This window comes from Hyaena hyaena, unplaced genomic scaffold (genome assembly GCF_003009895.1).
Source record: "Hyaena hyaena isolate Hyena2069 unplaced genomic scaffold, ASM300989v1 scaffold_479, whole genome shotgun sequence".
Taxonomy (NCBI): Eukaryota; Metazoa; Chordata; class Mammalia; order Carnivora; family Hyaenidae; genus Hyaena; species Hyaena hyaena.
In genome coordinates, this window is record NW_024081107.1 from 1,182,810 (window position 1) to 1,254,898 (window position 72,089).

General features: G+C 38.9%; 2 pseudogenes; both read left to right on the forward strand.

The window, feature by feature from the left end:
* Window positions 1–24,462: 24,462 nt before the first annotated feature.
* Window positions 24,463–25,662, forward strand: LOC120246601 (annotated as a pseudogene).
* An 18,334-nt stretch (window positions 25,663–43,996) lies between these two features.
* On the forward strand, window positions 43,997–45,313 carry LOC120246602 (annotated as a pseudogene).
* The last annotated feature ends 26,776 nt before the right edge of the window (window positions 45,314–72,089 follow it).

Here is a 72,089-nt window from a genome sequence, read left to right on the forward strand (position 1 = left end):
GAATAAAGTCTCACATCTCTGCCAGTTAAGCAGAAGTCAAAATCTTAATATAGATAATAATTGTCCTTGTAGAGAATAAAAGAGAAATGCAGAGCCCACCAGAAATAGGAAAGATGAGCTTTGAATCTGGATTTATCCATGACATGTCCTTTAATGACAGAGATTAACTACTAATTTAGCTTGGTTCCTTAGCTTCTATTTCTCTACCCTGCATAATCTGATCATACTTCCCTACAACCAAAAAAGCCAAATTGGAAAAAGCATATTTTTTATCTGAAGATAGATACACTACTGACATAATAAATTAGTTTGTTTTCCAACAGGAGAAATAGTTTGTTGATTTGCATGTCAATACTTTTTAATGTTTTCACTTTGTATGTTTCCATTCTCGTGTTTCTGTATTCATTCTGAACTTTTATTCTATAAACAATTGTCTTTTCTCCTACAAAATGACTTTTTGGATACTTTCTCTTATATTTTATAAGTTTAATGTTTCAATGTAATTTTAGATTTTGAAACTTTTTTTTTAGAGAAAGAATGAGAGACTATGAGCAGGAGAGAAGCGCAGAGGAAAAGAGAGAGAATTTTAAGCAGGCTCCATGCCCAGCACAGAGTGTGATGCAGGGTTCTATCCTACAACCCTGAGATCATGACTTGAGCCAAAATCGAGAGTTGGTTGTTTAAGTGACTGAGCCACTCAGGCGCCTTAAATGTAACTTTTCTTTTTTTTCTTTCTTATTTTTTTTAGGGGGGGGCATTTTTATTCTTAAAAAAAATGTATAACTTAGCCCCTACCTACTTTTAAAATTAAAATGAAGTGTATTTTGGAACCTGAGTGTAAAACATTTTTTCTTCCTCTTAATGAGTAGTGTGAATCAGACTTGCTCTTTTCTATTCAAACAAGAAATAAATGAACACAAACCAGAAAGATGTGAGGAATGTATATATATATATGTGTGTATACATATAAAATACATATTTTCATATACACATATGTTTCCTTACATTTGAAGAAAATGGAAAGAAAAAAGCGAATTGCAGGAAATCATTTTGCACTGATTCAGCTCATTGGTCACTGACTCAAGATAGGTGTTAAAATTACGGACTATTCCAGATGCTATTGCCAGCTTATCTGCCTTTGAGAAAACAGGTGGGTCTCTGTAAGGAATGAAGTGATTACTATAAATTCATGGCAATTAGGAGGACTAAAACATAGAGAGCCCTTTTGGTTATGATCACTAATCAAGGCAAAAGTCTTACATGTGCTCACTGAGAAAAAGATCATTTGTCTTCAGGTGGCTCTCACCCTTCGGTTCCCCTTCCCCTTTATACACAGTGCCATTTTCTGATTATAATCACAATCAGGAAGACTCATCTTTTGGAATTAAGGGGGAAAACAGTCCTATGGGACCCACTTGGGCCATATCTATATGTCATGCTTATGACTTTATTGATAATTTCCCAATCAAATAAGGATTTTTTTTTTTTTTTTTTTTTTTGGTCATCATAAGGGCTGATTGTCATTAATGGTGAAGCAATCAATGGGAATGATGTTATTTCAGGCACCTTAACAACGGAATTGGATCAACCATGCACGAGTCCATAGATAGCTCACTGACTGGCTGTTATTGTGGCTGATAAAACCAAGTCAGCTGGAAAAGAGCTCTTTCAGTCTGGCCTTGTAGAGAAACTTAAAGTATTTACTGTGGAACCATCCAAGATGATTGGTCCTTTGAAGCAGCCAGTTGGCATAAGCCTGGAGGGATTATGGACACAAGAGGCTCTGGCACAGAGAATCAAGTCAAAGAGATCCCTAGTGTTTGCAAATATGCACTTGAAAGCATGCAATGATTGGCTTACAAGGGCAGAATTAATTAAATCTATGGACATTTAATTCTCTTCTGGTCACATGGTAGTCATAAGGGAAAAGGATGAATGGATGAACTACTTCAATGAAGCAGTTATCAACCCAAGTTAGTAGAAGAAAGCTTCCAAATGCCTAGGTCCAAGCCGTATCCTACTGCAGAACTACCTGGTATAGCCAACAGGAGGAATTGAGCTATTTGTGCTGGAACAGTGGGAGCACACTACAGATACCATCCTCAGAATTCTGCCGGACTGCTCAGAAGAAGGAAGAAGAATTAAGATTCTGGCCTTTCACATTAGCCCTGGATCTTGAGAATAAACTTCTCTATATAAACTGGCTTGAATATCACAGTTATCCAGGGAGGCAGGCTGCCTTTTTTACGGAAATGCCCCTTTGTATACAAGGAGATCCAACCTAGAAAGGTCTGGAATGTGAGCAGACCCAAGGAAGCTCTTAAAAGGGAAGTCCTGATAAGCCTGGGGCATGTGGCTTACATGGAACAGTTTTGGCTGATACCTGTTGCCTGGCATAAATGTCATTATTTCTAGATAGTGTGCTACAGTATACAAAATAATAGATACCACTACTATGCACTGCTGGCATGATATTGTGTATCAAAGGCTGACCCCACTGAGAAGGAGGAAAAGGTGGGAAGGGGATGAGACACACAGAAGTTGGCTGAATATTATGCTTGATTTATCCCAGTGTGTTTTAAGATACCTCAGGGAATCGGAAAACATTCACAATTATTGTAACATTCCAGGCACTTTTCCATAGGTACACTGCTCTAAGGTCTTATGTTTCATTTTGCTGACAGTAAAATTAAAGCTCAGAGAGGTTAAACACCTTGTGTTGGCTCACACAGCAAACACAAAATTTGGCTCTGGCTCATGTGGTTTCCATCACACCTAACTAGAACACATTGATGGACTCCATATCCCTTCAGGCCTTTCAGGCCTTTATTTGGCCCTGGAAGCATAGCTGGAAACTAGCCCTTTCCACTGAAGTTAAGAGTTCGCTCAGCTTTGTTCTTCCAGCTATTGAGCTGAAATCTCTGAATTTTGGGAAGCTTTTTCTACCCGGGCTTTTAGGATATATCTCCTTATCCCCATTCCAGGACTCCTTGAAACCTTAGTTATGTTAAACAAGAAAAAAAGTAAATTACAATAACTAATCTAGTAATGCAAGCAGAGTGTTCAGCCCCCATACACGTGCCTGTGCATGCATGCACGTGCATGTGTGCACACACACACACACACACACCTTACCATATACACATGCACACACAGACATAAATACCTGATAGGGTCACCAAACAGTCCAGCTAAGTTTGAATTAAGATAAACACTGAATATATTTTTATATAAATACATCCCAAATATTTCATGGGATATTCTTATTTTAAATCCTTATCATGTGTATCTGGAATTTAAATTTAACTAAGCATCTGTTATTTTTATCTGATAAGTCTGGCAACTCTTAATACCTGCCCTTTCATCTCATATTACATGTACTATGAAATGTAGACTAACAAATACATTCACATACACACAGAATTACACAAACATGCAAATGGAAGGAGTATGCATTTGTTCCACATAATTCAGGTAGAAAATATAATTTCAATCAAGCTTTAAATGCTCCAAGCAAAGTCATATATGGCTCTAAGCCTCTATTCATAGAGTTGTGATATTCTTTTTTCTTTTTTTTAAATTTCTGAGAGAGAGAGAGAGAGAGAGAGAGAGAGAGAGAGCAAACAGAGGAGGGTCAGAGAGAGAGGGAGATACAGAATCTGAAGCAGGCTCCAGGCTCTGGGCTAGCTGTCAGCACAGAGCCCGACATGGGACTCGAACCCACAAACCACGAGATCATAACCTGAGCCGAAGTCGGACGTTCAACCAACTGAGCCACCCAGGCACCCCATGTTTATTTATTTTTGAGAGAGTGCAAGTGGGGGAGGGGCAGAGAGAGAGGATAGAAGATCAGAAGTGGGGTCTGCACTGACAGGCTGACAGCAGCGAGCCCAATGTGGGGCTCGAACTCACAAACATGACCTGAGCTGAAGTTGGATGCTGACACGACTGAGCCACGCAGATGCCCCAAGTTGTGATATTCTAATCTTAGTCACCTCCCTAGGGTTATGTAAGAATCTGGGAAAGAGCAGCCATGTGGCTATGGAAATATAGGAGGACCTGTGTCTTCAGTCACATCACCAAAACAAAGTAGCAGCTTCATTCATATAGCACCGATAGTAGGACAAGGACCCTTCTACAATGGCCCCAACCCACACCCTGATCTCTAGGCAGCCAGTCATACACCATTCCTAACCCAGCCTCCTCTGGGTTCAGGGTAAGAATAAGACACTGCCCCCACTCCTTTGCAGAAACATGTCATGCCCTCTCTTAGGAAGACTATGTCTCCTAAAAAAATCCAGGTTTATGTCCCCTATTAGCTAAAACTTAGCAAAGCAAACCTGTTTTTACTCTCTCGGTTAAAAGAGGATACCAGTTATTGTGGTAGACAGAAAATGGAATGGTGACTCCAGAGGAGAGAGAAAAATATAAACTTATGATTAAATACACTATGAAAACTGCTGCAGGTATATATTTAGGAACTCAAAAAAAAAAAAAAAAGAAAGAAAGAAAGCTTTACATGCCATTCACAATGACCTTTCTATTATCCCCATTTTATAGATAAAGAAATTGAGATAGAGATTAAATAACTTCCCCAAGGCCACTGAGCTAGTAAGTTGCTATGTGCAAGATGGTGTGTATGACAGAAGTGGAATGGGGGATTGGGGAACACCAGGGAGCACTTCTGGGGAGAAGACTTGAACTGAGGATTTTGTTGAATGAGTAAGAACAGAGAATTCTGCTTCGAGGAACCTGCAGGAGTGACACCCAGAGGCGTGGGCCTGTGTGCTCTGTGGGGAGCTACAGGTCTTGTGGCTGCTGATATGGCAGAAAATGGGGCTAAATGGAGATGGAGAAGTTTGAGCTCCATCCTAGGAACTAATAGGAGTCATTGAAACTTTTCAGCAAGAGCATGACATGATTCGAAAGGTTACTGTGCAGTTGTGGGAGGAGGGATTGGATTGTGGCAAGACCAGCAGCAGGAAGACCAATCACCCATGCAAGAAGTCTGAAGCCTGAGCCAAGGCAAAGCTTACCGAAGCCAGGAGGAGCACACAGGGATATAGACTCTCCTAGACCTCATGACAGATAGGACCAAGGGTGTGCTAGAGAGGAAAGAACAGATGCTATTAATTACATAATTTCTGTCTATGCTTCTGTTGAGTCAAACATTGAAAAATACAACTGAGTTATCACCATTTTATTTGAAATGTGATATGAAACACTGACTTTAGTGAAATAAGAGGTAAGAGTAGATATTACTATTTTGTAGGTCTTTATTCATTTTTAATTCTTTTATTTACTCTTTCATCACATAACTACTAAGCACTTACTATGTACCAAGCAAAATGCTGGATACTGGGATATATGGTGAATGAATGACACTAATTTGGTATCTGTCCTTACCTGATGTTGTGGGTCAGAGACATTTGATGTGACAAAGATAGAAATATAAATAAAATAGGTACTAGGGCACCTGGGTGGCTTAGTAGGTGGAGTGACCAATTCTTGATTTCAGCTCAGGTCATGATCTCATGGTTCATGGGATCAAACCCCACATCAAGCTCTGTGCTGACAGCGTAGAGCCTGCTTGAGATTCTCTCCCTCTCTCTCTGCCCCTTTCTCACTCATTCACTCTCTCTCTTTCCATCTCTCTCAAAATTAAATAAATAAATAAAATGGCTACCTGTGCAATTTTCTAGATGATTCCCTAAGCCAAACCTTTTCTAAAATTTCTTTCTATTTTCTATGTCACATGGTAAACAAATATGTATTGGGGACCCATGATATGGCAGAGTTTCTGGCAAGGATAAGGCAAACATGAATAAACAAGATGTGTTTGAACAGTAATGAGTACTGAGAAGACACAAAACAGGGTGAAACAATAGCAGTGGCAGAGCAGGAATAACAGGCATATTCTATGAATGGTCACAGCCTCTCTGAGGAGGTTGCAAAAAGAGAACTGAGTATCAACAAGGAATTGGCCAGGTGATATTTGGAGGCAGAATATAGCAGGCAATGTGTCCAGTAAGTGCCAGGATCCTGAAGTAGGAACATGTTCTCAGGAGGCACTAAAGGTCAGTGTGACCAGACAGTAAGAATCCATAGTTTGCAATTGGGCTCATTCTTTGTGTCATATGTTCTATGGGTTTGGACAAATGTATCCATCATCACATATCACAAGTTTGGGCCTGTGGTGGGATCAAGGGTTGTGTTTGGAGGAGTGTGGGAAATGCCTACAGAATAAGAATCCCTGGGGCCCCATCTTGAGAAGCATCAAAGGAGAATCACTGTATCAGTGTACTTCGTTTCCCAGAACTTCAGTCTGAAAGATTTTAACACAAGCTAACCAAAAAACAACACACACATACACACATACACACACACGCGTGCACGCGCGCTCAAAAACAAAAACAAAAACAACAGGATTAGGGTTACTTGACTGAATACATTTGGGAAAAAATGAATTACACAAAGATAAACATTTCTAAAGTCATTGATTTTGGTTTTGTTTTTGTTTATTTATTTATTTATTTATTTATTTATTTATTTATTTATTTTGAGAGAGAGAGAAAGAGCACACGCAGGGAAGTTGCAGAAAGAGGAAGAGAGAGGATCCCAAGTAGGTTCCATGCTGTCAGCTCAGAGCCCCTTACAGGGTTTGATTTCACAACCATGAGATTACAACCTGAGCAGAAATTAAGAGTTGGATGCTTAAGTAACTGAGCCACCCAGGTGCTCCAAAGGTAAACATTACAATAGGCCAGAGATTTTGGAATCTTTAAGGCTAAAGTACAATGAGAATTTTTAATAAGGAAAATTAGTATGTGACACTTCACTTTCCATTTTCTTTTAAAAAACTCCTATGAGACTAGGGGTACATGTTAGGCTCAGTTGGTAGACCATTCGACTTTTGATCAGAGGGTAGTGAATTTGAGCCCTACATTGGGCATGGAGCCTATTTAAAAAAACAAAACAAAACAAAACAAATAACAATAACAATAACAAAATGCTGTGAGACAAAGTTGTGAAGAACACACTTCAGGAAACAGTATTCTAGACCAAATTTTTCCTAAAGCGAAAGTTTTAGAACCTAGCACAGTGCTTGGCACATCTAACAAATATTTGCACAGTTGATGAAGGTAGGAACAAATGAATGATATATGCATGAACAGAAATCCACACTTCTATTTATCAAGGGCAAGCCTTGATAAAATAAATGCAAATAGGAAAAGATCTCCATTGTCTTTCTAGACAAAACTGAGAAGATTCTCTAGTCTCCCAACAAAATTTATTTCCAAATCAGAGGACAGCTTCTTAGAAATTCTCATGGAGGTGTTAGATCCAAATTCAGGTGAGGAGCAACCATTAAAAACACACTGAAGGAAGAGTGCAGCCCGAATCTGCAGGCACAGGAAAGCAAAGGGCTATAATAATGTTAAAAATAGGCTTAGATTGGCCTCATCACCAGATAACAAGGTATTAAAATAATTCCCTTGTAAAACCACTCACGTTGCACATACATTGTTAGTGTATGAAACCAGGGAGCAGGAGGGAAAGATGGAGAAGGAAGCAGTGAAGGAGGGATTTGAATTCAAAGTTGTGTTATTGCATAGCCACCTTATACAGATTGCTTCATTGCAGACAACTGTCTGCGAAACCACTGGAAGTGTGTCTTAGTAGTGCCTCCTTAGAGAGAAAAAGGAAGGTGTTCATTCATCAGCTTCTATCTCCCAATTACCAAAGGTTTACATTCAGGGTGTTAACACCCCATCACTTCTAGGTTGCACATGGGGAGTCAAATAAGTGGGTTCCTGTGGTGACCCTCAAGGTAGTGAACCTAGGGCAAGAAACAAGCCTGAGGCAGGATGCTCCAAGGTCACATTTGTGCAAAGCTGGTGGGAGCCCACAGAGAACTGGTCCCTCCAGTGATGATGGCATAAAAGACAGATGAGTTTGAGAGGACCTGACATGCTTGGGAGCATCAGAACAACCACTCATGCTAAGATCTGGCTGTTGCTAGGTCAACACTTAAACTTCATCTCACTGAACAGAATGGCATACTGTGTTCAAGAAACTATTTGGGTTACAGCAGAAATTAGGATCAGATAGAAGAAATCCAGGGTATAAGGAAGACGTCTACATGTATTCAAGGGCTGTACAAATCTAGGTGGGTTTATGCTGCCTGAAGCAGGCTCCAGGCTCTGAGCTAGCTGTCATCACAGAGCCCAACATGGGGCTCAAACCCACGAACCGTGAGATCATGACCTGAGCCAAAGTCAGACGCTCAACCGACTGAGTCACCCATGCGCCCCACTCTTGTCATATCCTTAGTGGGCTTCTGATGATTTCTACTCAACCAAGACACTGTCTGTGTTGCCCCTATCCCTTTTCCTTTCTGTAATGTCTTCACCCATGTTTCATGCTTTCTTTTATATTGGAACAAGGCACAAATGCTCTTCTTTCTATGAAATTATCTATGGGAACTAGAAAATAGCTACAATAATTTTTGAGAGAAAAACGCTGCTTCTTAGAACCTACATAAACTGGTCTTAGCAATAACTCCTTTTGGAACAGCTAAATCAACTTGTAAATTTTTTAAAGCAGACTTCACAAATAACCCTTTGATCAGACTGTACACCCAGGAAGAATTGTGACCCACAGAAACTATTTGACAGAATTGCTTTGACATCTGTCTCAGAACAGAGAAAGTCCAGCAATAAGCCTGGAGAAGAGAACACACCCAGCTTAATTGGCAGCATAAAAAGTGTTGCAATCTTCCATTATTTTTGTTATAATCTTCTATTAATGGAGGTGTGGGTGGTTGTTTTCAATGTCAAAATTCTTTCAGACATCAAAACTGACCTATACTAACTGGACTGGTAAAGAGTTCACAAATCAGGGACTGTCTCACTGTTGCTTGAAAACATCTTATCAAACGATAGTTTGGGTTTCCATCTTCACTATCTCTTGACTCAGAAAAGAAAGAAATAAAGAAAAAAGAAAAAGTAAAGAAAGCTTCATGAGACAAAAAGAAAGACCATTAGATAACCTCCAGTCTATATGACCTTTCTCCACATCCGCTCTCCAGATCTAATAGAACTTTCTAGAATCCAACCAAAGTCACCAAGAATGTGATGATCTACCTTATAAGAGGACAAATTCTTGTTTTCAGCTGCCAGAAGCATGTGGCTTCTAAGTAACCATCAGAAGCTCTGGGTTTAAGCCTTGGTTCCATCTTGCGGGATCTTAGATGATTCAGTCTCACTCGTCCTCAAGTTCCTCGGTAATAGAAGAGAATTTAGATTGCTGGTCCTCTCTTCTTCACATGTTCACTGAACACATTGCATGCTTTGTACCACTCCTCTTTTAGAGAACATGACACACTCACCCATGGGTATGTGTGATCTTGTCTGTCTGATTAGATTTTCAGAAGTAGAGAATGGGCTTGCAGTTCAGGTTAGGTCTGAGTTCCTAGTGCCAAGCACAGTAGATGCTCAATAATTGTTTGTAAAATAAAAGCTGGGGAAATAACCACCAAGTTGTTTAAAAGCTGGACACCTGTGCATTTAATGATAATCCTCAGCCTCTTGCCATCCCTAGACTAAAATTTGGAGCTAGCAGAGAGAAATCTGCATGGACCCTGAAGTGAGAGTTGAACAGTGGTCCCCAAAGGAGATACCAAGTCCTTACCCCAGTACGTGTGCAAGTGATCTTACAGTAATCCTCCTTATTTACAGTTTAAGTTACCCTTACCCATGGTCAACTGCAGTCCAGAAGCAGATGGTCCTCTCGACATATCATCAGAAGGTTAAGAGTAGCCTTATGCTACCTCTCAACGTCTATGTTATTTATCTCATTTTATCTCATTATGTAGGCACTTTATCATCTCATCATCACAAGAACAGTTAGTACCATACAAGAAGATATTTTGTGAGAGAAAGAGTAAGAGAGAGAGAGACCATATTCGCATAAATTTTATTAGTTTATTGTCATAGTTGTTCTGTTTTACTTTAGTTCTGTTGTTAATCTCTTTTTATGCCTAATTTGTAAACCAGTATTTTTCATATATCTATGTGCATAGGAAAAAAACATAGTATAGATAGGGTTTGTTACTAACTGCAATTTCAGGCATCCACTGGGGGTCTTGGAATGTTCCCCCCACAGATAAGGAGGAACTATGGTATTTAAAAAGATGATCTTGGGGCGCCTGGGTGGCTTAGTCGGTTAAGCGTCCAACTTTCGCTTAGGTCATGATCTCGCGGTTCGTGGGTTCGAGCCCCGCGTCGGGCCCTGTGCTGACTGCCAGCTCAGAGCCTGGAGCCTGTTTCAGTCTGTGACTCCCTCTCTCTCTGACCCTCCCCTGCTCACGCTGTCTCTCTCTCTCTCCTAGAAATAAATAAAACATTAAAAAAAATTAAAAAAAATAAAGATGATCTTTCCAGATGTAATTAAGAATCTCAAAATGAGATCATCCTGGATTAACTGGGTGTGCTCTAAATCCAATGACAAGTGCCCTTAGAAAAGACAGAAAAGAAGGCGATGTGAAGACGGAGGCAGAGATCTGAGTTAGACAGGCATAGCTAAGAAAAACCTAGAGCCATCAGAAGCAAAAACAAACAAACAAACAAACAAAAACAACAACAACAACAAGGGCATGTTCTCCAATAAAGCCCCCAGGGGACATTCTCCTGTATACACCTTGATTTTGGACTTCTGAGACAGAATATGTTTCTATTGTTTTAAGCCACTAAGTTTGTGGTACTTTGTTATGGAAGGCACAGGAAACTAATACAGTTCAAAACCTTCAAGGCTTGTCTGTCTGATCAGAGTCCCTCTTTGGGGCCTCCAGAAGCCATGGACCTCATCACTAGAAACTCGGGGCCTTTGAAAGCTCAGTCTCACTGTTATGAAGACAGGTGATCAAAGTTTCATTTGTTGTTTTTGACCACTGGCTTTGGAAAGAGTTAGAAAGCAATGGGAAATTCACAGTAATGTGATTTGTCATCCAAAAAGCAACAAGATGAGAAGGCACCAATTATTGGCTTGCTCAGCAGAAGGAAATGAAAAATAATTGTTGGAAGTAACACAAAAAGCTCCCAGAAACAGAGGGGCTCTCATTTGCGAGATACCAGCCTCTGAGAAAGCTTCTGGTGTGAAATTGCCTCTCTGAATATTATTAGAAATGTCTGTGTGCTTTAATAATTGAAATATGGGGAAAAATTAAGTTACATGGATTTTGTGTGGCTGTTCTGTTGATTTATATTCAAAATGATCTAAACAGCTTATGAGTAGTTAGATGGTTCTCTCTAAGCCTCAGTTCCCCATCTATAAAATGAAGATACCAATAATTCCTATTTCATAAGTTTTCGATAGCAGTAAAAATAGTTTTTATAAATAGTTAGCATAGTAATAAGAACACAGTATTCAATAAGCATAGCCATCATTATTATTACCTTTACTATTGTTGCTTTGTCTACGTTAAAAGTCAGTGAAACAAAAGAACAAAGTGGTCAAAGCTCAGGCTGTGGAACCAGAAAGGCATGGGTTTGAATGCTGGCTCCAGCACATATAAGGAGTGTGATACTGAGAAAAAATCACAAAGCCTCAATTTCCTCACCTATAAGATGGGGATAACAACAGTTATCCATTCAAATCATAGAATTGTTAACAATTAAAGTAACAGTGGGGCGCCTGGGTGGCTTAGTCGGTTAAGCGTCTGACTTTCGCTTAGGTCATGATCTCGCGGTTCGTGGGTTCGAGCCCCGCGTCGGGCTCTGTGCTGACTGCCGGCTCAGAGCCTGGAGCCTGTTTCGGAGTCTGTGTCTCCCTCTCTCTCTGACCCTCCCCTGCTCACGCTGTCTCTCTCTCTCTCTCCTAGAAATAAATAAAAAACATTAAAAAAAAAAAAAAAACAATTAAAGTAACAGATATAAAGCATTTAACATAATATCTAGCAAGTGGTCATTCATGTTCCATCTTGTTCACTTTCAGGGGTTAAATTTTATTCATTCATTCAACAAATATTTTAATGAGTGTTAATGCTTTATGTCACACAAGCTCTAGGGGTCTAACAGTGAAGAAGATAGTCATATTACCTGTTCTCAGGAAGCTTACCTTCAAATGGGAGAGCAAGTAGCTAATCATGAAATAGATGGAGATGATTGTATGTCAGAAACCCATTAGAGATGGCTGGTATTTTTAGAAAAATTAATTTACATGCTTTTTGGAGGTAGCATATGTAACTCAATGAACCTAATGTTGGTAGAACCATTTTTATCTCTTCTGCCTCCCCAGAGGTAAGAAACCATAGATTGCTCTAAACTCTAGTGGCAGGAAATGAAGAAGAGAGATGAAAGGTAGTGCCAAGGAAATGTTTGACACTTATGCACTCTGGTCCTTTCCTGACTCTCACCTCTTTAACCCAGGGTCTAAACAAATGAATCACTTGATGGCAAGTGGATTTTCCTTGGTTGAAAACCAGTGAAAAGCCAGGGTACAATCTTTCTGTCATGTATCTTTTTTTTTTTTTTTTTATTTCTAGGATAGAGAGAGACAGCATGAACAGGGGAGGGTCAGAGAGAGAGGGAGACACAGACTCTGAAACAGGCTCCAGGCTCTGAGCTGGCAGTCAGCACAGAGCCCGACACGGGGCTCGAGCCCACGAACCGCGAGATCATGACCTAAGCGAAAGTCGGACGCTTAACCGACTAAGCCACCCAGGCGCCCCCAGGCTACAATCTTTCTATCTAGGTTATGAGAGACAGGGGCCAGGACACAGAATCTTAACTGCAAACCCCAGTTTTGGAAGAGGATAGAACCAAAGCAAACTTGGAAATAAGGGCTGGGCCAAGTTTAACTAGGTCTTCTGGAAATAAGATGTATCCAAGCCACACAAATGGGTTTCCTGCAAGTAACTATTTAAACATAATTGGGATCTGTATAATGTGATTAGTGTTACACAAACTGCCAGAGTTTAATAGAGCAGCTACCATGGTGAGAAATTAAGAAAAAGCCTCTGAGTAGGTGATATTTAAATTGTGATATGAAGAATGCAATGGCCAGACCCATGCCTTGCTGAGCAGGCAGCAAGAACAGCATGGATTAAGGTTCAGGGAATGAAGACCGGAGTAGTGACATGATGAGCAAAAGGGAATGTCATATGGGAAGAGACCAGAGAAATTTGTGAGGGCTGATAATGCAAAGCCAAGGAGGCCAAGGTCAGGCATTCTGGTAAATGGCCCTTTAAGATCAGAACTTCTAAGAGATCTTTGGAGGGCTGGCTCCTAGGCCATTTCACTATGATGAGATGTCAGAATAGGGCTATCAGAAATGTGGTAAATTGCAAATATTTACATTCCATAAATTAGCACTTCCGTCACCAACAATGCAATGATATATAAATGTGTTATTTGCAAGATAATGGAAGCATTTGTTTTTAATTGATAAACCCACAGTACACTATAGTTTGTGTAGCCTGAAAATGGAACACAGGTTTCAGGATGTATTATCAATGTCTCTGTTCAATTGTATCATGATATCTCTAAATCCCAATTTTAAGAAAAGGTCAGAAACGTACATTAGAGGGCTTTGGACACATGGCCCCCCTCATGCAGGCCTTCTACCACTGTTCCTGGTTCTCTGATGGGGCCTCAGTTTAAGGGATCTAAGAGAACCAGGGTTTTATAGAAAGAGATAATTGTTTCCTAAATACTCAAGACTCCCATACTCACAACGGCCAGCCCCTTGCATAGTGTAGAGCTCACAGCAGATACTCACTGATGCTGATAAGTAACTTTTCACAAATGACTGGATGTTGGCACAATTCTTTCCCATACAAAACAAAAACAAAAACAAAACAAAACAAAATCCTATAAGACAGGAAAAAAAAAAAAAGACAGAGAGACAAAACAATATGAAACTCAGAAACTATAAACAGTTTGGATGCCCCAGACATGTTTTAAAATTAAGTCAGTTTTTCTAACACTGTTTTCTGTCCCACTGCAGCTGTAGTTTGAAGTGGAGAATGTGGTGGACTTTAAGCACCAATAAACAACCACAGAATTCCATTTGGCATCTGCTCCCATGAGCCTTGCTAGCCTAGGACTGCAACCCCAGGCTTCTCACCTTACAGGCAGAGGGTAGCTTTGAAAGAACATAATGTTACTCAGGGCTGTGTTCTCATTTTCACTGTCTGGGAGAGGAAATGAAAAGACTCCAATGTTCAATCTTGGATAATTTATAAGAATATCTCATCTCTGCTCTGAAACTTATTTATAGAAGTTGAATCTTTATTAACTTGCTGTGTGACCTTGAGCAAGTCAGTTAACCTCTCTGGGACTCTTGATAAATCTAAATTATATAAAATTTACTTCATGATACTGTTGTTGGGCTTCCATGAAAAAAGTATTTAGTAAATAAACAATAAATTGCAGGAACAGGTCCAAACTTTCTGGGAACTGAAGCTAATATCATTTTGAGAGCCCTCTTTTAGAGAAGGAATTCAAAATTATTAGGTATAAGAATTTAGGAGGTGTCTATATGAGTGAGGGTCTCTGAATATTAAGCTTCATGGCAATTCTCCCTTGGGGAAAACAATAATAAGATTATAATTATTATAAGAATTATGAGCACAAACTCATTGGGCCTTACTGGAAAGGTATAGGCTAGAAAGGAGACTTTTTGACCATGCTGCAGTTGCTCAGAGAAAGGAAAGTTGCATTTCCTGGGATCGTCTGCATGACCTTTGTTGCCTGAAGATCCCTTTTTACTCAAGCTGGCCTCAGAACTTAAGTTCTTTCCTGTGTGGACAAATATTCTCAGTGTGACTTCAATTAAGTCAATCCAGTGCATGTCTCTATCATATACTTCAAGGAGACATGGTGTTTTTTACTGTTAGAGTAGCAAGATCTAGTTGGAACATGGATGGGCAGGGTTCCTGAACTCAAAAATTTGCAGTCTGCCTGAGAAGAAAATCTAGACACACATGAAATAAGTAGAGAATATGATGCTATAGTATCACGGCAAACTGGAATGGTGCTCATCAAATTCTCACTCTGTTTTTGAATGAGCTTAAATCACTCTTATATTATAAAGTGTGCCCTGACCACCCAGCTCACAGACTCCCTGCCTCACCCAACACAGACCACACTTAAGGTCAAGACTACTTATTTGGCATTTCCTATAAAAACTCTTGCATCATTGTCTTGCTATTCAATTGCATGTGCAGAGTGGGAGTGGTGGGGGTGATGGTTGCGGTTGTTCAGGATGATGTCTCCACAACAAAATGGTCAGCATTTTGAGGGCAAGAACCAGGTTATTGACTTCCATATGATTCTGTGGGCTCTGCTCTGCCTTGCTAAGTAAGGAATATGTATCAAATGTTGAATTGGACCTTCCAGCTTAGCTCATAACATGCCACAGGTTGATAGAAAGAGAAGAGAGGAATGCTGGTCAGAGGTATAGGGGAGGCAATCAGGAAGGTCAAGTTCAATCTTCACAAATTTCACTTCTCAGAGTTAGTGTACTTCCCCCTAGCTATGCAGTTCAGCATCCCCATTTTTCAGCCTCATGTACCAGTTAGGGCAGAGGCAGCAAGGTGATTTGCCAATATGAAAAAGAAGATTGTTCAAATAAAGGAGTGACTACAGAAAAGTGGCAGCAGTAGATACTAGAAGAAGATAGTTACCATGCTGTTTTCATCTTCTTGGAAGAAATGAGGATAGGCCAGAGATCCAGAAATCATGAGACTTTAGGGGGTCTGGTGAGACTATGGCTGAGGCCTGAAGGGCACACAGCTGTGAAGTCAATAAAATGGTGAACAGAAATGAAGGGCCACCTGCATGGCATCCAAGAGGATGGATTTTAGGACAGCACTGATCCCCTAAAAGCAGCCACAGACACGGCATCCTCAGCGAACGCTGCAGATGGGAGTGTGGGTGCCGGGGAGGCTGACCCAGTAATCATTCCTGCTGGCTCCTGAGAGAACCTCATCCTCCAGGCAGAGCCATGTCCTGCTTATGGATGCACCTGGCTGTGGGTGGCCTTTGTACCTCCTGAAGTCAGTATCAGGAATGCCTTCTCACCACTCAGGGTCACTTTTATACCTCCTGAGATACGTCTTCTGATGCCCAACCAGCCCATCTCAGTCTCTGATCCTACACCATCAGAGGGCTAGCATTCAAGTGCAGCTCCTAGAGCACTTTCCTAAGATGACCCTCTGCTGTCATGGAATGGTGCTCTCTTTGACCAATGGAGCAACAGAAGGAAGAAAGCCAATTAGACCAGCCAATTAGACCAGCTGGATAATTAACCCTGGCAATGATGGCATGATGGACAACTCTTATCAGATGAACCCCTTTCCTATCTCATCCTAAGATCATCTGTGCCCCTCATATTTACATGTAATACTACCCTTCTTAGGATTGTAATCTACATATCTTGAAGCTTAGGCACATAGTAGGCACTCATCAAATTCTCACTTAATGAATTGGGAGTAGGGTTCCGTTAGCTTTTCTCTCACAGTAAGACCCTAGGGGTTAGATGCAGGATGGAAGCACCTCCTGTTGTTAGAAAGATTAAATTTCTCAGAGGGCCAAGTACTTTCTGGGTACAGAAAATCCTGCTGCTGAGACAGAGCCTCCTCTGAGACCCCAGGGGTAACTACCACGTCATGGACTCCACCCTAAAAGGGCAAAACTGTCCTTTAATGAAACCTCATCTGGAATTAGGTAGCCCTGGACATTCCCTTTGCAGTATCTTCCTGTTCTGATTGTCTCTTCCAAAGGGAACATGGGGGGACTGCAAGAGAGGACTGTCGGCAACTGATAAATGCAGTCTTCAAAGCCACTCATCCATTCTTAATGGACAGCCCGTTAATTTGAGGTCTAGGTCATGAATTTGAATGCTATGCACTGAACACCTCTTCAGCAAGAAAACCTGGTTTTGCCTCAGGGTAAATGGTGATTCATTAATTGTAATTAAATTAGGCTGGTGGCTTAAATTGGACGTGACAAAATGAAAATCCCCGTATAAAACCTGAGATGCATATCACAGGCCTTCTGTCAATAACATCTAGTTTTTGTCTAAGTGGATTTAAAGGGAACAAGACGCCTCTTCTTTAAGAAAAAAAAATAAAATAAACTGCCTTAGTTAACTAGGGAAATAAATAACTTCTGAATGTTTCTCTATTTCTTATTCATTCAGGTCCTGGTATAGAAACCTCAAAAGATTAATAATAAGGGCTTGAAGCCTTCCCTGCCTGGCTAGAAACCAGCAGCATCTCAGGTTTCACCCTTGTGGGTAGGTCATGAAGTTGATCCATCTGCTCTTGAGGTGTAATCTGGGTTCTCTTGACCCAACCAATACAATTGCCTCTTAAGACAGTGGGTGTATGGCTAAATCCTTAGATGGAAGCCAGCTGTCCTGAGATCTTATTGCACCTCACTCGGTAGGTAGTTGTCAACTCTGGGACCCTTTGTGCCCGAATTTCCTCATCTGTGAAATGAGAGGGTTAGGCAAGGTCTTCCTTTACAGAAAAACAAAGTTCAGCAGAAACCCAACAGTAAACAAGTAATGGGAAGCTTCTCTGGTTGAACAAAATGGAGGAGCCTCACCTTCTGACACCCACAGCCTCATCTCTGAGCCCAGAAGAGTCTCAGAGGAAGTCAGATGACAGTAGAGCAAGGTTTGAAACTGGCCAAGAGGGTATTATCTCAAGGCCCTTCAAACTCTAAAGCTTATGAAAAGCATAATTCCCATCATACTCTTTTATTGACTTATATTCTCCTTCTGGGGTAAGTACCTGAGTTTGTTCATAGTGAATAAGTATGGGTGTGATTCTATGCTTACCAAGGATGGAATACTAATTTTAATAAAGAATAAATAGTAATATTAATGAGATACGAGAACTTTGTCACAGGTCACTCAACCAACTTGAAAATGTTGTTTGATCTGAGTCAGGCAATAGAACAAAAATCAGACCAGACCTTTCAAAAATGCCTCCAGTCTAGGAGTCACAAACCCAAATGCTTTTCGGGATCAGACATAAAATATAAATGAGTGGAAAGGGTCAGTGGGGGACTGCAGCTAATGGCCAGTGCATGCATGATCCTGGAGAACAGCTGCTACTCTCCTCCAGCTACCTGTGGCCACAGCCACAGAAAGTGTGAGATCAGTATGATAAAGCCTTCTGTCATGAAAAACTGTATATTCAGATTATTAAATTTTAAATCAAAAGCAAAGAAATGTATATCAATCAGAGTTTGATCACAGAAGCAAAAACCATTCTCAATAGTATAACATGTGGGATTTTTAACAGGGATTAGATCTTACACAACTCTGAGAAGTGGTGAAGAAGTCTCTGCAAGGGTGCTGCAACTGGCATTGTGCTGAATTTACTACTGGTCAGCTGTGATAGCAGCTGGGGAGGAAAAAAAGGACATGAAGTAAGAGAGAGCAAGGGCAGATTACAACTCATGTGGGCTTTTAATGACTCATCTTGATGAGGTGGGTGACCTGCAGAATGTGGCATCTTCAGCCCTGGACTGAACCCACATCTGGCCCAGGAAGGCGAGGGAGGAGTTCTGCCAGGAGGAAGGAGCCACAGACCAGGGTGCTACCCACCAGACCTGCAACAAGGTGCAGGAACTGTTGTGGCTCCCTGCAGGCACTTTCAGTGCTTGGAAAAGGCTGCGCTTAAATTCACTTTCCAAATTTTATATACAGATCTCTCGTGACAAGCCCTAATCCAAAGTCCTACAGAACACAGAATTCTGGGAAACAGCTCCAGCTTAGCAAAGTTGATAAAATTCAAAGCCACCTTGTCAACATGAGATCCATACATCCTTCCTTAACCACACATAACTTCTAAATAAAGGCAAAAGTAAAATCTTATTTACAACTAACATGATGTAAATATTCTTCCTGCAATAAAAACACACTAACCCTTTACACAAAGGGAAAGCAAAGTCTTTCTACCCATAGTTGGGCTGATGTTCTGTCTTCTGAGTCCCATTTTGATAGTTGTGATTATATTCTGAGCTATAAGGTTAGCTTATACTACTGTTAACACATTTTTTCTAGTCTCATTGAGTTACAACTAACACATAACATTGTTCTAATTTTAAGTGTACAACAGTGATTTAACATATGTAAATATTGTGAAATGATCATCATAATTAGTTTAGTCAACTTCCATCACCTCATATAGTCTCAATTTTTTTTTCTTGTAATAAGATGAACACATCTTATGTTTGAGAAATGGGAAAGCAGAAGACAGAATTGGCTAATATATACGCAAATACATTTAGACCAAAATATGGAAGAAATGCTCATAACCATTATAGTCTTTGCCTCGGTAACTTGTCACATGGTTACACCTAGTATTTAGAACTATGTTGTCCCATAACCCTTTCATGTTTCATTGCCTTTGATAAGCACCTTGGCTAGAGGTGTTCTAATCTGGTGGGGTGACATAATTCTTCATGCCTGAAGAGTCTGGGCCTGTCTCAGTCCTGCCTCTAGTGGGTTGTCATAGTTTTCCATTGACTTTTATCACAGAGAAGTCCAGGAGGGGGATTTACAGGATACATTTTTGGCAGTGCTACAAGCTCCTTCCTCTAGAGGACTCAAATACTACTTTATTCCAGGAACTCCAGGTGTGTACTCTGGTTTAGGTACAGGAGGTGGTGGGGTTGAAACTTCCTGCTGCAGTGATATCACCCAACTTCAGGTTACCAGGCCTACATGTTTCCTCTTATACAACTTAAGTAAAATTGCTCATCCAATTCAGCACTATAGGCACCATAATCAATTAGCCAAAGACATCCTGTATTCTACATTTAAAAACAATGTAGGGGCGCCTGGGTGGCTTAGTCGGTTAAGCGTCCGACTTTCGCTTAGGTCATGATCTCGCGGTTCGTGGTTTCGAGCCCCGCGTCAGGCTCTGTGCTGACTGCCAGCTCAGAGCCTGGAGCCTGTTTCAGAATATAACACACACTCTCTCTCTGACCCTCCCCTGCTCACGCTGTCTCTCTCTCTCTCTCTCCTAGAAATAAATAAAACATTTAAAAAATAAATAAATAAAAACAATGTAATGATGAAAATCCTTATATATGCATCTTTCCTACTTGCATACTTGTGCAAGTATAGTGTACATTTATAGACAGGAAGGCATAGAACACTTTGTTTAGGTCCTCCTGGTTTTATTATATAATGCTCAACCATTTGTTCATCTATCTCAAAGATCATTCTTCTAGGCTTATGGTAATAATTAAAAAAATAATAATCATTGCTATTTTTAGCATTAACTGTTGGCTAACTAAGCTCTTTCCCCCTGTAATCTCATTTAACCATTACAACTAGGCAAGTGTTATTATTCCCAGTTTGCAGATAAGAAAATACTCACAATTCCAAGAGCATACACAGGTGTAAGATCTGTGATAAAAAGAATGCAAGCGACTTGAGCCAGATCTCACAGCCAATGAATGACAGAGCCAAAGTTTAAGTTTCCTTTTTCCAAAAACCATTTTTTCTCTGTATTGTGGCCCAGAAAAAAGATAATGCACACATCTATTTTAATAATTTTAGAAGTTAATTTTATGTCTTGTCATGGGCACAAACCAGATACCAGAGGAGCAATGGGAATTTTGAAAGCATGCAGACCAGACAGTTCAGCCAGAGTGGTTGCCAGAGTGGTTAAAGATGTTCAGAAACTGGGAGGTCTCTGGGAATAAGGGGAATATGACATGGTGGAAGAGAAAAACTGCAGCTGATCACTACTGGCGTAATTTTAGCACATCAGTAAGCCTCCATTGCCTCATCTGTAAGATGGGGAAAATAATAAAATCTATTTCACAAGGATGATGAACAGAATCAACAATATGTACAAGGGCCTAGTAGTTATTGCCATAGGTCAGCAGCAAACCAAATAACCCAAACTCAAATCAGCAGTAATTACAGAGGCCATACACGTATGTCCTGGATCAGCTAGGGCATTCCTCATTTAACACTCTTGACATAGCATCCCATTTGGTTTAATACTTCCAAGCTCTCAAAGTAAGCTGAGTTGAACAATAAGTTAAATGAAAACTAAAGGATCAGTGTTGGAGCAAGCCAGCAGTCAGTAGGCAAAGCAGCCTGCTAACACAGTTTCTTCTCCTGGTTACTCCTCTTCTCCTTGGAGAGAGGTAAATCTAAATGAGGATGTGGATTTTGGAAAGCATACATGGCTAAGAAAGAATTCCCTGACAGCCTGGCTGATTGCCCACCACTGGTTGGTAAACCAGATCTGACAAATAGCATGCATTACTAAATAGCAAATGCTTGTGTTGAACTAATTATATGCCAGGCATGGTGGAAAGTGCTTTATATTATCAACACATTTAATTCTCACAACAGCCCTGTAACACAGGCTATCATCCCCATTTTACAGATGAGGAACTGATGAATGGAAAGTTAAGTGAAACCTTGGTTTGCAAGCATAATTTGCTCCCAAAACATGCTCATAATCCAACACACTTGTATATCAAAGCAAATTTCAACAATCACTGGCTCAGTTGTGATCACATGACATTTGGCATCACATAACATCTCCTATTGCCAGACATCACTTGTGTATCAAGTTAAAGTTCATTAAAAATGTTTGCTCATCTTATGGAACACTCACAGAAGAAATTACTCTCAATCCAAGGTTTTACTGTACTTTCTCCAACATGACAGGGCTTGTATGTAGCAGAGACCGGAATTTGAGCCTAAGCGAACTAGCTTCAGTCTGTGCTCTGAACATCTGGTATAATCTGTCTCTCACCCACTTGAGTCTAGAGAAGCAGAGTAACAAAGGCCACATAGGCAGCATACTAGAAGCAAAAACTCTTCAATTCCCCCTAGGGAAAGCATGTAGTGGAACTTCAGCTTTTGAATAGAGAGTAGAGATTCCTTCCCATTACTGGGCCTAGTACTCTGCAGCATGTGCTCAGTGCCCCCATCTGTAATGAGGTGCTGAGGTGTCTTACAAGGATTTGGAATACCATGAGTATGGTGATTTGTGAAAATCTTTTCTACACTGATATAAATATGTTAAGTTAGGCTATATTTCTAAACACACAGGTTTAAAGAAAACTTTTGTGACCCATTTTTGTTGAAGGTCTTGTAGGAGGCAGATGGATGGCCCATTACTTGGTGTCCAGATCTTTCAGTCAGGATTTCTTTGGGTAAGATGGACTATAAAAGAAATGAGACAGGTAGTCTAATCTTGCTAAATTTAGATCCTGAGAGGGCATTGGGGGCACCTGGGAACATTAGGGACATTTGGGACATCTGGGTGACTGTGGACTGGCCATGTGATATCAGATACCCTGTGTCATCGTTCAAGCTCTCTGTATACTTCCTAGCCCACAGGATTTTTCTGAGAAGCAAGGACAGTATAGATGGAAAAAAATCCAAGACAAATTTTAAATACCTAGGTAATATATAGACTCTAGATAAAATTTCCCAAGAAGGGAATAAGAAAAGATAAACTTATCAGAAGAGTTGTATTAAAATGGATCAGAAGAGGGGCACCTGGGTGGCTGAGTTGAGTTAGTGTCCAACTCTTGATTTCAGCTTAGGTCATGATCTGACAGTTCATGAGTTCAAGCCCTGCATCCGATCAGGCTCTAGGCTGAGAGTGTGAAGCCTGTTTGGGATTCTCTCTCTCTTTCTTTCTCTCTCTGATCCTCCCCCATTCATGCTCTTTCTCAAAATAAATAAATTAATTTAAAAAAATAAAATGGGTCAGAAGGAACTGGGAATTGACTTAGCACAACTGACATCCAAAGTGTTACAGTTTCTTTTTACAATGTTTACCTTATCAGGCATGCTTGGTGCAAAGAAACAGAAATTTCTGGTAGTCTCACCCAGAGAAATGACTCTGAACAGAGCTCCGTTCACCAAGCCATCTTAAACTGCCCTCCCACTTGACAGTCACATCCCTCGTGTTGTCAGACCACACCTCTCACACAGGTAAATTCTCTATCACCATCAGCTTGTGTCAAAGCAGCCAGGATGGCTTTCCTACTGAGAATCCCCTGACATCCACACTATAGTTAGTTCTGCAGAGACATCTGCAGAACTTTACCTGAGGGACCTCTGAGAGTAGAGGGGCAATGGTGGAGCAAAATGAATTCGCACCTCAGGATTAGTCATTTTGTATGTGAGCGGCAGGATCAGCAAGCAGTTCTGGGAGGGTATGAATGACTACAAGAATGCCCAAAGCCAGGTGGCCACCCAGGCCTACAGTGTCAGCTTGTTGCTGGGAAGACGCTGCCCAGCCAGGAATTGAATGTCACAGTGGCCTCGCATGTAGGTGTCACTGTGCAACTTATTTTCATGAATGGAATGTGACCAGAAGTAATGTGTGCCCTTTTTGGGTCTGAGTGGATAAGAAGTAGATATGTCTTCCCCTTGCTTTGTTCCCCACCTTCCAATGACTAGGGAAAACTTTAAGGCCCTAGAAGAAGCAGAACCATGAGGGAGAAGGAACCTTGATCCCTGAATGACCGTGTTGTGTACAGCCTCCCTCCTGACAGGAACATCTGCACTGGACTTTTGTAAATATGACAAAAATGTATGTTGTGCTAAATCACTCAGGGCTTTATGTGGTGTTGGGCTAAGCTACTTCAGTCACTAATACTTAGGAACTGAATTCTGTAGGCCTGAGTGGAGTTCTCACCTTTGCCTTTGACACAAATGAGTTCTGGAAACCTAAAATCTAGCATAAGATTGCTTGGCCACATAGAAATGGCCTAGTGCCTCCATTAAAAAATCCCCATTTTCTGGGGCCTGGGTGGCTCATCAGTTGAGCATTCAACTTCAGCTCAGGTCATGATCTCACAATCTGTGGGCTTGAGCCCAACATTCGGCTCTCTGCTGATAGCAAGGAGCCTGCTTTGGATCCTCTCTCTTCTTCCCTCATAACACCTCCCTCTTCAAAAATAAACATTAAAAAAAATTTTTAAACAATCCCCATTTCCTCTGGCCAATATAATGTCCCTTCTCTCAAGCTTCTGTTAGAACCTTTTAACCCATTCTATGCTGCTTAATGCAGAGGGCAGAGGAGAATGTGGAGTTTTCACACAGGAATATTCTAAGAGGCACTTAAACCCTCCTGATTACCAGGGCCCCCTGGGTCTGACCATGTATGCTCCTGGGCAGCCTACATTAATAGCCTGGCTGTCCCTGAGGGAAACCTAGGTGGAGGTCATTTTATTAAAATCTTTTCCATTTTCACTTAATAAGCTGTTTGGGACTCCATCTTTTGGGCTTTGCTAATTGGAAGTGAAATAGACCACCAATGATTTTTTTTCACTTGGTATGGACAAAAATTGAGCCTAGAAGAAAGAATATCAAGGTGTTAAGGGGATATAATATTATTCTTATGAGTCAATTTTGATTTTGAAAAAAAAAATGTCCTTGCTAGGGAAGATGTTTAAGCATCTTAGACAGGTTTCCTGTGAACTTGTTTCTCCAAAACTCAATAGGGCAACAGAAGGTATTCTTTTTTTTAACCTTGAACTCTTTCAGATGGCTGCTCCAGCTTTTGAACCTGGCAGGCAGTCACATCTCTTGGTGAAGATGAATCAACTCTCAGAAAGATGTTGAAGAAATTCAACACTGAATCTCTCTGTGTTGTTGCTGGTGAAAAGGTTGGGCAAATACATGTACACCTACATTTATTAAATCATGACGGGAATATTATTGATGCTGCCAGCATTGCTACAATTGTAGCCTGTGTCACTTCTGAAGACCTGATGTCTCTGTCCAGGGAGATGAGGTAACCTTGTATACACCTGAAGAGCGTGATCCTGTACTGTTAAGCATCCACCATATGTCCATTTGTGTCAGTTTTGGTTTCTTTCAGCAAGGTACATATTTATTGCTGGATCCCAATGAATGGGAAGAATGTGTAATGGATGCCTTGCTGGTAATTGCCATGAACAAGCATCGAGAGATTTGTACTAACCAATCCAGTGGTGGGATAATGCTGCTGAAAGATCAAGTAGTGAGATGTAGTAAAATAGCTGGTGTGAAAGTATTGGAAAATACAAAGCTAATACAGAAGGCTTTGGAGAATGACCAAAAAGTTAGGAAAGAAGGTGGCAAGTTTGGCTTTGCAGAGTCTATGACAAAGCAAAGAATAACAGCATTTAAAATGGAAAAGGCCCCTATCGATATCTCTGATGTGGAAGAGAAAGCAGAAGAAATTATTGCTGAGGCTGAATCTGCTTCAGAAGTTGTTTCTAAACCTGTGCTTTGGACTCCTGGAAGTGCCCAAACTGGAGAGGGAACAGAAAACTCCTGGGGTGATCTTGAAGGCTCTGAGAAGGAAGAGGATGATGAAGGTGGCAGTGATGAAGCTATCATTCTTGATAGTATAAAAATGGACACTGGAGAAGTCTCCAATGTTGAAAGTCAAAATGTCCCTATAGTATTCTCAGACAGCGAAGAAGAAGAAATGATCATTTTAGAACCAGACAAGAATCCAAAGAAAATAAGAACACAAACCATCTGTGCAAAACGATAAAAAGCACCAAGTAAAAAGCCAGTGAAAAAGAGAAAAAAGAAGAGTTGCTAATTGAAGCTCAACATAGTTGTATATTTGTGTATGTAACTATTAAAAGGATATTTATTCAGTGCTAAAAAGGGGGAGGGGGTGAGATCAAGTGATCCTGGTTTCACCTCCAGCTCCTGCAAGGAGTCGAGAAGTGATAAATAGCCTTCCAGCTCCTTCCTGGCACAGGCCTCTCTCTGCAGTGAATCTCAGGACCCTGGACACTGGCCCATAAGGCCTGCTTGTGCCAGCACAGCTTACATGTGCCCAGGTGTAGAGGACACACTCTCATTGCAGCTGCCCATGACACTCGGGGCAGAGCAGCTGCCTGCCTTTTCCTTACTAATTTCTTCTCCATGCTGAGCTATATGGGGGAGAATAATTGCCTTCACTCTGAGCTCTGACATTCCCACATTCAAGCACCTGCTCTCCCACTGCTCTCCCAATAGGAAGACAATTTTTGCCACACTTGGTGTTTCCTTCACAGCAAACCTGCTGATTAAAGAGACTCACGTTAGAAAGGACAGTAGGGGGCCTGCGAATGTGGCCAAGGCCAAAGTGGCATTTTGGAAGTCTAGTCAGTATTTTTTCCCCAGTGAAATATGAACTGTGGTGGGAATTCCCCTGAGTAGCTGGACAGAAGGGAGAATTTTCTGGAGCTGCTCAGCCCCATCTCATTCTCCTAAAGGGTCCCAGCCCTGTCAGAAGAAACAAATCAGGAAAGCCTAAACCAAATGAAAAGGAAAACTAAGTCACTATCATTCAATGATACCATGTTGAATTTATCAGAAGCTTTTTCCAAGATTCTCAGAGTTATTTCACTGCTACTAGAGGGTGGGATCAATTGATTCCTTTTAGAATGTGTATTTTCATTCTAGATTATTAGGTGTGATACTGTAGCAGTTATTAGTCTCTTCAGGGTCAGGGGCCAGTATAGCAGCATCTCATGGGGAAGGGTAGGACAATCTTAGACTCTAAGACTCTCCTCTGTAGAAGTAAGCAGCTGCCTTAAGAAACCTCCTCTTATTGTCTCCTTTTATCACCCGCACAAAAGCCAATCACCAGGTCTTAATTAAGACTAGGAGGGTGTCTCAACTTCTTAATCATATAGGTATTAGACTTTATTGTAGAAACATTTTAAAGCAGGGGTTGACAGACTATGATCTGCAGGGTAAATATGGTCCCCTACCTGTATTTATAAATAAAGTTTTATTGGAACACAGCCACATCTATTTGTTTAGTATTCTCTATGGCTGCTTTCACGTAAGAGCTGAGTGTTGAGAAGAATTGAATAGTCATAACATTATGGCCTGGAAAGTCATATAATTTACTAATTTGTACCTTTACAGAAAAGTAAAATAAGAAAAATAATTGAAAAATAAATCTCTCATAATCCCACCACTCAAAAATGGCTGATGCTATATTCTTTCTTTCCTTTTATTCCTATGGAAGTAACTCTTTGGAAAAACAGGATGGAGTGTTATGAATTTGATATAGATATTGAAACTAATGATACTACACACACACACACACACACACACACACACACACACAAAAGGGTGTAAAAGGTTTATTATTTATATATTTGAGACTTCTCTGCAAGAGCAGTAAATATCTCCCAAAATGGTCTGAAAATCATTTGAGAGCAGAAAAGGAGGCCTGCTGGGGGTTTTACAATCCTTGGGGATGGGATCAGGGTGAGAATTCCCATCGGAGGCTAGGGGGTTACATGGCCTGAATCTTCCACCGATGTCAGCTTGCCCAGGTATGGGACAGAAGGGGAAGAGGTATAGGAAAGCAAAGGTAAAGGCTGTTTACAGTCAAACATCAAAAGATGGAGCCAGACTCATTATTACAAGGCTACATACCCTGTCACACTGGTCCTTCTAATCTACCTATACGTTTCCTCCTTCTGAAGAAGGAAACACTTTGGTTTCCAACAGAAAGAAAATACATGGGTTTATCCTAAGCTTCCATTTCTTCTGGAATGAATTCAAGGTTCCTCCCAATGCCATCACCAGAGGTGTTGCCTCCTCTCAGGAAGAAGGTGACAAGAATTAGAACATAGTCTCAGTTGCCTCCAAGAGGAATGAGGAAAGGAGGGAATTAAACTCAGACTCTCTTGAGGGGCTCTCTCATTTGCTCCTCATGGCTTCCACACTCCTCCATTTTATGGCTTGTTTCTTGAGAGCCTGGCCCCTGAGAAAGCGAGGCACTATCCCCTGTCAGGGCCAAGGGGCCATCTCTGCAGCAGCCAAGAGTGAACAGCTGAGCAGAATTTCACTCTAGGCCCTAAGGAAAATTTCTCTTTCCCTCTTAGATCCCTTCATTTCATTTTTCTTCATCATCAGAGTGGAAGTATCGACATATTCAAAATTAGGATTTGACCCGAAGGAAAGACCCAAGAAGTTAGTTAGCTGGCTGAGGTTTTAGTTTTGCCTCTGGCCTACGAGGAAAGAGCCCTGCAGATACCACAGGGGGCCAGGTCCCTGGCCTTTACTGGGGTCTACATTTAGAGCCTTGAGCTTTATAAGAAGAACTCCTTTGCCTGATGGTGTCTGCCTTGCTAGGTCTTCCTTGGGGTCCTCACCTAGGAGCACTTGAGGGCAATGCAGCGGTCCTGAGCTTCCTACTCAGTGATTCCTCTTTCAGTCACTCCCTACCTGAGGAACACCTACCTGAAGGTTGGAATGACTAACCATGAAAGCTCAGAGGATAAGAAAGAGAGAGAAGACTGAATGGGAAGGAAGGGATTATCTGCTATGTGCATAGCTGCTATGAAATTATTATTTCATAATAAAAAGGCTTTTTATTATGAAAATGTTCAAACATACACAAAAGCAGAATAGTGCAATGAACCACACATATTCATTATTAACCTAAGTAGTTAGCATTTAATAATACTTTACAATCGGTACAACAACCCTGAAATATGGGTAGTAATCTTAGCCATTTTTAAAGGTTGCAGGTTACTTGCCTAAGGCCACAGACAAGTACACAGCAGAGGAAACAGTGGTTCTCTCTGGCTCTAAATGCCACTCTTCCAAGGTCATGCCTCCAGGGAATGTTTTGTGAAAGAGAAAAAACCTGAGCCAGAAATGTCAAAGAAGCAGGAGGACATCTTCAGAAGGACTTAGAAGGTGAGTCCAGGCCCAGTGGCAGTGATGGAGAGACAGGCCTGGCATAGACACTGGCTACGAACCTCAGAAAGAACTTTCTGAGTCTTGCTGCTGTAATGTTTGAGAGACTCCCCTCACTGCCCCAGCCACCATGAAGACATCCAACCATCAGGTGGAACCAGGGATGGCATTTATTAGGCTGCACCTCCCTATTGCAGTACTGTTTACTAAGTGAGGTTAACCCTTCCTTTTAGATGGAAAGACACATTAATATGTGCCTTGTTAAAAAGTCCCAGAGTGGATGGCCTTTCTCAACTTCCTGAGTATATATGGAAGTGGTGTCTCATCACCAGCCTAATTTTATTTATTTATTTTCTTGCCGCCAGATTGAATACTGTTCAGCCATTTCAGAGAGGGGGCTGTGATTGCTGCTTCCTGCTTTGTTTATTATTAAGTGCTTCCAAATAAGGAACAAGTGTCTACAGGAAAGGGAAATGAGTCTTTGAATCTGCTAGAGGATGCTAGAGGACATCTTCAGCAATTTTAATAATAGCTTTGGAATAGATGCCTGCATGATCTTGAAATGATGACAACTAAAATCCTAAAGAGCTTTATTTTCTCAGGGAAGGAAAGGTAAAATTGGGGAGGATGAACATAAAATAAATAGAATAAGAAGCTGAAGAGCCCACTTTTGTGTTGGCTTTATTAATTTGTTAAGTAAATTAAATAATAAATAAGCACATATGTCTACTTTTAAATTCCAAGATATAGATAACTTACATATATTTTATATATAATGTATACAATTTTGAAAAAAGTTGGCCATATTTATGTTTACCCTAAATATGTTCAAATTTGAATTCATAAATGAAAAACATAAAACCAATCTTTTACTTTTTAAATTCTAGGATGATATTGTGTGGGATGTGGGGTGCTTCGGTGGCTCAGTTGGTTAAGCACCTGACTTCAACTTGGGTCACGATCACACAGTTTGTAGTTCGAGCCCCGCATCAGGTTCTGTGCTGACAGCTCAGAGCCTGGAGTCTGCTTCGGATTCTGTGTCTCCCTCTCTCTCTCTGCCCCTTCCCATTCACACTCTGTCTTTATCTCTCACAGTAAATAAACATTTAAAAATTAAAAGAAGAAATTGTGTGGGCTGTGACTCTTTGGCCACATTTAAAAGAGGGTGTCTCTGAGATCCAGTTTATTAAAGGCATCCAAAAAATACTATTAGTCATCTGCCAGCAGAATTTAAAAATTTTTAGTACATTTTGGTCAATTTCTATTTGGAAAGTCCACATACAAATCTAGTCACGTTTGGAAATGTACGTTTTGGAGAAAAGTATGAATACCATTTCCAGAAAGTGAGAATAGCCTCCATGTCCATATCCCAGGGAATGTTAGTTGTGCAGATGAAAACAAGTGTCCCTGTAGTGACAGGACTTGGGGCTTGAGATGGATGACACATACATGGAAGAGAAACACATAGTAGGAGAAGAAAAGGAGGATAATTTCAGCTCTAAAGTTTTTTCCTTTATGGTTTTGACAAAACAGAAACTTGTAAGCTGTCAGCCATGGTTTATTGCTCATCTTTTTACTCTACTTAGAGAGGAGGTATATGGAAAAAGGATAATGCTTTTTATAGCAAGATTTTGATGTTGCTTGGGTATTTAGGGATTGTGTACATCCTTCAAGAGGGCCTTTTCATATATTTCTCTAAGGACAGAAGGAGAAGGACGGCAGGTTGAATAAAATGCTATGAGCCAAAATGACCCACAGGAGGCAACTTAGCATCAAGCTTATAGGTTTTCTGGTGGGACCAAGAGATCTGAACAATCTATACCAGACACAGAGCCACATGGGACCAGCATAAATGAGTTTCACTGCCCCTGCTCCAAATTGCCAAAAAACTGCAGTTTGAAAGAGACTGAATCTTTTCTGCCCTGGCAGTTGGTAGGCGTAACTGGCAACACACAAACTCCCAAGCATATCCAGAATGTTTGAGGAGTGTAGTGGCTTAGTGGCTTGGCTTCAGCATCCTTGAAGAAATGATAACCCAAATGCTGTCTATTTACATGAGCTAGTCCTTAATTTTACTCCAGCATATTCCTGTTATTTCAGTGTCACTATGACCTCATTGTCACATCTTAGTATGATGCACCAAACAGACAAGGCTATATTGAAGTTGATATTTGAAGTTAGAATTCAGTAATTATTAGGAACTAACACTATGACTATCAAATGACTAATGGGATTCTGCCTTACTGTATCAATGGGTGTTTGTACTTTTCATTTCCTATGGAAATAAAGATCCTACACTTTTAGGCCTTCCATACTGAATTTTTAAACATGGGCCAAAGTGGAAAAATTATTAGATTTCTAATTAAATATTTATGAAGTGTTTAAATGTTTAAAAATATTGTTCTAATACAATAGAAGAATGAGCAAAAGACAAGCACAAGAAACACACATGCATAAACACACAAATACAAATGGCTACAATGCATATACAAATGCATCTAACCTTAGGGCGCCTAGTGGCTCAGTTGGTTAAGTGGCCAACTTCGGTTCAGGTCATGATCTCGAGATTTGTGAGTTCGAGCCCTGCATCTGACCTGACAACGCAGTCTGAAGCCTGCTTTAGATTCTGTGTCTCCCTCTCTTTCTGCCCTCCCCCACTCATTCTCTGTCTCTCAAAAATAAATAAATGTTTTTTAAAAAATTAAAAAAAAAAAACCTTAACAGAAATCAAAGAAATGTAAATCAAGGTCATGATAAGTACAGATTTTTCTCATCAGTTTGGCAAACATAAAAAAGAATAATACCAGGAGTTAGAGAAAGGGTGTAAAGAGAAACGGATGTTTCCTTCTCTGGTGTTAGAAATATGAATTGTATATTCCTAGAGGATGATTTTTTTTTCAAACATTTTTTATTTTTTTATTTCTAGGAGAGAGAGAGAGAGACAGCGTGAGCAGGAGAGGGCCAGAGAGAGGGAGGCACAGACTGAAACAGGCTCCAGGCTCTGAGCTGGCAGTCAGCACAGAGCCTGATGCGGGGCTCGAACCCACGAACGTGAGATCATGACCTAAGCAAAAGTCGGACGCTTAACCGACTAAGCCACCCAGGCGCCCCTCCTAGAGGATGATTTAAAAATACATATCAAAATGTAAATATACACACTTTTTAACTTAGTGAATTTGCTTTTAGGAATTAATTCTAAAAATAAAATCAGACAAGTATGTTAAGGTACTTGTTTACAAAGGCTCAACATACCACAGTCTATAATTCAAAGTAATAGAAACAAGTTAAATGTTTATTAATAGAGGGTTGCTTAAATATATGACATAAGCCAAACAATAGAATACTATGGGATCAATATAAGCTATAATATGGAAAAGACAGACTTGTGAAATAGCAGGCATATATTAATACATTGACTTTTTTGTGGAGGGAAGGATGTGTACCAAAAGGAGAATTGTCCTAAGTGTCTTTTGCAGGTAGAGGGAAGGATTCAATGGATGTTTTATTTCTCTTCTTTATAGCTTTCTAAATTGTATAGGTTTGTTTCCTTACTTGTTTATCTCTGTGTTCTATTTATTCACAAAATTAGCTGAGCATTACCCTGTTTGCCAGGTACTATATTAGATAATGAAGATAGAGCAGTGAACTGATACTACTGGACACAAATCCCTCCCTTCTTCATAACATATGCATTTTATTGCAGGGAAGACACAGAATGAAGAAAGTAAATATGAACACAATGCTATGTTAGATGATGTTAAGTGCTGAGGAGAAAAAGGCTTTGCTAACACAAAGGCAAGGATGGAGGCAGAGAGCTTATCTGTCTTCTTCTGTACTGGCCCTGGCCCCAACACAATTTATGGTCCAGAGTAACAGCCAATAATACTGTGGAGTGAGTTTCAGAAGAGAATTACAGTCAGAGTACTCTTTGGCCAGAGTACCATGATGAAAACACACTGTAAGACCTTCATCCCTGGGTTCTCCTTTCTTGGGTATATGCAGATGATTTGTCTTCCTTCAACCCACACATTTTTTTTTCTCCAGACTCAGGTAACATTCAACTTATCTTATCCACACCTTTCCTTATTTAATAACATTCTAGTCTGGTTTCTCTGAGAGTAATATATGTTCCTTGGACTAAACTTGATTCTTTCTCATCCAGTTATTTCCCAGTTATTTTGTAGATGGAATTATCTTATTACATAGTCAATCTTTTTCACTATATGCCGATGTGCCATAATGTCCCATAGTCTGCTTACTTTGGGGAAGTATCATTAAGTTTCTCCACATTATTGCCACAAATCAAACACATATGGCATTTGTAAATGTGTCTTGCTGGGTGCCTTCCCTTATGTCCTTCTTTAGCTTGTGTTTCTTTGAATTCTGCTATTGTTAATTCTCTATGATTTTTCTGTCCCAGGAGAAATTAGTCAGATTATAGAAAGGGACTACAGCAGGTAAGAAAGGCAGAAGAAATAATAACTAATGAGCATCCCATTAAATACATACACACACACACACATACACACACACACACACACAAACACACACACATGGTTTCATCTGTTAGTTCTCATGTGCACAGAGATAAGTGTCAAGGGCAATTTGGGTCTTTAAGCATGACAATGAAATTTAGGATGTAGAGAGCGAAAAAATAAACATTTGGTAATTATCTTCCATCTGTCTTCACAAATGAAGTGGGTGAGATCTTAAGGAAGGATTCAACTGCTAAGAGTAGCAGATGAAGGATTAGCATATAATAGATTAATATCAAAAATGGTCATGATAAGCTTAAAGTATTAGTAACGATCACAACCTAATGCCTTTTTAAAGTAGATAGACATGAATTCAGTTTTTGAAATTGCATAATGATGACCATTTAAGGATATCCTCATAGGAAATTTATTGTTTAATATTTGAGGCTTCTGCCAAAAGAAAAACAATAAACAAGTACTTTATCAGATCTCATAGCCATGCAATTAAATAGTCTATCAGTGGTTCTGGCTTGCAATAATCACAAGTCCCTCTAATAAACTTGAGAAGGAATATCATATTTCCCCCAAATTCCCTATAGATTCATTTTCAAGTGTGTAGCTTCTGAGTTTGAGTTTCATTTATTCTGAGAAACGGCCTTCTTATCCGTAAAATGGATGCATTAAAATTTGCCACCAAACCAGCTCTCAGAAATGATTTGTGAGATAGAGCATATTCTCACTAAATATCCTGAGTGTCCCCTATATAAAAAATATTTTAAAAGCACACATGATGAGCTTTTGACAGGCATAAGCTACAATGATGAAGACACTAAATCTTTCCTTTGGTCTCAAAATATGATCCAGATATTTTGCATACGTTATTTTACTTAATTATCACCACTCTGTGGAAAAAGTTACCATTATCAGAATTTTATAAATACAATTGAGACTCAGAGTCATCAAGTATCTTGTTCAAGGCCATGCAGACAGAAAATGACAAGAGTCAGAGTTCAAATCCTGACTTCATCGATGCTACCTTATGCTTTTTGCCTAAGAGAACAAATCTTCCTCCACTCAAAATGATATTCCTTTGGGCTGTGTCATCTCCCTATATTCTTGTCCTCAAATTATAAGTCAGCCACCTCTATCAGTAGGATATTTGAGGCTTCCAATTAGCTTGTTAGGTTATAAACACAATCCCAAGCCTATCTCAGCACACTGACGTACCCATTTTACCAGGCAGTTTTCTACTGTCTATGTCTGAGTAACTTGTCTATCCTATTATAGTAGAAGAGGTACAAAGACAAGCACCAACACTGAACTTCAGTATGCACTGATCCTCAGAGAAGCATGCCAGTAAGATGGAATGAATGGAGCAAAGTCCTCAATTGAGAGATTAGTTCTGACTTGGATGCGATATTGAATACATCTTGTTCTGTGTTTTGAGGTTTCAAGGGACAGACATTCACTAAAACCGGCTCCAAACAAACAAGGAGATGTGCATTTTCAGAAGTTCTATGAGAAAATCTGAGGAAAGCTGAAAAACTGTGGCTGCAAAAGGACAAGAGCAAGGGCTGCTTTTTCTCCACTTTTGTTTTTCTTTTCCTTGTAGCACCTCCTGCCTGGTAGTTGCATTCTCTTCTCTTTCTGAGGGTAAAGTTGCTTCATCTTACACATGGCCAGTAATGACTGCATCACCATATCTCTATAAAACCTTTTGTCTTGAGTACATAGCCTACTGGCAACTTCTATATTTCAGATAAAGAGTCTGATTTCCCCAGCTCATCTTTTCAAACCAGAATACATAATTCTAGGTCACTGACTAGTTTATGGGTGGGTCACCTCTGGATTAGAGGTCCACCCCTAGTCCAGTTGGCTGCAGGGAGAGAGGGTACAAGTCTCTTTGTCTACTATACTCTCTGTCTAAAAATAGAGGTACAGATGGGCAGACATCATGAATTCTGTCTAATGCACATATGTTCAAGTTCAAGTCTCCCTCATTATGAGAAGGTGTCCTTCCCATCTCTTGTCCAAAGCAACGGAGACAGACCAGATTCATTGTCAGTGAGGATGTTTATGAAGGGAATATGGTCACTTTATAAAATCAACAGTAAGGTCATAGAACCTAAATATTAAAATTACTAATTAGAGAGTTAGGGAGGAAACAACTGATACATGACATTAATTTTCAATTTTGTTCTAGTAAAAAAAAAATGTCATGCCATATCTGTAAAGTACCACTCAACTGAGCATTTGGAAGATAATCAGGAGTTTTTAGGTTGGTTCAGGCTGAGACTTGAGAAATGGATCAAACTTCCATAGTCTGAATTTAGTCAGGAAAATTGCCTGCAGAAACTAGCTGCAATCCTACGATTTGGGGTTATTTTATCAACTAAATATGATGAACAACATGTTTATCTGTTAATATCTTGGGACTTGTTTAAAGAATCAGAATTGCCTCCTAACACTTCAACCATTAATACTTTATCAATATGCAGTGAAGTGAAGGGGACTTACATTATTATAACCCAAAATGTGCATGTCTCACATCCTTTTCAATATTCACTTTGCAATTCCATTACTGATTGTCTCTGACAGCCAGTGTAGTACAACTTTATGGGCAGTCTTTTCATTTTATGAAGCTCTCCATCTGAAATACTGGAGAGTTGGGATTAGCGATTTCATGGACACAAGTTCTATCATTCATAAATCTTTTATCTTAAAATTGAAAGCATTATCTTTAAATGTCTTCTACAAATCTTTCATGGGAATAGAAGGTCATTTATGAACTATACGCAAGGTGACTAGAAGAAGTATGCTTTATGAAGTTTTTGGACCATTAATCTAGATTTTGATATTTTCATTCAAAAAAATTGTACCTTTGAATGTTTTGAGAGTGTGATGGGAAAATCAGCTTCAATGAATTTTTTTTTTTGTGGCCATTGATGTAGGTCACCAAAGTGATTGAAGTCTCCCAGCAGACTTTTAAATATTTGAAGCTGAAAATATTTGAGAGTCTACCAGATGAGTAGTCCTTTAATTTTTATTTATATTCTATTTTTGGTGTGGTGTGATTATAGCCTCACCAAGACGGGTGATCAGTAATGAATGTGTCCTGTTGGCAGATCCCTCCAGGGCTCTGATTCAATCTTTTGAGTTATGGGATGAGGACAAAATGAACTATTTTTCAAGCTTGTAAATATGTGACAAATGACAGTGCAAGAACTATTGATTCCAATCACAGTGATACAATGTTTCATAGTCAAGACTGACTCTGGCTTTACAAATTACTTGCAAGTTGAACAGTAAACCCATGCACAACATGCTTCAACCTGGATCAATCTTCAAGAATATTTGTGTCAGTATTCCCCTCCAATTTGAATAAATTCCCAAAGTGAAATGAACTTTTCTTTTTTTACATTAAAAGGTGCTGTTGGATTTTCCCTATCTTCAAAAGGAAGAGAGAACCAGAAGGAACCCGTGTAAAATCCTCAATGACTCTATACACAGGTATCTGCTTGTATGTTTATCAAACAGTCATAATCAAATGTAATTGTGAAATGCCACTCGAGATTACAAATCTCACAACAGCTAAAAACTTACAAGTACTGCCTAGTTCAGCACTCAAATCTCATTAAAACATATCTGGAGACAAATCAAATATATAAAACTGATTCAATAGGTTAGAATTTGACACCTCAGTAGCCATTATGTTCCTGTTTGGGACAGTAGGATCTGATTATTTTTGAAAAAGCCTCTAAACATGACAGGTATTTATATATGAAGACAGACCCTTTTAAAATCCTCCTCACTTGGATCATGAACACTCCTGTGTGTGAAGAAAACTTTTCCTAAAGGATTACTACACAAACCCAGTAAAATATACTTTTAGGGGGCCAGAATTTTGCAGCAATTGTGAGAAGGCTGAATCTGTACTGCCCCCACCCCCACCTCTACCCCTACCCCCTCATGGAGCACCATTTTAAACTTGCCCTCAGGTTGTCACGGTATATTTTATGCAGGACTGACCTTAGCAGAGACTCTGCATGCTGATGTATTATTGACCTTCTTCCCCACTGCTTACTCAAACAGGCCATCTGGGTACCAGGACAGTACAGGGAATATGTCCAACTTTCCAGACCAAGATAAAAATAAATAAAATGTGGGGGCGGGAGGTGGGATAGAAGGAAGGCTCTTAGCTTGTACTATAGATTTGTTTATTCAGACATAATTGGCGTGGATCTGGCCAAGGCACAATTTCATTCTTTGTGTAATCCGCTGGCCTCCTGGCCCCTTCCCCCATTGTTCATCTCCATTAAAGTGTGATGAGCTATAGGCAAGAAAGGACAGAGAGGCTGCAAGGCCACCACCAGCGTCTCATTACAGTACACACTTCTGGGGAGGCTGGAATTAACCAAGGCGTGAGGATGGACACTTAGCAAAGGCAGACCTGACCTCAGCCCAGTCCACCATGGTGAGGTCCTCTTCTTTCTCCCGTCCCTCTACTGTGCTGGGAGTGAGTGCTGTGGATCACTGCTAGAGGTTTATCTGACCAACAGCCCTCAGCTCTCCCCCAGTTGAATCACAAAGAACTCAACCTTGCCAAGATAGGCCAGGCACATTTACAGCTTCCCCAGTGAATTTTTCCTAGGCTGGAATCCATTTTTAGCGGCTTCACTTGGTTGATCAATGGCTTCCTTTCAATGGTGATATTGACTTAGGAAACTAGCTCAGAATGTCAGATTCAGTTCATACTGCATTGCTCTCCAGGACCCAAAGACAGTTTTGAGTTCTCCACCACAAAGAACACTACCAATGATAAGGGAGTTCTGTTTAACCTCTTTTCTTCATCATCAAAAAGCTCTTTCTCTCCTTTCTGGTGTTAAGTGCTATTTGTTTATAATTTAGTTAAGGAGCATAAAGGTTTTAAAAATAAATAAATTTTACATATTTTATTAAATATTTTAGTGAGAAAAAAACCATAGTAATCTTCAGGACATCAACCTTAACAATATCTTTCTGGATCTGTCTCCTTAAGCAAGGGAAACAAAAGCAAAAATAAACCATCAAGTCTGCATCAAAATAAAAGGAAAGTGAAGGTGGGGCACCTGGGTGGCTCAGTTGGTTAAGCGTCCAACTTTGGCTCAGGTCATGATCTCATGGTTCCTGGGTTGGAGCCCTGAGTAGGTCTCTGTGCTGACAGCCAGCTCAGAGCCTGGAGCCTGTCTTCGGATTCTGTGTCTCCCTCTCTATCTGACACTCCCCTGCTAATGCTGTCTCTCTCTCTCTCAGAAATAAATAAAACATTAAAAAATAATTTTTAAAAAAAGGAAAGTGAAGGAAATCATCAGCATAACAAAAACCTGAGGTCAACAATAAAGAGGCAACCTACTGAAGGGGAGAGGATATTTGTAAATATAAAGAGCTCATACAACTCATCACCACAAAAACAAATAATCTGATGAAAAATAGGCAGAGGACCTGAATAGACACTTTTCCAAAGAAGACATAGCCAACAGATGCATGAAAACATTTTCAACATCACTCATAATCAGGGAAATGCAAATCAAAATCACAATGATATATTAACTCACACAATTTAGAATAGCTAGTATCAAAAAGACAAAGAAATGACAAATGTTGGTGAGGATGTGGAGAAAAGGGGACTCTTGTACACTGTTAGTGGGAATGTAAACTGGTACGGCTACTTGGAAAATATTATGGAGGGTATTCAAAAAATTAAAAATAGAAGTATCATATAAGCCAGTAATTCTGGCTGGGCATTTATCTGAAGAAAACAAAAACACTAATTCAGAAAGATATATGTGCTCCTATGTTTACTGCAACATTATTTGCTATAGCCAAGATATGGAAGCAACCTAAGTGTCCATTGATAGATGAATGGATAAAGATGTGGTATAAATTACAATGGGAGAGTACTCAACCATAAAAAAGAATGAGATCTTTCCATTCACATCAACATGGATGAACCCAAAGGGTATTATGAAGTAAACCAGACACAGAAAGACAATACTCATATGATTTTTATGTATATGTGGAAGCTAAAAAACAAAACAAGGAACAAAAAAGCAACAACAAAAGAGAGAAACACACTCATAAATATAGAGAAAAAACTGGTGGTTACCAAAGGTGAGGAAGGTGGAGGGATGTGTAAAATGGGTGGAAGAGATTAAGAGGTACAAACTTCTAGTTATAAAATAAACAAGTCACAGGTAGAGAAAAGTACAGCATAGAAAATGTAGTCAATAGTATTGTAATATATTTAATGATCATTAGCATTTCATAATGTAATTTCATAAATTAAACTAATTTAATATATGTCAACTATACTTCAATCAAAATTTAAAAATTAAAGAAAGTAGTTTTTTGGACTAAATATTTAGCACAGTTTTGTGTGGCACAGAAATGCAGATGTTACCTAAGAACAAGTCCCCTCCTCCTCAAAGCCTTCTCACCCAACTGCTCCCATCTAGATCCTCTCCTCCCCTTTGTTCTTCCACTTTGTAGAGATTGTTATAATATTCTCCATAATATAATATGTTGTTCATCCATGTCTACCCTTTCCAGAATCTGAAAGGCTAGGGCCACATTGTAATCATCTGTACCAACTCAGTCCTGTACCCAGCACACAGGATAAATTCAATAAATATTTGCCAAATGAATGACTAATTACAGCTAGTTTCCACAGATTTTCCTCAATTTATAATGGGGTTACATTCCAATAAGACCATTGTCAGTTGAAAATATCATAAGTCAAAAATGCACTTAATATACCTAAACTACCAAACATCATAGCTTAGCCTCATCTATCTTAAACGTGCTAAGAACACTTATGTCAGCCTACAACTGGGCAACAGCATCTTACATAGAGCCTTTTTTATAATAAAGTGTTAAATATCTTATGTAATTTATTGGATGCTGAAAGTGAAAAACAGAATGGTTATATGGGTACAGAATGGTTAGAAGTGTGTTGATGGGTTATGTTTGCAATTGCATGGTTGCTCAGGGGCTGTGGCTCACTGCCACTGCTCAACATCATGAGAGAGTAACATTACTGCATATAGGTTGCCCAAGAAAAGATCAAAATTCAAAATTTGAAGTATGGTTTCTACTGAATGTGTATCACTTCTCTACTGTCGTAAAGTCAAAAAATTATAAACTGAACCATCATAAATTGGAAACTATATTTAGAGTTTACCAATGCATCTGGCAATTCAGTTAATCATCACAATTTGAAGAGGTAGGTATTTCTCTCATACCCATTGTAAAGACTGGGAGAAAGAGGTTAAATAGTATTTAAAAATCTATTGATTCGGTGTGCACTCAGCTTGATTACAGAGCTTAATTTCTAGCTACAGACCACATGATAATAGATGAATGTTCATCCCTCCCATTGTATACAAATGAGAAATTTATAGTCCCATTTTGGGGTTAAATAAAAACATTTTTACACAATCACTGGGTATATCGGGTTGTAACAGTGATTTAGAGTCTTTGGGGAGACCTAACACAAATTATAAAATGTATTGAGGCTCTATTTGTTATATTTGTTCAAACTTTTTTGTAGTAGCAAAATTCAAAATGTATAAGCAAAGATTTTGGATATGCACTAATTTTGTCTTTAGAAAAGTAGATTAATCTGTGGTATCCAAATATGTGGATCCAAACCACAGAGATAGTAATATTGTTGTTTTACCATCCAGGCTTTGCAATAGACAAAACTCTTCCCTGCAGTTTCTCTTATTGACCATGTGACTGAACAGCCAATACAACTTCTCTGACCTTCACTTTCCTCCTCTGTAAAGTGGAAATATTAACAGTGCCTTCCTCAGAGGGTTGCTGCAAGGAGTAAATGAGATAACACTTACGAAAAACTTAGCACATTAACTGGCACATGTTTAGGAGCTTGACCAAAGATGGGTATCTACATGACATCAAAATATCTAAATATCGTTAAATACTAAATACCTATTCAAAGTAAATAAAAATTAGCAAGGGTAATATAGAGAACACACAAAAAATAAAAGAGAAAAAAATATGTTCAATAGCACTAAACTGCACATTTAAAACTAGCTAGAATGGTAACTTTTATGTTAGGTATATTTTGCCACAATAATAAAAAAATCTCTCCATTATCCCCAGTGTATGTCATAATGAGAAAACAAAAAGGAAAATAAAATAAACCTTCTATCACTGTAGAAATTTCTAAACTATCTAGAACAACATATACTATTTATTTTTATTAATGTTAAAATTTAATACAGTGAAAAATTTTAATTAGAATATTTTTGTGTGTCAAATAATGATAAGATCTAACCAAATTTTTGTTGATGTTTCTAGGACTTTTTCATACCTTCTTTATATTCTCAAGAATTAATTATGCCCCCCCCAATTTTTTATATATTGTAATATTTAGGAAGTTAATTTTTTTCAAAGCACATTGTAAAATTACATTTCTTTGCAACCCCTCTAAACTGATATTTCCCACATTCTGTAACAAAACACAAATCTGAATCTGAGGGGTGTCTTGCTGAGGGTGTGTTGATGCGTAAGAAAGGTGGCCTTCTTGGGCTCAGGACAAGAATAAGAACAGAGCTGCAGAGTAAGAGTGTGGTATTGGAGGAGCTGGCTGGTTCCAGCCTATGGCTATGGAGTCCCCACTTTATGTGTCCTGCCTGCTTCCCCTCTAACACAGTGCGTTGTCTCACAAAGAGTAGCATTTGCCATCCTGGTATTTCTGAGACCTGTCCTTAAGACTGACATCAGGCCATGTAGCAGATGTTAGAAAGTTCTCTTGAACCTCAGTTCCTCAGAGATTAAGGCCAAGAGGTTGAACATGGATAGTTATGGTAAGAAGGATGGAGGGGAGCCTCTAGGCATGTTGTCTAAGACAGACAGAAAGTATAAGACAGAAAATATAGACTCATGATGCCTGCATGACAAGCACTGAGCAATGTCAGTGGCCCTCCTTGGCAGGACAGCCTATCAGACCAATGGCCCCTCAGCTTACCTTCTGCCTTCTCTTTCCTTTGCTTTTCAAACATGATGTAGACCTGAACAATAGTGGTTGCTCCACTTCCAATGGGCATTATCTTCAGGAGGTTTGTGATCAGCATGGTGTGAGAGAGTGATGTTGCCACCCATGGTGGTCAGTCTCAAGGATTTTTGACTCAAGACCATTGAGTGCTTAATAAGAGAGAAAGAGAATGTGTGTGGACAGAGATTGGGGTAGAGGTTGGTCATTACCACCTAGATATGTGGTAATCTCCATACCTAGCTGGTGAGCAGAACTTCCTGGGGAACCCTAAACATCCAAAGCCAATAAATCAAATTCTCAAGAGATATTGACCAGAAACTTGTGATTTAAAAAATAACAAAATGGCACTGAGGAGGGCACTTGTTGGGATGAGCACTGTGTGTTGTATGGAAGCAAATTTGACCATAAATTATGTTAAAAATTAAATGAATAAAAATAACAAAATCAAAAAACAAGTTCTGATGATGAGCCAGTTTAACAACAACTGGAATGGACTCTACATCCAATTCAACAGAATCATCAGAATAAGAGTAAATGTGCTTAAAGGAAAGATACGATTCCTGATGGCACTTCCTAAACATATCCATTTATTTATCAGGATTATGGGACACATTTTTATTAAGCACCTATGTGCCAGCAATGGCAGTAATGGAAATAAACACAGCCTTTACTCAGACTAATTATCAAGTACAAAAGACTACAAAAGAAACCACATAGTCTAGGGCTCTTGAATTTGTTCTTCTGTGTGAGGACATGGAGACAGCATACCTATCCTTTTCTTGAAAAAAGTTAAACCAACTGCTTAGCAAAATCAAATGGCTCATATCAATTATATGACAAATATTAAGTCATACATTTGCTAGGTAATATGGGACATTCAAACATGAAATTAAAATACTATATCCTCTAAATATGATTTAATAGCAATACCACAATTTGTTAAACACCTATGCTGTGCCAGGCATAGTTAGATATCTTCACATTTAATCTCCAAAACAATGTGGGGTCTGACTGCCTCCAAAGCTCTTTACAGTCTTGTCATTCCACCTTCACAACCATGTGAGTTCAGTCTTACATATCCCTTACATATCCCTACCACCACTCAGGTGCCTTGAAATCTTACCTACTACCTATATACCTAATTTTTCTGAACCAGTTTTCTCACCTAGAAAACTGGGAAATATACAATTTACTTTGCAGAGTTGTTGCAAAGTGAAGTGAAATATACTGTTTCTAAGGTATCAAAACAGTTGCTTGACACATAGCAGGTGTCCAGTCACTGCTAATTCTTCCAGGTCCCTAACTATTCTCTCCAGTCAGCTGGCACCCATTCTGTGAGATTCATTCATACTAAATGGGAATTGGAACTGAAATTCTGAGAGTTTCCCAAAGGTTATATAAATCCACATGGGTGTCACATTTATGTAAAGGAGACATGCCACAGGTGTGGGGTTCTGGCATCACACAGCATGTGAAAAATACCAAGTAAGTAGCCATAAGCATTAGGTGTTGGGAAGTTTGGGGAGGCACTAAGACACTGTGGACTTGGTAGCATCAAAAGTGCAGAGTAGTAGTGAGATTTGAGAAAAAGGGGTTTTAGGCACATTTTAAAAAGGGAGAAAGAAGGCAGGTTCTCTTACATCAACCACCTAAGAGTTGTGCTGTGCTGTAAAAAGCAACAACCTCTCCTTTTCCTCTCTGCCATCTTCTAGGCAGCTGCAAAGTAGCAACCATACATGAATGCATCTCCATCCATGTTGGCCAGGCTGGTGCCCAAATTGGCAATGTCTGCTGAGAGCTCTATTGCCTGGAACATGGCATCCAGCCTGATGGTCAGATGCTAAGTGACAAAACCATTGCAGGAGGAGATGACCCTTTCAACACCTTTTTTGATGAGAAGAAGTCCTGGAAAGCATGTACCCAGGCCAGTGTCTGTTGATCTGGAACCCACAGTCATTAATAAGTCTTCACTGGCACCAACCACTAGCTCTTTCATCCTGAACAACTCATCATAGGCAAGGAAGATGCTGCCAATAACTATGCCTAAGGGCACTTCACTATTGGCAAGGAGATCATTGACCTTGTTTTGGACCAAATTTAGAAACTAGTTGACCAGCACACAGGTCTTCAGGGCTACTTGGTTTTTCCAGAGCTTGGGAGAGGAACTGGTTCTAGGTTCACCTCTCTGCTGAGGGAACATCTCTCTGTCGATTATGACAAGAAGTCCAAGCTGGAGTTCTCCATTTACTGCCCCCACCCCAGGATTCCATAGCTGTTAAGCCCTACAACTCCATCCTCAGTACCCACACCACCCTGGAACACTCTGTTCCTTCCTGGTAGACAATGAGGCCATCTATGACATCTCAATATTGAAACCTCCATATTGAACTCTCAACCTACACTAATCTGAATAGATTGATAGGTTGAATTGTGTCCTCCATCACTTCTTCCCTCAGAGTTAATGGAGCCCTAACTGTTGATCTGCCAGAATTCCAGAACAAGCTGGTGTCCTGCCCTGCATCTACTTCCTTCTATCCATGTAAGCCCATCATTTCTGCTGAGAAAGCCTACCATGAACAGCTTTCAGATGTAGAGATCACCAATGCATACTCTGAGCCAGTCAATCAAATGGTGAAATGTGACCCTCGCCATGGTAAATGGCTTGCTACCTGTTGTTCCATAGCAAGGTAGTTCCCAAAGATGTCACACTGCCATTGCCACCACCAACGGCAAGTGTGCCATCCACTTTGTGGACTGGTGCCCCATTGGCTTCAAAGGTGGCATTAATTACCAGCCTTCCACTGTGGTACCTGGTGGGGACCTGGCCAAAGTACAGTGAGCTGTGTGCATAATGAGTAAAACTACATCCATTGCAGAGGCCTGGGCTTACTTGGACCCTAAGTTTGACCTGATTTATACCAAGCATGCCTTTGTTCACAGGTATGTGGGTGAGGGCATGGAGGAAGGAGAGTCTTCTAAGGCCCAGGAGGAAATGGCTGCTCTTGAGAAGGATTATGAAGAGGTTGGTGTGGATTCTGTTGAAGGAGAGTGAAGAAGAAGGAGAATACTAAAGTTAAAAATGTCACAAAGGTACTGCTTTTCTAGGGAAGCTTATCCTGTTTTAAACACTGAAAAGTTGTGTTCAATCAGTTAATTTGTATGTAGCAGTACATATTCTCATACCTAATTACTGACCTATGCTTTAAAACATGACACTTTGTTACAGACTCAAGCTCTCCATTTCTCTTATGGGTTTGAATAAACTATTCCCTGTCTTAAAAAAACCAAAAATATATAAAAAATAAAAAGGGAGAAAGTATACTCTAGATAAAGAAAGCATGGGGCGCCCGGGTGGCTTAGTCGGTTAAGCGTCCGACTTTCGCTTGGGTCATGATCTCGCGGTTCATGGGTTTGAGCCCCGCGTCGGGCTCTGTGCTGACTGCCAGCTCAGAGCCTGGAGTCTGTTTCAGTCTGTGACTCCCTCTCTCTCTGGCCCTCCCCTGCTCACGCTGTCTCTCTCTCTCCTAGAAATAAATAAACATTAAAAAAAAAAAAGAAAAGAAGAAAGCATGCGTTTCAAGATAGAGATGGAGGTGAAAAAGCCCAGGTTTGCTCAGGGGTCAATGAGATGCCAGGATGTGGGGGTATAGGATTTGTACAGAGGTTTCAGACAAGCATAGGACTTAAAAGTTCATGTGGGTCAGATTATCAGTGATCTAGAATGCTGGTACAAGGAGACGGGTGATAAGGAGCCATGGTTTCTTGAGCAGTCAAATAACAGGGTAAAAGCTATATCCTGGGGAATATTTGTCTGGAAGTTATATACCTAATGGATTTGGTTGGAGCAAAGTAGAAGTCACCTGCAGGTAGTGGATGTATCCATATTTAAAGGATCCTCAGCTGAAAACCTTCAACCCTGACTTTATGATTTACTTTAAGTCATCAATTTGGGGTCTGCCTCCATCTATTCCTTATCCGTCATCCAAGCTAAGTATGGCCAAGTCCTCTGTCCTTCAGACTTAAAGTTTTATGATCATCTTCTACTCTCTTCTGTCCCATAGTACCCATATCCGTCTAACTGCCATTCACATTGACAACCTCACTCATTCATTTCATTTTAATAGTGTGCTTGGCATCATACCACAAACATCTGTCATCTGCATGCTGGCATCTCCATCCATGATGCCAATCCCTTCTTCTAGACTTGTGTCATTTATCATCTGGTTGACCTGTGCCTCTTCTACTTGGGTATCTATTTATCAAATATTACTAGCATTCCAGCTAATGAGCAAAGCACACAGAAATAGACATTAGTACCAGACAGAGCCTTTAAATCATCTAGTCCAACACTTAACATTTATTAAAAAGGAAACTGAGGCTCTGAAAGGTAAAGTCACTCTAGACAGTAGATGAACTTTTTAAACTCAGGTCTGCTGATCTCTGTGGCTGTTCGTAACACTGTGTTATATTGTCGCCGTAAGTGATTATGGTGTATGACAATTCCACTAGCTGATAAAGCACAAAACCAAGACAAGACCTGCAGAGCTAGAAATAGTCTGAACTTGATGCATAAGAAAATAAGAAAGTAGGGGCGCCTGGGTGGCTTAGTCGGTTAAGCGTCCGACTTTCGCTTAGGTCATGATCTCGCGGTTCGTCGGTTTGAGCCCTGCGTTGGGCTCTGTGCTGACTGCCAGCTCAGAGCCTGGAGCCTATTTCAGAGTCTGTGACTCCCTCTCTCTCTGACCCTCCCCTGCTCATGCTGTCTCTCTCTCTCTCTCCTAGAAATAAATAAAAATATTTAAAAAAAAAGAAAATAAGAAAGTAAAATCCTCATTTACATTTACAAGAAGGTAAAAACTCATCAACCTCCTTCCATTAGAGCCAAAGGCCGCAATCCAAAGAATCTCCCAAAAAGACTAATAACTCAGGGAGTAGGAAACTACCACCCATGAGCCAAACCAGCCAGCTGTCTGCTTTTATAAACCGGGTCACAGTGGGTGTAACTTAGATCACAGCCATACCCATTCATTTACATATTGTCTGCTGCTTTTGAGCAACAACAGAGTATAATAGTTGTGACAGAGACTGTATGACCTACAAAACATAAAATATTTACTTCTTTTTTCTTTTATACGTTTTCTAAACCTTGGATTAGATCATTTTAGTTTTATGCAAAGCAAAAATGTTTTCCACATCCTGGGTGAGGGTTTTTTGGGAAAGCTATCCAAGGTGGAGTGGCTGGCCTAGAGTTTACTACCACAACTAACTGCAGTTCTTAACTCCTACCTTTTTGATTCCTAAGTTTTGAGCTCCTTTGATAGCAATTCAACCTACATCTTTTCTACCTGCTCAGGCAGAAGCCTACAGATATTTATAATTTCACCCACTACTACCCGCTCCTGACCTAGTGGTCTCCCAACAGGCCTCCCTGCCTTCAGTCTAAACCTCCAAGCTGCATTCCCCACAGCAACCAGTGCTCCTCACTGTGAGCTAACTACAGGGCACATGCCCATCCAGGCCATCCTTCCCATGTAAATTGTTCCAGTGACCCCCACTGCCTAGGTCTGCTTCACCCCAGCTGCACATCAGAGTCTTGGGATGCTTTTTAAAACTATAAATGTCCCAGTCTCACCTCAAAAGTAGTAAATCTGAAAAGTACATATTCTTCATAAGCTCTTAAGAGAAGGCTTCCTTGTCTGTCCTATCTGAAGGAGAATGCCCCCATTGGTCTCTGTCCTACTCAATCCTATTACCTTGCTTTATTTTTTTTAATAGCATTTATCAGGGTCTGACAGATTAGAGCTGCTTGCTTCTTTATTGTCTGTCTTTTCATCAAATAACATGAGCTTCCTGAATGTAGAATGTGTCCCAAGTACAAATAGTGTTTGACCTACAGTAAGGATCCAAAGATATCCGTGAAATCTTTTTGGGTGATCTTTCTCTGTCTGTCCTTGGCTTACCTGTCCTCACATCCAGGTTCCTCTAAATCACCCACTCCGAGTGGTCCAAGTGCACAACGCTGCCTCAGTACTGCCATGCGCTAAGTGCTTTTACCTATTGCCTCCTCTGCCGGAATGTTCTTATTCCTCCACATTTGCCTGCTAAGCTCATGACTGCTCATCCACAAGCCACTGCAAAGTTGCCTCTCTGTTCCCTGACTCAGGTAAGCAGAAGTGCGCCTACACCTTTCAGCTCCATTACAGACCTTCCCATTATTAGGATTATTTAACACATAAAGACCTCCTGCCACTGAACTGGAGACTCCCTAAGGGCATTCATTTTTCATTCCCAGAGCCTAATACTTCACTCAGCAATACCAAACCTTGAATGTTTTTTGAATAAACTAATAGATGGTTGGAAAAAGAAGGAAAGGAAGCAAGGGAGAAAAGGGAGGAGAAAAGGAGAGGAAAAAGGGAAGAGGGAGGAGAAGAGAGAGAAGAGTACATGAAAAATCACCTTTTGTTCACGCTTCAGCCTTTATTGCTAAACCAGCCGGTGCTGTATTGTAAAGTTGAGTGGTCAGTCCCAGAGACATGATCTATTCAGTGATTTCTTTTGAAGACTCTACTGTTTGCTACTGCAACGTTTTCATGAAGATGCTGCCACAAGAAAGAAGGGATGGGCCTTCCCAACCAGACTTCAGTGGATCTTTTTAAAGCCAATTATTTGGGCACCTCCCAGTCACAGACTTGGTAGTATGGTGGAGGAGAACAGCAGAGAAACAGCTAGTGGGGACTGAACAGCCTCAAAATTACCTGGTTTCAATGTTTTTATATATCCCCTGCTCTTTTCCAATACATTTTCAAGGCCATCTGTGGCACTGAATGTTTTAAATGAAAGGTTTTATGACACCCTTAAAGTATACTTATGTGAGAGGCTACCAATAGGAATATTTCCTAAGATGGAAGCAATCAAAATTGTTTTCCTCCATAATGAAACATGGCCTTCTCCAGTTAATAGGAATTTCACTTGGGTTAGGGATGCATAGAAGAGGGAAAGAGACTGCAGTTCAGGAATTTGCATGTTCTTTGACAGGGCATTTTGCATATGGCTATTTGTGATGATAAGCCTTTAAAAATATAGCTCTATTATGGATGCATCTCATTATTTAAAAGGGTGACATTTCGTCATATTAACAAAATAGAGTTAAGTTCTAATCAGATGAACCTGACATAAATATCCAATTCTAACTGATAGAGTTTTTACATTTTCATTGATGATAAAAAAAAAAATGGCTTCCTGATTAAATGAGAAATTCTAGTAGCTTCTTAGAAGAACACTTGGGAGGGAAAAGAACATAAAATAAAGATATATTGCAGAGGACAGCAAAGCTATGCAAGATTTCACATTTTTCTTAAATGCACATGACAGGGCACCAGCGGAAAGCTCTGTGTGAAATGATGTACAATGGGTGAAATGAAGGCTCAGATAAGTTAATTGAATTTGCCCCTAGTCACTGTGCAAATCTGAGGTAGGGATGGGATTTGAACCTAGAGCCATTAAATTATGATGTTGTTTCTAACCTTGGGAGTACACATGTTTATACAGAGACATCAGGAACATTACTGCAAAACTTAACACCAAAAAAAACCAAAACCAAAACCAAACAACAAAAACAAAAACAAAACAACTCCCCCCGCCCCGAAAAAAAAAAACCAAACCAAAAACCAAAACCAAACTAAAACAAAACAAAACAATATCCTGGCTGCCAAAGCTGATTTCTGTCATTAATTATTCTGGGCTATATCCCACAACAACCTGGTCGTGTGTTAGGATGCGCTGCTGGCTGGTCAGTGGTCATTCTCCTTTCAGAATGTGCAGTAAGACTGCAGTCATCTATTTTTATAGTTTATTGTCTCCTATAATGCTATTTATTTCTTTGTAATTTAAAGGGCGGGGGGACTTGCTAAATCATGTACAGTTAAATTTTTCTAATATAGGCCTCATTAAATCCAGTGGTAATTTCACCCAAACTGAAGCTGAATTTTGTGCTATTTTTGAAGAAAACATGAATAAGCAAATTGGCATCATAATTAAAGAACATATTTAACTTACTTAAATTAATCATGTGCTTTTAAGGATGTTGGCAGGGAATGATTTGGAGTGAATATGCTAAATGATAGTAACAACTGCCATATGCCAGGCGTCTGTGGCCAGACCAAGAGTCAAGAGATAATGTGACATATTATTGACTTTGATCTCAACAACAAACCTATGAAGTGGTCCTACTTTACAGATAAGAAAATGGATAAACACGTTATTTGATGTGTCCAAGGTATCACAGTACGGGAGAATCAGCATTTAAACCCAGGTCTGGCTGGCGTCAAAGCCTGTGTTCTCACCTTCATGCTCTATTACGATAATTCTTGGTCTTCTGGGAGTCCCAGATCTCGTAAGGATGTGATGAAAGGTGAGGAGCAGAACATGTTCCAAATGTTATATATGATTTCAAAGAGGTTTAGGCTCATGAATGCCTGTCTTACTGCCTATTTTTAAATTTCTTCTATTCATAAAAGTGGGGTATCTAGTTAAAACAATTTTGCTAGCAGAGTGTTTTTTGGATCACTATATCAGAAAGCAATGTAACCTTTTTATTTGTCAATAGATTAATACTGACTTCTCATTATTTCCTCCTTAGTTGATGTTAGTGAAATTTTGTTGTATAAAGATAGAGTTATCCTTTACACTAATTGATAAATTATACAATTATTTTATTTGGGGCAGTATCCTGGCTGTTCCATAAACCGGTCCAGTGCAAAGCTGGCAATAAGCCTGGCAGTATGTGCCAGCGATGTGTTAGAGTCCAGACAGCTGCTAAAGGCAGTGCTGCACAGAGCTATGTCACAGCCTGAGGCAGAAGGGAAAATAAGTAGTACTGGTCATGTCTTAATTTAAGATTTTGATATTTTCTTCATTATGATTTTTTTGCTTTCATTTTTATTTTTAAAATAGTGTACTAAGATATTACTTATCTTGGGGTGCCTGGTGGCTCAGTCAGTTAAGCATCCTGTTCTTGGTTTTGGCTCAGGTCATGATCTCACTGTTCATGAGTTCAACCCTAGAGTCGGGCTCTGTGCTGACAGTGCAGAACCTGCTTGGGATTCTGTCTCTCCCTCTCTCTGACCCTCCCCTGCTCACACTATCTCTGTCACTCTCAAAATAAATAAATAAACTTAAAAAAAGATATCACTTATCTTTAAAAAATGTTATTACTTACTTTGATCACTTTTGAGTTTTGATCACCCCTAATGTTGCATCTGAGACCAATACCTCACTTGCCTTACCTTACTCCCAGTCTTGGATGGTCTGGATATAACCAACAGAGTGTTCTTAAAAATGGAACATTTCCCAAGAAAGTCAGTATTTCTAGCATCCCTTGTTAAAACTGGAAAATACAGCAACATTGGGCTTGCCTTTTCACAGGGCAAAAAGAGGCTTTATCTGAGTGGCAGCTGCCTCTACTCGAGAGTAACTGCCAGCCTGTTCTCTGCATCTCCCACTACTTCTTGACCAGTTCAGTTACTGCTTGATCCCTGTAAGATTTGAGTTGAGCATTCTGGGGCTAGACCAAATGTATAAATGTTATTCTCTAACATTCAGGAAATATATTCTGCCATAGCCTATACCATTCCTTCAGGATCACTGACGTACCACTCTTGACATTAAATCACAAGATCACCGTCAGCAAAACCCTGAAAATAACTCCATGGACCAGCATTGAGGATCACAGATCACAGTGCTGAGTATGCACTTCACATGTTTCCTATGCAGAACAAAATTCTTTTTGCATATCAAGGACTGAAGTACTATTTATAATCACTAATATTTTTTGAGCACTTAACAATGTGCCCAACCCTATGCTGAAAGCTTTATACATATGATCTTATCTAAGCATCACAAAAATCATATGAGATATATTAATATCTCCATTTTACAGATGTGGAAACTGAGTTACTAAAAGGTTGAGAAAATTAACCAAGAATTCACAGCTGGTAGATGGAAGAACTTGCATTCAAACCCAGATGAATGACACCAAATCCTACCCTCTTTACCACTATATACACTAATTCTGTGGCTTTCTGTTGTCTTTAATAATAGACATTCCACTTGTTAAATTCGCTAATTGCTCTTTGCTATCAATGACACTAATATTTCACAAGCACACAGAATTTGAACCAAGTGTATACAACAGCTGCATGTTGTATTAAATTAACTTTAAGAGCCTATCTTCCTTGTTTCTGTGCCTTTTTTTCATACCAGATTAATTTTTCAAAGGTTAATCACATGACACTTATTTTAATTATGCTTCTCTAGTCACGACAAATGACAGCATTTGACTTCTCGTTGCCTTCTTTTGTATTGTGTGACCAATGAGATTATTAATAAATGACTTTTTATTATGTAGTCATGCTGTAGGTGCCCACAGGGCACGGGCTGGCCTCATGTTTTTTATTCTGGGTGCAGTGTCAGCAGGGCCTTGCAGATTTGCTAATGAGCTAAATCCGGTTAGTACCACATGCCCTGGACTTCCAGAGATCTTTTAAATACATCACTGCTCTCAGAGACTCAGCTGGGTTCAGTTTGAGAGAGATTAACTTCTCATTCCAATTAGCAGAGTCATACTGTTGGAGGGAGAGTTGCTAATGTAGTCCCAAACCCAGAGCCCTCTCCCTGATGAACCAATGGCCAGTCAACAACAAACTCAGATTTAGAGAAGGATGGCCTCAAGAAAGGATTTTGATGTTGTTGTTGTTATTATTATTACTTGTTTTGTGTATGCCTTGCAGGTCACCATCTCCTTAATAACGTGGGCAGTTAGGGGAGGGAGAGGCTTTTTCTTTTCCATGTGGAAAATATATTGACTGCTATCCAGCATGACGGAAGATTAAAATGTAAGGGACTGGGGAATTTAAAATAAATGTAAAATTGAGTATAATTCTTGACCACATTCCTCTGCCACAAAATACTGGCTATAAATGCTATTTTAAATTCCATGTTTTGTTTTTTCAGATAATAATAATAATAATAGCTAACAGTTATTGAGTATGTACAGAGTCGGACACTTATAACTGCTTTATGTGTATGAATTAATTTAATCCTCATAACAGCTCTTGGACAGAGATATAATTATCCTCCCTCTTTGTACTATTCCAGACAAAATGTGTAAGATAATGTCTCTGCTCATCTTGTGTTTTTGTTCCTTCGCCTATCTTGTTCTTGAGTTGAATTAACATTTTAAACTATGAATATTATAGTCCATGATTTTGTCCAGAGGGTAAGTGGACAATTATTTTAAAGTAGAATGCTTTGGAGGATGAAAACCAGGCCCAAGTCAAGCCTCTACAAAGATACAACAAATGTGCAGAAAAAGAGAGAAGTTCCACAGACTTAGAGAAGCAAGAAAAGAAAAGGTGCCTCTTCTCAAGGATAGCTTCTGCTGAGAAAAAGATGTGCAAAATAAAACAGCCTGAAAATCAAGAAAAGAGTAGAAAGGCACAACTTTCTTTCATTTAAGATTAAAAATGACTCAGAAAAACAAACTCAAAACATACTCGATAGTAAAGAAAAATATCCTTTTTAGATTAAAATTATCTCACTATAGCTCTCTAGTAAGACAAGCACACTGCCCCATCTAAAGAGAACTCCAGAGGTATTCCTGAATAGAAATCAATGTGCACACCCTAACCACAAAGCCCATCTAAAAATCAATGAGGTTTTTGAAAAGAACTTGTTTTACAAGAGAATGTATTCTCTGCAAGCCATGAAAACCCAAGGAGTTATATTTGGGGGTCGGATAAATCTTTTTTCTAAAGTAATGCCCCACACTTTAAGTATTATCTTTGTTTTAACAGGAGGCAAAGATAGGAAAGGATTCTAAATGTATAAATGCTCTCTGAAGCTCCAACTGTACACACGTGCGCACACACACACATACACACACATAACGGCTTTAAAATGGCCTCCCCAGCTAGACGCAGCCACAGGCAAGACTTGCTATGGGAAAGGGCTTGAATGGACATGTAAAGTGTTCGTAAGTGTGCTTTTTCAAGAGTGTAATTGCTTCCTTATCCTTAATGTCTGCCAGAGAATCAGAACGGCTGGTACTGGGACATAGAGCAGAACAAACAAAGGATCCACTTGAAAAATTATTAAAGATTTGATGGGTGTGTGTTTGCATACAGTTAGGGAGTAGAGCGTTGGTTTGTGTGGTAGTTGTAGGTAGGGGATATGGACATCAACTAACCAAAAAAAATCCCCGCGGATCCCAGAATCTCACTTTTGCTCTCTTATAACCAATAGTTAATTTTATCAAGGAAGCCTATTTGTTCTCTGTATTTCTGAAATGGGACTTACTCATCATTTGGGTCCCAAGGATGATTACTCATCATTTCATTTTTCCTTATTTAAAGCAGCCTCAGAAGGATTCACCAAGTGAGGAATAAAAATGTCTCCTTTCTAAAGGTTGGCATCCCATCCCCTGTCTGTCCCCACCTCTCTCCTGAACTGGGCCTGGCCTCTCCTTCATGCTACTCTGGACTACATAGGGGAATAATAACCACTTTAGGCCCTCTCCAAGCTGCCTTTGGCTCAGTGGCCTGTGGTCTTTGGAAAGCCAGGGCTGTATCTGGCTAATCCATGTGTTTCCTGCACATAGGGCACAGATGCTATGTGGCAGTAGTGCTTTGCTACATAAAGGTTTCAGTTAACTCCCAAAAGCTCTGTTTATTAAAACTGATAAAGAGGAAAGCAGAAATGTTTATTAGAACCATTAGTCTGCAAACCTTTATTTTTTAAAATCAGGATAATTTTTTCCATCATTAATATGTTGCAAAACATCATTTTCCAACTAATTAATAAATATCTAAAGTATGAATAATTTGTCTGAAACACGTGTTTAGGAAAAAACAACAAACTAGTGCAAAGGGAGGTATCTTTGATACCTTAAAACTGAAGAGTACAGTGTAGGTGATGAAAACAGATGAGATTATAGGGTTTCAGGCTGAGTCCTTGAGCAAAGAGATCCAGCCTAAAACCTTTAGTAGGGGTGATGGCAGCACAGCGACTGGCCTTGCAGGACTAGAAACTTCAGGCTGGAGCCATAATGGGAATAACTGAGCTTTGGGACTTGGGGTTTGCCACCCTCAAACTCATGTAACACAGATTTCTATCAGAAATTTAATGTATTAATTTACAATACAGTATCTCTTAAATGTTCAGCATGTGCCAGACACAGTATTACCAATTGGCCAAGAAATGGCCAGGGCTTGTGGTCTAGAGGGATATGGTAGGGAAATGACTACCTTAGATTCTCAAGGTGTGGTTCCCATATCAGTAGCATCAACACTGCCTGGGAGCTTGCTGAAATGCGTGGTTAGTCCCTACCTGAGTCCTGCTAAATCAGAAACTCCAGAATGGGGTAATTTGTAGTCTAATAAGCTCTCCAGGTGATTCCAGGTGATTCTAATGTACTTTACAGTTTAGGACCAATGACCTAAAGACAAATTACAGGCATTGGTTTTTCATCCCTGGCTGCATATTAGAATTACCTAATGCACACCTTCACATACCAATGAAACAGAATCTCTATTCATTAGCACCATCTTCTTTAATCACCTTTTCCACTTACCCAAGTTTAATCATACCATTATAACTATGACCATGCGAGGAATGCTACTGACATTTACAATGTCTAACATCTTCCCTGAAATCTCTTCTATTATATTTTTCTTAGGTGCATTTTTTATTTTTAGCTCACAGTCTAACTGAAGGTCTAACTTCATAAGAATCATTTCAGATGTTCAAGAAGCTCTAATGTCCCTAGACATCTTTCATTAGCAACTTACCAATTTTCCCTTTTGAGGTTTATTTTTCTAGCTTGAAACTTTTTCCCCTGTCCAGATGAAATTCTGCTGACAGACTAAACAATAATCAGTAGTTGCAATTTATGAATAAAGATTCTAATATAGAAGTGTTGAATAAAAATGTTAATAAGGCTATAAATGATAACTACAATTTAAATTTCCTTGCTTTTGGCTGGAATGATGCTATCAAGTCAATGTGGTAAGCCTGGTTATCTGTACTGATAAAATCTGATTGGAAAGCAGCTCCACTCACCACAGTGCCACCAGGGCAACTAATCATCAGGGAAATGCAAATCAAAACTACAGTGTGATATCACCTGACACCTGTCAGGATGGTTTGTATCAGAAAAAAGAAAAGAAAAGAAAAGACAACAACTGTTGAGAGGCCATGGAGAAATTAGAGCTATTGCACACTGTTGGTGGGAATGCAGAATGGTGCAGCCACTATGGAAAACAGGATGGAGGTTCCTCAAAATATTAAAAATAGAACCACCATGCTCCACGTCACTCATCATCAGGCAAATGCAAATCAAAATCACAATGATATATTATCTCACATCATTCAGAATAGCTAGTATCAAAAAGCAAAGAAATGGCAAGTATTCGTGAGGATGTACAATCCCACTTCTGGGTATTTATTCAAAAGAACTGGTAGCAGGACCTTGAAGAAATACAAAACACCTACACTCATTGCAATACTATTCACAATACCCTAGATGTAGATACAACCTATATGACCATTGGCAGATGATTGGATAAACAAAATGTGGTATAACAGCCAATGTAATATTATCCAGCATCTAAAAAGAAGGAAATTCTGAAACATGCAACAACATAGATGGACCTTGAAGACATTATACTAAGTAAAATAAACCAGTCATGGAAAGATAAATACTACTTGATTTCACTTCTATGAAGTATCCAGATAGTGAAAATCATAGAATCAAAAAGTGAAGTGATGATTTCTGGAAGCAGGAAGGAGGGGGAAATAGGAAGTCATTTACTAACAGTTAAGTAAGATGAATAAGCTTTAGAGCTCTGTTGACAATATTGTATCCTTAGTCTACAACTGTACTGTAAACTTAAAAATTTTAAACCAGGTAGATGTCATGTTAAGTGTTCTTGTCACAATAAAAACAAAAATTTGATTGGCATTTATAATGAATAAAGAAATCTTAAAATAATAAAGCATGGTAGATTAAAAATCTTTCAAAACATGGTATCTATGGATGGGGGTGTAGTAAGTAGTGTCCTTTGTGGTTAAAAAGTTTACAAAACACTTCTTGGTGTTATCAGTCACCAAGGGTAGCAGGTATTTATGTAGAAGGAGGAAGTAGCTAGCTAAATATTGAGCCACAGAGAAGAAGAGGGTCCTTCCATCCTGCTCCCCTTACTGGAACAAATGGAGGTTGGAGCTTACGTGGAACCTGACCAATGCAGGGTTCCTGAGCTGGGCCATGTTGGGGAAATCTATTGCCTGGGGTTTCAGCAGGAAACTCCAAGGTATAGCTACTAGTAGCATACCATGGGAGCACAAGATCAGAACAAGGAAGAGAGGTCAGGTCACAAGTTTGTATAGAACTGGACAAAGAGAGAGAAAAAACCTAGAAATGAAGTCCAGGAGGGATGATAATAAAAGAAGTTTAAGTTGACTCTTGCAATAGCAGAGCTGGCAACATTCTTAGGGGGAAAGGTATAGGACTACCTTAGACCCTAAAGACAAAGTTACCAGTTTCCTTTATGAGCTAGCCCTGAATGGCTAAATCACACACCTTAACAAAGAAGAGCCCTCCTCAATATGGGAAAGAAGACCTGTATATAGACTTAGGCCCCATTTGAACAGCTGTGGACAAACCTACCAAGATGTGAGCCTTGCCTCTGAATGGATACTATTGCTCACTGGGGATTTTACTAAAATGATCAGATTCATTTTGCTTGGGTTTGCAATGGCAATAATGACATTATTTAAAATACCACTCATAAAACAGCTATCATCATCTGATTCATTTTTTGACATGTGCTTATATTTTGTGGTAGTTTGAAAGAAATAGCAGTGAAGTTAATGCCTCATTACTTGGAACCTCTAAGGTTAGATCCTCCAACCTAAATTGAATCACAAAAATACATTTACAGCTAATTCACGTATTAGAACATCTTCCATCAATCATTATTTGTGCACTCAGAGATATACATACATCTCATATACCATCCAAACTCCTCTCCTATCTAGCCATCCAGTTTTCAGTAAATGCTTCACAGTCACAAGGCAAAAGTGCAGGAAATATGGCTGGAAACTGCAGGGGGAAATAGAGCTGGACTTCAACTGGAGGCATTCCCTCAACCACGTGAGGGCCAGAATAGAAAATTCTGAAATTTGAAATTTCAAATCTAAAGGCACAAGGTACAGAGCTTAATTTCTCTGCTTCTCAACTTTTTCACTTGTTAAATTAAATAATACCTCTGCATGTACCTCATAGGCTTAAGTGTTAACTAAGAATTATCATGGTCCTCCACGATGGTGGTAACACATCTTCAGATGGACTCAAAGAAGTTGAACTCTTTCAGCTCTTTTCCATCACAATGTTATATGAAACAATTCTGACTATATTTTAAGGACCTGGTGACCAACCCATATAGACAGAGAGCTCAAGGTTGGAAAAGTAGAAAACCTGCCAATTTGCAGGATGCACTGAAAGAAAAATGACCTCCTATGGAAATCAATATGAATTACTCAGCTAAAGTCAGTGAATGCAAAAGTGATGTCTCAGAAATCAGGCATCAGGGACAAGATTGTATATGACTGTGTGGAACAAACTATATAGCTCTTATCATAGGTCACAGTAATTACAGAAGTACCTTTACTGAATGTTCACTATGTAATGTTTATTTAATTCTTTCATCTAGTCTAGGAAGTAAGTATGGATATGACCTTTTAGATGAGGAAAGGAAATCTCAGAGAGGTAAAGTGACTTACCTAAGGTCACATACAATGAATGAAATAGATAAGTGGCAGTACTGGGGTTTGACCCTGGAACTTTCTGACTAACGAGTCAGTGCTCTTAATTGTTACAGAATCTATCTTCAAAGTATGAAGTCACCTATTTCCAACATATTTTCTTTTCAACTTCAGAATGCCTTAGCTAAAGAATCTTTTCCCATATAGCTATATATATAGCTACCGTACCTGGGAAGACCACGCAATGGACTGAATATTTGTGTCACCCCAAATTCACATGTTAAGACCTAATCCCTAAAGTGATGGTATTCAGAGGTGAGGCCTTTGAAAGGCGGTTAGCTTATGAGGGTGGAGCCCTCATATGCAGAATTAGTACCCTTATGAAAGAGGCCCAAGAGAGTTAGTTCCTTTGCCCCTTCTGCCAAATGATGACGCAGTGAGAAGACCAACATCTATAAACCAGGAATCAAGTCTCTACTAGTCACTCAATCTGCTAGTCCCTTGATCGTGGATTTCAGCCTCCAGAACTGTGAGTAATAAATTTCTCTTGTTCATATCCAGTCTGTGGCATTTTGTTGTAGTACCTGAATACAGTAAGACACTCTACCCAACTATTACAGTCAGAATTCAGGTCTATAGAAATTCTAGTTTAAAAAAACTGGATTGGCTTTATGAATTTATCTCCTCTTCCTCTAGAAATCTCATTATAAAAGTAATAAAGGAAAAAATAAAAATTCAAACAACTAAGAAAATAGGAGAGTTCATGAGTGGGAAAAATGTTTCCACAAGTTAAACAGATAGAGAAGTGGAACCTGATGGCACAGAAGGAGAAAGTCCTAGCTTAGAATAAGCACAGAGGTTTATAGCTAAGGATACCAATAGTCTGGCAAAGACATGGAAAGGTTGAGTCTCAAAAACACCAAGAATAATGGAGGTGAGGGCCAGATTAAGATGTGGAACTGAAAACACTGTAAATAACTGAAAGTTTGTTAAAGGAACAGTGAATCACTACCTCTAATCCCTCCTCTGCTCTTGTATAGAGCACCTTTAAGACAGTCAGGTGTCTACCCCATAGATAAAGATGTCAGAAGGTTCCCCTCTTAAGAAATTCTAAAGAGGGTTTCAAGAGAAGATCTTCAGGGTTTCTTTGTAGTTTCTTAGGGCTCCCCCTGTGAGTTCTGCACCTTATCACACAATAGTTTAAAAAATTGTTCTGCTGGTATATAACACACATTCTCAATCAGATTTTTGTTATCTCAATTTAAATGTAAGTAAACAAGCTAAGGTCACCAGATATTTGAGGAATACCCCTTAGAATGTTAGAGAGATACAAAAATAGACAGTAAGACACATAGCCCCTGGAAAAAATAATTTGGAAGAGAGAAGAAAGTTAAAAAAAAAAAAAAAAAACCTCTAATCAATACCCTTAGATTTGAAGAGACAATGAATCTATAGGTTGATATATGAGCAGAACCATCAGGCTTCAGCTTCTGGAAGTATGTTAGACTGGATATTTTAGAAAGTCTTCCCTCTATAAAACCCCTACCTGATATATAAACTTTAACACATATGCTTATCCATTCCTGAGCTCACTAAAACAGGGAAATACCTAAAAGAGAGTTGAAGCCATAATGTTAAAGGAATAGATTGCAGAAGCCAGAATTTTAAATGAGTACAGGTTATTCTGATAGCAAATGCCATTAACCAGAAGGTAGGACTTGAGGCTAATGGTAATATGTGGAGTATAAGGCTCTATCTTATACCACTGCCAAGTTGGAGCTGAATCTGAAAACTCCACACAAAGCCAGTATACTTTGATATCTGGATAAAAACTTGCTTGGTACCAAGTGATACGATTCAGAAATTTGTTGTCACCACATTTCTAGATAGGAAGTAATAGTAATGACAATTAATAGTAATAATTCATCACCATCATCATCATCATCAACATTAACATTATCATATATCCTGAAAATTTTTAACCAAAGACCAACTGACAGGTCTCAGGCTCAAATTTCTATTATGTATTTAGTTATGGGAACAACATGCCAAGAAATTCAATAAGTGGTCCCAGTTTAATAATGCCCCCTGATACCTGACAGAAGTAAACACTAATTTTTCTTTGAGGACAGCATTATCATCCCAGGTCCCTTGAAATATCAATTAAGTTTGACAAAATATAATCTCATAATAAAAAATAATACTATAAACATAAGGAGGCAAGCCACCATAACTAAGAGCAGAACCAAGCAGCCACAAAAATTAAACTGACAAATATCAGATATTAGAATGATCAGACAGACTTAAGATGACTGTGCATAAAATTACTGAAGTTGATATAAACATGGAAAAAGGATGATAAATATAAATGACCTATATTAAACAAAATTAGCTTTTAACAATGGAAAACACAATAGGTAAAAGGGATTAAGTGGTAAAAAAAATTCCAGTTATAAAGTAAATAAGTCATGGAAATGAAAAGTATAGCATAGGGAAATACAGTCAATTATATTGTAGTAATGTTGTATGGCAACAGATGATGACCACACTTATCACGTTAAGCACCGAGTAATGTACAGAATCATCAAATCAATATGCTGTACACCTGAAACTAATATGACATTATGTTAATAATCCTACAATTAAAATATGAAAGAAAATAAACTCATGGAATAACTTAAAAACCAGATTAGCATAGTGCTGGAACAAGTGGATATCTACATATTATATATATGGACACAAACATTACATACTTCACAAAGCTTAACTTAAAGTGTACTATAGACCTAAACACAAACATATAAAATTCCTAGAAGAATATAACATAGAAGACAATCTACATAGTGTTGGATTTGGTGATAGTTTTTTAGATAAAACATCAAAGGCATGATCCATGAAGGAAATAATTGATAAGATAGAGGTCATTAAAATTTTAAACTTTGTTCTACCTCTCTCTAGAGATCATGTCAGCTAGCCCAGAGCCTGGAGCCTGCTTCAGATTCTGTGTCAAGACATGGTCAAGAGAAAGAGAAGAAAAGCCACAAGCTATGAGAAAATATTTGCAAAAGACATAGCTAGTAAATATACAAAGAACTCTTAAAACTCAACAATAAGAATATAACCTGACTTTAAAATGGGCAAAAGATGGGTGCCTAGGTGGCTCAGTCATTTAAGTGTCCAATTCTTGATTTTGGCTCAGGTCATGATTTTACCATCATGAAATTGAGCTTAGCACTGAGTCTGCTTAAGATTCTCTCCCTCCCTTTTTCTCTGCCCCTGTCCTATTTGCATGCATGTACACAAAAAATAAAAATAAATTTTTAAAAAATGTATAAAGGTTATAAACAAAAACTTTACCAAAGTAGATATGCAAATGGAAAACAAGCATATGAAAAGATTCTAAACATTATATGTCATCAGGAAACTGCAAATTAAAAGAAGATACCACTACCATTCTGTTAGAATGGTGAAAATCCAAAACACTGACGCCAAATGTTGGAAGGGAACTCTCATCCATTGCTGGAGGAAATGCAAAATGGCAAAGCCACTTTGAGAGGCAGTTTGGCAGCTTCTTAACATTTTTAAAAAATGTTTTATTTATTTCTGCACGAGAGAGAGAGAAAGAGAGAGAGACAGAGAGAGACAGCGTGAGCAGGGGAGGGTCAGAGAGAGAGAGGGAGACACAGAATCTGAAGCAGGCTCCAGGCTCTGGGCTAGCTGTCAGCACAGAGCCCAACACAGGGCTTGAACCCACAAACCTAAGATCATAACCTGAGCTGAAGTCAGACACTTAACTGACAGAGCCACCCAGGCGCTCCTGGCAGCTTCTTAACAAAACTAAACACATTCTTACCATATCATTCAGTAATTAGGCTCCGTGGTATTTAACCAACTGAGTTAAAAACTAGTGTTCACATAAAAACCAGCACACAGGTGTTTTTAACAGCTTTATTCGTGATTGTCAAAACTTAGAGGCAAACAAGATATCCAGAAGGTAATGGCTAAATTGTGATACATCCAGACAATGGACTATCATTCAGGGCTAAACAGAAATGAGCTATCAAGACATGAGAGAACATGGAGGAATCATAAATGTATATTACTATGAAAGAAGATGATCCCAAAAGGCTACATACTATATGATTCTGACTGTATGACAATCGAGAAAACGCAACACTATGAAGACGATAAAATGCTAGGAGCTGCAGGAAGGGAGAGATGAATAGGCCAAGCACAGAAGATTTTGATGGTAGTGAAATTATTCTGTATGATACTATGATGGTGCATATGTATCATTTACATTTGTCAAAATCCGTAGGATGTACGACACCAAGAGTGAACTTGACAGTAAACTAGGGACTACAGGTGATAACGATGCAGATTCACTGATTGTAACAAATGTACCACTCTGGTGGGGGATGTTGATAAGGAGGGAGGCTGTGTTTGGGGTCACGAGGAATACATCGGAACTCTTTGTACATTCTTGTGAATTTTCCTGTGAACCTAACTGCTCTAAAAAGTAAAGTCTTCTTTTTTTTTTTAAAGTGATCAGTTGAAAAAAGAATTAGTGGTGCTTCCACTTTTGTTTTAGGATGAACTAACTTAGAAAAGGCCAACACTCCTACTGAGAACAACTGCAAATCTCAATAAATTATAAAACTCATATTTTTTGAAGCATTAGAGAGATGTGTACACAACACTGAAGAGATGAACCTGAAAAATAACAACCACATATCAAAACATTTAAGCTTTAAATGCTTATGTAAGAAGATAGGCTAAAAGGTAACAGTGTTGTGTTAAAACTAATAAGCTAGAAAAAGAATATAGAATAAACAAAAGGAACCAGAAAAAATACAGATGAGGTTAAAAATAGAAATTAATGAAATACAAAACAGACCACCAACAAAGACAAAATTATGTTTTTTGAAATGACAAATAGATAAACTTCCAACTACATTGATCAGGAAAAGAAAAAAATACAAATATAGGAGCAATTTTTAAAAAAGAAACTAGAATATGTTAGGGAATGAAAATAATCAAAATAAAATAAATAGTTCTATATTAACAAATTTAAATTTTACATAATTTAAACACTTAAACAATTTAAAGAAAGTGCTAGAAAAATATGCTTTCCAAAGGGAATCAAGAAATAAAAAGAAAATGAATATATAATCTTCTAACAATGAAAACTCCAAGCCCAGATGATCTTAAAAATAAGCTTTAAAAACTTTCAAGAAGTATATTCTTTTACTCATATGTAAATTCTTCCAGAAATTAGAAAACAGAGTGAATACCCCCCATTTTTTTCAAAACAGTATAATCTTGATAATCAAAACTAGTTAAGAACACTACAAGACACAGTGATTACATGCCAATTTCATTTATAAACATAGATGTAAGGATCATAAAATATTGGCATATGGAGGGGCACTTGGGTGGCTCAGTCGATTAAGAATCTGACACTTGATTTTGGCTCAGGTCATGATTTCACAGTTTGGGAATGGAGCCCAGCGCAGAGCCTGCTTGGGATTCTCTCTCTCCCTCTCTCTCTTTACCTTCCCCCACCCTTCCCCTGCTCAAGCTCTCTCTCTCTCTCTCTCAGAATAGGTAAATAAATTTAAAAAAATATTAAATGGAATTCAGCAATATATAAAAAATATAATGAGCTTATTCCAGTAATTCAAAATTGGTTTAACTTCAGAAAAATCTATGAATGTAATTCACTATATTAATAGGTGAACAAGTAAAAATGAAATGATTTGAGTAGATACATAAAAATTATTTGAGTAGACATATAAAAATTAATTTCATTTTTATTAATTTTTAGTGAATTACAAATCAAATGGAATTTAATCAACATACTAAGGGATATCTAACAAAAAACAACTGCAGATATCTTAGGTAAGGATTCCCTTAAACACCAAAAACAAGACACAGATGTCCAGAGTCTCTGCTTCTATTCAATACTGTATTACCAACAAACATAATAAAACAAAAGAAAGAAAAGGATATAAAATAAGGGGAAAAACTGTCAATATGCACAGATGGTAAGACTGTCAAATAGAAACTCCAAAATATTACTATTCTAGATAAAAGAATTTAGCTAGTTGGTTAAGATATGAATTAGCATATAAAAGGAATTATATCTATATAATGGAATAGTATGTTAGTAATAATATTTTAAAATGTCATTTCTAATAGCAACAAAAATAAAAGATATCTAGTAAAAAACATAAAAAGATATCCAAATCCTTTATTAGAGTAATCCTTTATTAAAAGTTGTTGGCTTGTTGATTATATGTTTCTCTACTCAGCACTTAGTGGTTGTCATAAAGAATACAACATGTATCCTTGAGTTAATGGAGATGAATATGTTGCCACCTTCACCATTTCCATGAAAATACAAGGACCTTGGACACATTAATTCCTGAACTTTCTGTTCTATTTTTGACATGTATTTTAATTATCTTCAGATTTTAAACTCTGGAAGACATTAAAAATATAATTTTGTACAACCAGTATTCATTTAGATTTATGCACAGATTTGTCCTCTGTAGTGTTCATTTCTTCCCATATTTCCATGTTTTCCTCTGAGATCAATTTACTTTTGCCTAAACAATTCCATTTAGTTTAGTATTTATTTTTCTTCTTAAATTAGGTTTATTGAGAGGCAACTGGGTGGCTCAGTCAGTTAAGCTTCCAACTTCAGATCAGGTCACAATCTTGCAGTCTGGAAATTCAAACCCTGCGTCAGGCTCTATGCTGAGAGCTCACAGCCTGAAGTCTGCTTCCGATTCTGTGTCTCCCTCTCTCTTCCCTTCTCCCACTCATGCTCTGTCTCTGTCTCTCTCAAAAATAAACATTAAAAACAAATAAATAGGGGCGCCTGGGTGGCTTAATCGGTTAAGTGTCCGACTTCCGCTTAAGTCATGATCTCGCGGTTCGTGGGTTCGAGCCCCGCGTCGGGCTCTGTGCTGACTGCCAGCTCAGAGCCTGGAGCCTGTTTCAGAGTCTGTGACTCCCTCTCTCTCTGACCCTCCCCTGTTCATGCTGTCTCTCTCTCTCTCTCTCTCTCCTAGAAATAAATAAAACATTAAAAAAACAAACAAATAAATAAGGTTTATTGAAGCATAATTTATATACTATAAATTTCACCAATTTTAAGTGTATTTTTTTCAGAATGATGAATGCTGTCAAATAATCACCAAAAACTATGTGAACATGATTACTATAAAGGGTAACAGAGTCAAAGCAAAAATCAAAATAGTCTGACCCACAGAGATCAGTACTGGCTAGATAGAATTGAAATAGATAGGCAGACAGCTAAAGCCTTAATTTGGTTGGTATCACTGGGAAAGCTCTAAGTCTGGTAATAAGGAAGTGTGACTGGAATTACCAGAATAGACAGTCACAAATTCCCAAGATTTGGGCAGTTTACAAACTCAAAGCCCCTTGAATGAGAGGAGATCTGGACACCTTTGAGAAAGGACCCCTGTACACCACCAACAATTTATTATGTGTATCTTCTCCAGCCTTCTCCACAGGGGCTGTGGCCATTCATGAGAGTGACTGTGCATTGAGGAAGGAGAGTACTGGAGAACAGCTCTAAATTGACACGGATTCCTGGAGACTCAAAATGCCAGTCTGTGGGAGATACCAGTCAGAGTAAGGGCTTATGAAGGTGAGATGATCAATAAATTTGGGCTCAGGTCCATATTACTGTGGATACAGAGTGATCTATAGTGATCCGCCTGCTTCCCACAACCATTAACGTACGTGTGTGTGTGTGTGTGTGTGTGTGTTAGCTAGTTTGTGTTAATGGCTGGTGAAAGTATGCACACTTAAAAGTGATTTAAAAAAAAATAAGATGAGTATCAACTAGAGCACAGAATACATGGTTACAATATAATAGGGAACATTAAACTTAGTTAAACATTCATGATTCTAAATATCTAAATGATGAATTTTGTAATAGAAAAACCTTTGTGTGTGATGCCCTGCGTTGTTCAACTCCTCACCAGACCAATCAGCACACTGAGTGATAGGAGCTCTCTTTTGGGGAGCAAAAAGAAAACACCAGAAGTCGTTATTTCAGAGCTCCACCTATATTTCACTGTCACAAAGATAGTAAGATATGCCAAGGATAGGAAATGAGATTCTAACTCTTTAGTGAAATATAATATGAGAGATGAAACTTGCTCATTTGTCTTTAAAAACTATGGGAACTACCTTGTCTTACAGTAGAAGTGTATTTCATTGGTGATTCCCAAATCTGATGCTTATTTTAAGGCACTGCTTGAAAATTTACTTTGTTTCCTTATATCTTTCAGTCTATAATAAGTGGGAGGCTCATATATTTTAGTTTTTCCATGACAGTCCTATATTATCCAAACTGAGCACCCAGTACTCTATCACAGATACCACTGTAGAGGGGATACATTAAGCAATCACTCAATACTCAAGGGAGCCTTTATCCATGTGAAGCTTCATAATCTTTTTTGAAAAAATGGAAAATAAGAAACATAAAAGTCTTCTATGAGACTGACAAAAGATCAAGTATCTTTTTAGTCAAATAAGATAAGTTAAAAGACTTACTCTTATCCTCATGCTTTTTAGCCCATAAAATGTGACACAGGATGAGATTCTCACCCTAGTTGTCCATAAGAGTGATTTCTTATTACAAGAGATGGACTTCAACCTCATGGTAAATTAGAAAAAACAAATGTTAAAGTCTATTTTTGCTCTCACTTTAAAACCAGTTTGGCAATAAATTAATCCCATGCTTGGCCTTTTGGTAAGTTATCTCCAAGTCAGAAGAGTGAGGGCTCTTAAGTGCCACAGAGGTGCCAGGGGTTCATGTTCAAAGGTCTCCATTTCACTAATCTGTTGTAGGTCTTGAAGGGACATTACAGACCACCCATCACTGCCCATGTCACAAACTCTCATATATCAACATCTAGAGCAGAAGCAGTGAGGTCACATGCTTCTGGTGGGAAGGCAGCCACCAGGTTCAGACCAGAACACTTGTCAGCACAAGTGAGCCATTACATGAGATGGGGACCTTCAAACTAACAGTAGCTGAAGGGTAGTCATATCAAACTTGGCTTTGTTTTCTTTCTATAACAATGTGTCCCTTCCTCCTTCCATTTCCCCACTTACGTCAGTGAAATCTCTTTCCAACCTTCAAGGTTCAGGTAGAATATCAATCCAGGAAGCTTTCTCCCATCTCCTCAGTTATGACCATGTAATCTTTAAAGGATACCTAGCTCACATATAATTGCCTCACACAACCAGCTAGTCATCTTGAGAGTAGGAACATATCCTGTTCATCTCTGAATCACCTCAACTCCTATAGCACTGTCTACTGTAATAGCAAATATTTAATTTGACTGAATATTGTTTAAAATCTGATACTCTTCCTTTTATTAGTTTTTCCTTTATTGCAAGTAGAACCAGTATGCTTAGAATTATGGCATTAAGTATTAGTCTACTGTTAAACCATTTGGAAAGATTCTCTCAGGTATCTAGCTGAGGACTAAAACTAAAGGCACTTCTCAATTATACAGCTACTCCTAGACTTCATTTCAGTGTCCAATGGTCTTCCAAATATGAATCATAAAATGTTAGAGGAAACAGAGTCATCAGATGGTAACATCACAGTACATTTAAAGCACTGCCATTAAGGTGTGTGTGGGTGGCTCAGTTGACTGAGTGTCCAACTTCGGGTCAGGTCATGATCTCACGGTTTGTGAGTATGAGCCCCACATCAAGCTCCGCATTCAGCCCCACATTGAGCCCCCAAGCAGGGCTCTACCCTGTCAGTACAGAGCCTGGTTCAGATCCTCTGTCTCCTTCTCTTTCTCTGCCCCTCCCCAGCTTGTGCTATCAAAAATAAACATTTAAAAAAACAAAAATAAATAAAACATTGCCATTAAGTCAATTATATACCATTTGACTTAGCATATGATACTTAACAAGTAAAATGACCAGACTCTGCTACATTCACTGCCTGGGACAAACAATTTTTTTATCTTTTTACATTATTGATATATTACAGCACAATAAACAGAATGCACTATCTTTAAGTGTGCTTTTGGATGAACCTATACATAAGAATACACTCATGTAGCTATGATCTTGATCAAGACAGATGTTATTTACAGCATTGTAGAAGGCTTCCTATGTTCCTTCCTTTGGTCAGTAACCATCCCTCCTTTCCAAAAATAACCACTGTCTCACCCTTATCAATGTAGATTAAATCTATCTTTAATTCATATGAATTAGTTAAGAGTATATACGCTTTTCTTCCTGGCTTTCATTAAACTTTATGTCTGTGAGATTCATTCATATTGTTGTACATAGCATTAGTTTATATATATATATATATATATATATATACACACACATTTGAGGTTTGATAATATCTGCTTATGTATATATATATATATACAATTTTCAAAGTAATTTTCACCATTTTATACTCTTCTAACACTGTATAAGAGTTCCACTGTTCCTGCATCAACTTGCTAACTTGCTAACACTTATTATTGACAATTCTTTTAATTTTAGCCATTCTAATGGGTAATATAGCTACCTCATTATGATTTTAGTTTATATGTCCCTTATAAATAATAAAGTTGATCCATTTGCATTTGTAAATTAGTTATCAAATACCCATTTTTGTAAAGTGTCTATACAAGAAACAGGATCAATGTTGAGAAGTGAGGGACTAGAGAAAGGACAGGAGGAGAAAAAGAGAGTTTCTATAGGGGAACTACAAGAGGTATGATCATTCTCCTCACTATAAAAATCAGATAGAAGCAAGTATTTCACTATTTAATTTAACTTCATTTCTGCAAAGTCAAACATGAATAACCAGTTATATATAAAGCCCTAAAAATGATTTTATAACTGTTGTTGCTGTTTCAAAAAGACAAAAAAAAAAAATAAAGAAATGTTCCTGAATCTGAGCAGGTAGAAGCAGGAGAAGAAATTTTTGAGAAAAACACTGTGGACAGGATTTTCAAAATAGTGGAGGAAGAGAGATTGCGACAAATATGGCACATGGGAGTTTATTGACAGCAAATGAAAATGACTCTCCAGTGAGCCATTCCATTCAAGAGAACAAGTGGACTGGGTATGGAATCTTATTGTGCAGTTATTCTCCTGAACTTTCCCTCTTTAACCCATCAATGGGTGTCTGTGCTAATTAGAAACTCACTGTGTCATTCCCAGCAGTCATAACTGCCATTTAATAATTTTAGGCTAGAAGTAAGATGCAGGCACTGGAAGTAATAAAATAAACAGTATAGACTAGCAAACTGCTTTCCTAATTATTGAAGGAGAGAAAAAGATAATTGTTCTATGAGAAAAATAGGTTTGATGTCCAAGCTTGAGCCACATAAAAAGGAAACTGCCTGAAATCTTGTTCTCTCTTTCTCTCTCTCTCTCTCTGTGTGTGTGTGTGTGTGTGTGTGTGTGTGTGTGTGTGTGTGATTCCCTTGTATAGTCTTTTCAACTCTTTGCCCCTGACTTGCTCACAAGCAGCCTGAGCTGCCTCTTCTGATCAGATCTCCTTCCTCAGAGTTTCACTGCTTGTCTGAAGGCAGTGATGATTCCCTTGGGTCTAGCTGCCTATCTGCTGAGATGGTCACTTCCCCTGCCTCTGCCACCTCTTTGGGGTTAGTTACTTGTTTTCCCAGTTTCACTCATGAAAACAGACTCTTGTGTTTGAGGGAATGCTCAATCATTATCTGATTTTATAAGATTTCCCATATCCCACAAAAATGTACAATGTCAAAGCCAATAACCCCACTTGCTTGTCTGGTACAAGCCCTTCATTTAGCAAATTCAGAAACTGATGCTTGGAGAGGTGAACTGAACTGAATTGCCTAGAAATTAGTGACAGCTAGGACTGGAACTCAGATATCCAGACCTCTGGGTCTCTGCATTTGCCTCTCATATTATGGTTACATTTATTTTGCTCTTAAATTCCTCCCACTCTTCCCATGCCTTGCCACAACAACTTGTTTGCAGAAAGTAATATGGATTGGAATAATCATTTTATGGTTTAGAGTATGTTAGATTAAGTACAGGTAAATCCAACCCTAGCTTGCAAATATGGAAGGACCTCTGAAAATCTGCTTCCTACTTGGAGTGAGAGTTTTAGTTCCTCTCTGTGGGTGCAGATGAAAACCCACTTTAAAATATTTGTATTTTATGCACAAAATACATAGACATTTTGCTGAGTAGTATCTACCTAGAATTATCTTTGAATTCTGAATTGGACAATTAATACAAATGGCATTTCTGAAGATGAAGCCTGAAGCACGTCAGATCATTTCAATTCTGCCCTTCCTCGAGATTTTATGCATACCAGGAAACTATATGGAACAGTTGCCACCATTTTCTGTTTAATCATTGTGTACTTGCCTTGGTATTGAACCTCTTACAGTAGAGGAAATTATGGTTTGGGGAATAGAGTTATTTTAATAGCAAACCCGGTTCTTAGATGCTGTGGCAAAATAATACAAGTCTGCATAATTAGAACCCAGAAACGGAAACCAAGGAGAAGATGATAACTCAAATGAGAAAGAACAAAGAGAAATAAAGAGAAAGTCACAGAATTGAAATAAAGTTCAGTTCATCTCATCAAACTGGTGCTACATGAGGTGTTGTAAGTTTATACCCACAAACAGGGCTTCTCCTCACTATATTCTATAATATGACAAATAACCACTGCTTGAAGAAGACAATATAGTATGAGGTACCTCAGCTGGGAAAACATCTGCTGACCTGCATGTGAGTAATTAGGCTGGTAACCCACTTAAACAAAGAAAGGATGGACACACTGAGTTCTTCCAACCAAGAATCCTAGGCCTACAGGGTAACCATTAGCTTCCTCCTTTGGCTGGATTTTATTTCCCACAGATGGCTCTGCATCTGGATGCTCCCCAGTAGTTCAGCACAGCTATTAAATTAAGGCTGTTGGCGGGTATTTCTTGAAACCC